General features: G+C 45.8%; 3 protein-coding genes across 3 annotated transcripts; 2 read left to right on the top strand and 1 right to left on the bottom strand.

Moving 5' to 3' along the window:
* Positions 1-5,966: 5,966 nt before the first annotated feature.
* Positions 5,967-21,330, top strand: VASH1 (vasohibin 1). The gene is made up of 7 exons (XM_074148447.1): positions 5,967-6,233; positions 11,313-11,401; positions 12,492-12,548; positions 13,634-13,708; positions 14,752-15,133; positions 15,520-15,632; positions 16,223-21,330. The coding sequence occupies exons 1-7, from the start codon at positions 5,967-5,969 to the stop codon at positions 16,293-16,295; spliced, it is 1,056 nt and encodes a 351-aa protein (XP_074004548.1). The 3' UTR covers positions 16,296-21,330.
* Positions 21,331-26,760: 5,430 nt separating this feature from the next.
* On the bottom strand, positions 26,761-38,032 carry ANGEL1 (angel homolog 1). The gene is made up of 10 exons (XM_074149181.1): positions 37,941-38,032; positions 35,393-35,983; positions 34,020-34,246; positions 33,347-33,416; positions 32,494-32,927; positions 31,672-31,798; positions 30,687-30,797; positions 29,880-29,949; positions 29,279-29,442; positions 26,761-28,453 (listed from the first exon to the last, which is right to left on the bottom strand). The coding sequence occupies exons 2-10, from the start codon at positions 35,748-35,750 to the stop codon at positions 28,284-28,286; spliced, it is 1,731 nt and encodes a 576-aa protein (XP_074005282.1). The 5' UTR covers positions 35,751-35,983; positions 37,941-38,032; the 3' UTR covers positions 26,761-28,283.
* Positions 36,220-59,227, top strand: LRRC74A (leucine rich repeat containing 74A). The gene is made up of 16 exons (XM_074149586.1): positions 36,220-36,333; positions 37,434-38,137; positions 40,409-40,512; positions 44,173-44,283; positions 45,525-45,700; positions 46,342-46,449; positions 47,246-47,342; positions 47,768-47,817; positions 48,602-48,683; positions 50,348-50,433; positions 50,811-51,005; positions 51,966-52,061; positions 55,695-55,838; positions 57,025-57,132; positions 57,759-57,844; positions 59,146-59,227. Exons 1-16 carry the CDS (start codon positions 36,220-36,222, stop codon positions 59,225-59,227), a joined length of 2,343 nt encoding a protein of 780 aa, XP_074005687.1.
* The last annotated feature ends 11,401 nt before the right edge of the window (positions 59,228-70,628 follow it).

Consider the following 70,628-nt stretch of genomic DNA (forward strand, 5'->3'; position numbering starts at 1 on the left):
TGGAACTCCACACCCAAGTCCTGTCCAAGTCCCTTTCATCAAGCAGAGTTATTATTAAGAACAAATTAGAAACTCCAAATAAAACAGTCCAATAGTAAAGTTCTGGCCACCATCTATAATCCTCTCCTCATTCCAGCAAGTCCTAACCTTTCAGCCTTCTTGAGTCCCAGTGTGAATCTCCATGTGACGGATGATGCATGGCTGATGTATCAACCGTGTGACAGAGAGGACAGAGGATGCCATGCCACAGTGTGCTGGGTTCTGTGACAAGGTAAAGTCAAGTCAGTCAGTTGTGTGATAACTCAACAGGCCAACAGTAAAGGAAGATAAATGCAGAAGTTTCACAAATATTTGCTGACATTTTATAACTTCATTTGATCTAAATCTCCTCTCTCAGATCTGACCCACCCCAGGAAAGTAACCAGTATGACTGCACCTGAATAGGAAAACGTGTGGAGTCACTGTATCAGTCTCAGATGACGGCATTCTTAGCAGTGCCAGAATAGCCCTATTCTGTGGGCAGCTACGCCAACCTCCCAGACAGACTAAAGGTTACATCACCTGTGCAATCAAACAGAAGATTTGCTGTTATCTTCCTAGATAGTCCTGATTAGCACCGAGGCAAGAGTGGAATTAGGGGCAAAGGTAGAATTCCTGCTCTGGGCAAATATCTGCTGCAACGTGTGCATACTGCCTGACTGACCTCATAATGGTTTTCTGCACAGCAGAGAATTTCATTGTGCATAAAGGCATATGTATGATCAGGCTAAAGGCAGCACAGTTTGTGAGCTGGAGAAAACAAAACACAGATAAAGGAAACACCACAAACAAAACAAGAAAAACACTTAAAACATGATTTTCAACTCTCTAGTTTTAAAAAAAACCCAAAACCAAAACAAACTAAACATTTAAAAAAGGTAGTTCACATAATATGTAAAAAAGATACTACAAAGAAAACTTCGATTAACCTGCTCTGCTCTGATGTTCCACCCTGATATACACTGTTTCTCTCATTTAAGTGCAGTAACTTGAATCCCAGAGGCTGTTTGTATGAACAAGGGTCGTTCATGGAAGTGAGCTGAGCTTACTTCACTTCAAGAGAGCCTTTCAAATTGGCAAAACCTCTCCCTGCCTTCAGTGGTCAATACATTAGGCTATAGATTTTTCAGGCAGAGAAGAAAGGGCCATCAGGGATTTTAACAGGTCATATAGGGCCTTCCTCCTCCTCCCAAAAGCAGGATCAACTCTAAGTAACTCCTGACTGATGACCAATGCATGAAACTTTTCAATTATATGGACTCCGTATTTTGCTGAGGCCATTTCTTCCAGTCTTTCACTGTGCTTAAGGAAAGGGGTTTTTCTAATGTATAACCTGAATCATTCTCATTACATTTTAAACATGTAATACTTCTTGTCCTATGTACCCTACACATATAAGTCATGTCTCGTATCTAAAGATGGTACTCTTTTAGGCTTCTCTTCCCCTAGACTTAACAAATTCAGCTCCCCCTTATTCCACACAAAAAAAGCCAAGGTTCATGTAAATACGTTCATAAAACATAAGTGTGGTGAATCCAAATTAACACCATATCTCACAGAATGATTTTGCATAGAGAATTTGCATCTAAAAAGCCACACAGGTTTCCTCCCCATCCCTCACGGAGCACAGCAGCCCTGCTAACCTGTCAGGCCAAGGTTAGCAGGGTTAACCAGCCTCCACCATGACATCCCTCCCAGCCCAGTCCTCTCGGCAGTGGGACTCAGCTAGGGAGCACAGGGCCCAAGCACAGCCAGGCAGCCGCAAACCTCACCTCCTGCCCTTTGGCTCCTCACCTCCTCTCCTAACAGCCACCAGCGGAATCAGGCATGGATGAAAAAACGTGAATCTGCAGGAAATTTCCTACAGGTGCAAAGGAATCTGTGATACATAGGAACAGAGCTTTCAGGAGAAAAGCCCTCACAGAGCCTGTTGCAAGCCGTCCTGCGTGATACAGAGGATCTGGGTGACTCAGTCACAAAGTTCTGAAAACCAGTTTAGACAAACTACAGGCGCCTTTGAAAGAAGCATTCCAAACACACACAGAATTAAATGGAACGAATGTTTAAAAAAAAAAAAAAAAAGCACTGAAGGAAATTCAATGGGTTTTGATAATAGCTTCAGAGCTAAATAAACTCCTGGAGATAAATTCAGAAAGAGGGTGATTTGTCACATGCGGCATTTCACTGAGCTCTTACAGGAATACAGAAAAGGGAACCCACTCCGAAACAGTTACAAAAAAGGAAATTAGTGGCACAGAGAAGCTTAGATCACAAAGGGTTAGGCCAAGATCAATAAAGACAGTACAACCCCTGCTCATGGTCTATGCAACATTTAGTGTTATATGAAGGGTTCCAATTCACACTAAGAAAATGTACGTTAACTAAACTATGGAAATAGTGGCCTAAAATTGCTGTTGAGAACTAGAAATCTCTGATAAGGGCTTTAATTGCTCCTATGCAAGTTCACAAAAACACTGATTAAAGAACAGTCAGGTGCTTTTGAAGATTTTTTTTTAAAAACAAAATGACAGCATAATAGCAAAAGATTGGCAGAAATTAAGAAATGAACCATTAATCAAAATGTAAACAACATTACAAAACAGAAAGTCAACACTATCACTCACTATCCGTGTTACAGAAACAAGTTTTGGATCCCTTCTGATAGAGGCAAAATTCCCAATTCACCCCAAAAAGCAGAGGAGAAAAACTATTTTTCAAGTGTCTCTCCACACTACTTGAACATTTTTATCAAATATTTTGTATCTTATGAAAAAACTCTATTCAAAGAAGTTCAAATAACATTTATCAATGTTATTTATTCTTTCATTAACAGGAAATCTTAACCCACTTAAACCATTCTCAGGTCTGATTCACAGAGTGCCTGCACAGGCTTCCTCTACAGAGCATAGGTAAATTAAAGCTTTATATTGTTATTAAACAAAAATTGAATGGTCTTCTGGCACTTAGTGTCCTAGCCACAATAATCTGCTAGGAGAAATTAGAGGCAGTGTTGCTGAAATGTCCATTACACAGGCTGCACAACAGGTAACAACATCCATGGACAAGGAGACACCAGCTGTGCCTCTGCTCTCTGCTGTCACCTCAGTTACGTTCAGTCCCCACTGCAGGGACTGGCTCACTTGCCATGGCCATGCTCTATTTATTCCCAGCTAAACAAAGTGTAATGCCATTTTATTACCTTAAAATACTGATCTCCGGCTACTGCCAAATTATTTAAAGCGGTAGCCAGAAGGGAGGGACACTGACTAATAACTAACTAATGTAAACGAAGCAAAAATCCCCTGGCAAGCCTTATTTTGAGGCCTGATGATGATTATCGGCTACATTTCCTTCAACCAAGGTTTAAGAATATATTTTAAGGCATTAAAGATACAAGGATTCTATTTCGCTTCTACTATAACAAATTATTTTCATTTTTAGGAAAGAATAATTCTTAATGTGCCAAAAATGCCAACTAATCTTTACAAAATCTCTGGCTGTGAGTCAGGGTTATTAGCATCTCCCTCATACAGATAGAGAAGCTGAGGTATAGATGGCAATGTGAATTACCAGCCCTGAATTAGTGCCAGAGCTCAAAATTGAAAATAGCATCCTTGCTTCTATGGACAGCTGTGCTTAGTTTGAGACAGGGGAGGAAATACAGCTCTAATAGAAACATTTAAAAAGCCCTTGCATCCTGTCTTTTCCCAATCACTTTTACTGGAAATATACCTGCCACTCAACCAAAATGCAGATGACGCCCCCCAATATGCCTGTGTGCTGCCATTGCATGACTGGCACACTTCCAGTGCTGTATCTGTAGAGGAACTGGGGACCACTGGGGAAGACGAGACCAAGGACAAGGGAGGGTATGAACTATTCTTACAAAATCTGTCCACTCAGGGGCTGTAGAGTGATTCCTGCCACAAACTTTGCTGCCTCTTTAGGTATAAGGAGTCAACTTCTACCAGTCTCCGCTTGCTCACAGGGAAAAGGCAAAGACAACCATAACAAGTAATGAAGTAATAAATCAGCACTGCTTGAGATCCCCATTCAAGAGAAAATCCTTATTCAGTGAAGTATATGTTCAAGTATTACAGAAGTCAATGTAGGTTGCATGAAGCAAGGCTGGTGATGCATTTAGAAGGAAGAAGCAGGAACATGCATTTAGCTTAATTTCCCTGAAAGGAAATCAACCTTTCAACAATCCGGGCAATTTTGAGTTCAACAGAGTTGCCGAGTTCAAGTATTTGCCCTCAGAAATGATCTCATGTGAGTATCTGCCCATGGAGCATTATGGGAAAAGTGGCATTTCTCTCTGAAATCCTCTGCCAGTCTCCATAAAGGTTATATATCCAGTTCTCAAGACTTATCAAATTCCATGGCAACCAGACCCAGGACGCATTTGTCTCATTCCCCACACTGGATGTTAAATGACAGTCCTTTGTTTGGAGTGCTAAATGCAAGCATTTCAAGATGCCCTTCAGCAGGTTCCTCAACAGCTAACGTGTTACCCCATACACATTTCTTTTACTCATAGCTCAAGATACAGAGCACTTTTCCCTTTACACTAAAGCTTTCAAAATGGATTATTATTACAGGGTGGGGAAGAAAACACAGCCAGCAATCCTGCCAGGGCAAAACAGAGCACAGCTCTTATGGATGAGGACACAACGGTTGCACCTGAACACATGGAGTAAGAACAGGCTTCCGTATCTCCTGCATTTTGTGGAGAACCTTCCATCACAGACGTGCACTTCACCATACCGGAGTAAGGCTAAAACAGAGAACTAGACAGCGAGGCCAGAGCAAAGCACACCATCTTTGACTTGAGATGCATCTCCGGGCCTTGTATAGATGCTTTTTGTCTCTTTCCAGGCAGAAGAGCCCTGCTGGGTCCCCCCCATGAGAGAGACGCACTTCGTGTGGCACCCAGCAGTCAGCAATAACCACTTTGGGCCACTTGATGAGTCAAAACAGGAGCGCCCCCATCACCATCTCTGTCACTCGCTGCCTTCTACCCAAGAAATTTATCCTGCCTCTTCTGTTCCTCAAAGCCACCTCCATGTGAAAACCTACCTCCATCTCCATCTCCACCTCCAGAGGGGCTTTACCGCCCAGTGCGGCCACCCCCCCGGACTCCTCCAGCCACCCGACCCCGCTCCCTCACCCACCTAAACCCCCAGCGAAAACCGCCGTCCGGCGGACACCACGTACAGCCGCCGGCCCCCCTCACAGCGACCGTTAAACGGTCGCTTCGCGGCCCCGCCCCTCTCGGCCCCGCCCCCAGCCTCCCCTCCCTCCCCCCAGCGGCTCGCTCCCGCCCTCCCGCCCCGCCCCCCTTATCGCCCGGCCGCAGGCGCCCCCCCGGCCTTATCGCCCCCGGGCAGCAGCACCCCCGCCAGCGGCAGGCCGGCTGCGGGCGCGGCGCCGGGCGGCCGCCGCCACCCGGGGCCTGCGAGACCCCGAACCGCCCGGTCCGGGGCGGAGCAGAGCGGAGGGGAGCGGCGCCCGGCCCAGCCCAGCGCCGCCCCGCCCGCCCCGCCCCGCGCGGGGGCTTTGTTACCCCGCATGCAGCATCCGCTGGGGAGGCGGTCGTCCCCGCCCGCCCCCCCGCCCCGCCGAGCGCTCGGGAGGCGGCGCGGCGGGGGCGCCCCGGCGGCAGGCCCGCCCCGCCCGGTGCCCGCCGTCACTGCCGCGGGCGGTTGGGCCGCCGGCGCCTCCCCCCGCCTCCCCGCCGCGGCGGCCTGATGCGGCACCCGGCGCCGCCCCGCCCGGCTTTTTCTCCCCTTTTTTCCCCAGCCCCCTCCGCCTTGATATCTCCGGGGGCGAGGCGGGGGCGGTGACGCCCCGTGCCCGGTGCGAGGGCCATGCGGGGCGCGGCCCCCGGCTGCCCGGCGGCGGGCGGCGGGCGCTGAGCGGCGGCGATGCCGATGCCGGGGGGCGGCGGGGCCGCGGGCGCCGCCAGGCGACCCCCGTCCGGCGAGGCGGCGGCGGCCGCGCGGGACGAGGAGCAGCAGGAGGAGGAGGGCGAGGAGGATCTCCGCGACGGCGGCGTCCCCTTCTTCGTCAACCGCGGCGGGCTGCCCGTGGACGAGCCCACCTGGGAGCGGATGTGGCGGCATGTGGGCAGGATCCATCCCGAGGGGGAGCGGGTGGCGCAGAGGATCCGGGGCGCCGCCGACCTGCCCAAGGTGAGACACCCCCCACACACACCCCGGGGCTGGTGCGAGGCGGGTGCCGGCGGCAGCGCCCGGCCGGGCCGTCCCCTGCGGGGCGCACGAAGGGGCGAGGGGGAAACGCTGGCATCCCGCAGGGAGGACTCGCTCGCCTGCCCCCCCTCATCCCCCATTCTTGGGAGTCCGGGCTCCCCAGCTCGGGAGCGATCCCTCGGGAAGAGGGCCCCCGGGGGTGCTCCTGCAGGAAACGCTGTGACTCGGGGTGCGGGAGGGTGGCTGCGGGCCAGCAGCACCCTCTTCTTCTGAGGCCTTGCTGGAAAACGGACTTCAAACGGGTAATGTGCGAGCCTCCTGGGAGGGAGATGGATTGCCCTAAAGAGGAAGACTGGATAAATGATAAAAAGGAGAGTTAGATTTTAGAAGAGTCCAGATACTTGAGGTGGGAGGGTAAGACAGGCAGAGGTGAGTCTTTGAACCAGAATAAAGTAGGTTTGGGTAGTCTCCCACACCAAAAGGCATTCTTGCACAGAATGGTGTCTGTCAGAAAAGGCACTCTTGATGCCGGAGAGTTTTGAAAGGAGTTGGTGAACGCTTCCAGAGCTTGTTGCTCCTGTAGGGTCAGAGGTGGTGATTTCCAAGCGAGTTCCTGGCCTTACTGAACTCAATGAAAAGAAGAACCGATGATTATTTCACTTAACCTTGTGCAATACTGAATCATTTGCATGTGAATTCTTGTGATTGTTGCTATCTGTGTTGCACCTCAGCCGGGAGAAAAATCTCCTCCTTTCTTTGGCATCCTGTGAACAAAAGATGCTGCAAACATTTGGTGTTTCACTCCATTGGTAGGTTATGAGAATATTCCCATCACACTAACAGGAAATTCAAGTACAAGATGAAGCCTTTTCTGCTCAGGCTTTTCTAGCAAGGACTTACCTCCTTGGGAAGGTAATTTGAAGTATGCAAGAACATGCTACTATATAGTGCACAGGCAATCCGTAGTGCTTTCCACGAGGAACTCTGGAGGAGCATGTGATGGAACATCCTTTGTGCAGTGAAGACTTACAGGCATCCGTGGCAGCAACCAGAACAAATTTTGAATCCTGATTACAGTCTCTATTCTGACCCCACTAGACTTTTCCTTCCTTTCCAGATTTCCTTCCTCTTCTCTGACTTTGTCCTGAGCCTGGGTGAAGGCTGGAAACATGTTTCAGATCAATTGGAACAGGCACTACTTAATTTTGTAACCAAAAGGGCTGATTTGACCAGAAGAGGTGAGGGAAGGGGAAGAAAGAAGTTCACAAACAAGGGTCCGGTGCACGAAGGAAGGGAAATACAGTGTTCAGTCTCTGGTTTTGGTCTTAATGTGAAGTACTTCCACTGTTCTTACTTTATAGTCTTGGTGCCAGAGGGTTACAGTTAGGGGACACAAGCAGTATGACCTCCTCTAGCAATAACAGGTGAAATTGGACTATCCATTCTCTTTGGCATTTGTTGGCACCCCTGGGAGCCAGATCTATAAACTATTCAGTGCTCGGCAATTTGAGATCCCATTCCCAAGCTTACCGGGCATTCAGCTGAGAAGATGCTGGGATGCAGGAAGCAGTAAGGATGGATGGGCTCTGTTTCCCTAGCTCCCTCTCCCCTATAGGGATGTGTTTTTATCTTTGAGAGCTGCTTGTATCACCATGCATCTCTGTGCCATCAAGTTTCTTTGAATGGCTGATGCAACAGATGCAATTAGGGCAATGAGTGTACTCCGAAGGGCTGGCTCCTCTGAAAAGCCAGGTACTCTCCATGTGCTGGAGGGTGAATAGGCCTTTTTAGGTGTTGGGAATGGGACAGTGGTTTGCCTGCTCCCAAACTGTTTGCCCTCAACAGTAGCCAGTGTTAGGGGAAATGACTCTCAAAAGAGTTGTCCATAAAGTAAATACTGTAAAATGATAACTGCAGGAGGCTGTGATCCGACTTTATAAATAAGTTCACATATCAGCAGCAGCAGCTGTGTCTTTCACTGGGGCGTGAGAGCTAGGAGATTTCCTCCGGTCTCCAGAGATTTGGGGTGAACAGGCATCATGAGCCATGCTACGGTGGCAGGACATAGCTGACTGGCCATGCATGCCAGGCTTGAGAGTGCCACCCTCCTGTAGGTTGTTTCCTTTCTAGCAACAGGGTGGGGTATTGCTTTGCTTGGAGCTGCTGGGATCATCAAATGGGTGCACACTGGAAATGCAAAGTAATGTGTGTTTGGCTCATTAAGAAACAATGGATTTTAAATGAGATGGTTATGAGGGCAAAGACAGGAAGAGTTGCATCTAATGGGCTCATAGAGAGAGAGGGAAAAACTCCAGTTTCTTTAGCCAGGTTAACAACTGGGATTGGTATTGCTCCCATGTTGCTTGCAAAAGGAAGATTAGGGAGGGGCTTGGATACATACAAGCACCATAAAAGAACCTGCTGCTAAAGTAGGCTGGCCAAAAAAGCACCTCTGTGATATGGATAAGGGAAGAGCTTTGTCTGTGCCTCCCTGCTTCTGCCTTGTCTCATGTACAGCATGGCCCACTTAGTACATGAAAACCTCTGTTGTTCTCGGGATCCCCTTTCTAAAAGCAGATTCCCAATCCCATGCATACAGCGTGCCAGGGTGCGTGAATCTGGGTGTGGGGTGATGCAACCCCTCCACACGAGTGATGAGGGACCAAGGACATGTTCAGTCAGTCTGGTAAGCCTGGCAGAGGAATGTGCTCTGGGAACTCTGGGCTCTCTTCCTAGCTCTCTCTCCAGCTTTCAGAATAACTAAAGAGAAAGCAAAATAGATCTGACTTCCTATCTTTTATGTTACAAATAAATTCCTCTCTGCTTTCTGGAGGATTGTGAAGACTGCCTAATATTTATAGCCCTTCTGAGATGTGTGGTGGATGATGCTGGGTAAAGAACAAAGCATTAGAGTCTCCCATCCTGTCAGTGCGGGATTGAGGGATGGAGACCTTATTCCTCTCCTCCTGCTTCTATTGCCCCATTAAAATGCTATAGACCTGATGCAAAAGAAACTGTAGCCCAGTCTGGGCTGCAGGCCCAGATCTGAGAGAGAGAGCAGGCTGTACTTTCATCAGTTTAATTACTTGAGGTGCAGGAGGCTCTTCTGCATTAACTAGTCCCCTGCTGAACTGATTGCCATTACACTGTCTCACACAGTGGCACAGTCCTTTGAGGAAAAGGGGATCTGGGGGTCTGTACTAGTAAAGGGAGGAGTAACTACCCAAAATCATCAGTCTGTGCTGTCAACATGCACTTAATCTGCCTGTCTCCACTCAAAAAGCACGAAAGTCTCTGTGCTGAAGAAATGAAACAAAGTTAAATAGTCAGCCTGTCCTGGTTGTTACCTCTTTCATTGTTTCTGCCTGGAAATGATTTCCTATGACTCAGTGCGTCAGCTCACAGCATCCAAACTGACTCAGCTCGTGCGGTTCCAGAGATGGCTCCATCCCTGTGCCGCTCTCTGGAGCCTTCCCTGCTCCTGCTGGGGCTGAACAAACCCAGTTTCACATCTGCTCCTGCCATTCCTGTGTCGTCTCCTGCAAGCGAGCCAGCCGGTACCTCTGCTTGCTCCAAGCAGTATATGGAAATGAGGCACTGGAGATAGCAACTGGCACCTCCAAGAGATGCTAGGAAAATGGGTACCAGGGGCCAAATGGTACTACTTACTTTCAAAAAGAAAAAAAAAGATCAAAACACGGGAGAAAATGCATAGAGACTGGTTTAGCCCAGTGTTTACTTGCTAATGGTGTTTGGAGCAAGACTGAAAAACACTTACAGATACAGTTTCCAGAGGCAGCGACAGCCCACGTCTGAAGGCGAAGCGGTCTCTGGCCCCTGTGCTGTGTGGGCACAAGGAGAGTGCGACCATGTGGCAAACCAGGAGAGGGAACTGATCTGACTGAAAACTACCCGTGCTTGCTGGCTCAGCTTTCAGCTGGTTCAGGTGCCTGACCTGGTTCACCAGTCACTTGTGCCAACCCAGGGCAGAAGAAGGAGGTATGGAAGTGAATGGCCACAGAAATAGATGTAGAGGGTGATGAGTGGCCAAGCAGCGCTGCTACTACAAAACCACGGCCAGCAGAGGCAGTTCAGCACAGCAGAGTAGAAGGCTCAAGGGGAGATCTGGTTCTGACTCATCCTTTCTTAGCTGGGGATAGCCCAGCTCTGGGGGAAGTCTGAGGCGGAACTGAAATGCTAAAAACCAAACTGCTGTGAAAAGCTGCAGTCTGGTATCAGTGGGGTGTGTGCAAGGCATGAGTTACCCTTCAGAAGGATATGTGGCTGGGCTGCTTCTCCGAGCCTGTCAGTCACACCAAATTTGTGTCTTCTCCATTATATTTGTCCTGCGGACAGGACCCTTCTCTTTCCTTAGACATATTTTCTCAGCTGCTGACAAGGCTGCAGTTATCCCCTGTGGAGCAAATGGTGAGGAAAATGTGATTGGAGCCATAAGGCTAAGGCCTCAGAATGGGACAGCAGTCTGAACAGCGAACTTTCAGAAGTCATTCTCTGACCACAGAATTCAAAACAAGGGACACTGCAGGAGGGGGAATCGTGATGCTGTCAAGCCTGTGTCCTAGTGAGTGCCACCTCAGACACCAGGAAGCAGTGAGCAACCTTTACATCCTTGCTTACAGGACCATTCCATGCTCTGGTGGTTTTGGGGAAACTCATTCTCGGTTTTTGCCGCTCTCTCTGTCTTTTATTTTTGTTTTGTGCCTTCCAGGTTGCATACTCAAATGAGGTCAAGCTCGCTCGGGTGATAGCTTTCCTGTCTTGCATCTTGCCTTGACGGTTATTTTATCCAATTCTTCCAATGTAACATTGCCTAAATGCAGGACCCTTTCACACAATTTCTCTTGCAGCTCTGTGGTGGTGCTTCATTCTGAATCCCTTCCCAGTTATCAGTGTGGGAACAGAGGAATGTTCCTGGTATGGTCACTTTGGGCTGCAAAAAGGAGGCGGTTTCAGAGGAACACGCTTCCTGTAGCTACGTGCTACTGAGAGGTAGCACGTGGAGGGGTTTGGAAGCAGTGATTTATGTTCTCCCCATTTCAGATTCCCATACCAAGTGTGCCTGCATTCCAGCCGTCCACCCCGATCCCTGAGCGCCTGGAAGCTGTACAGCGCTACATCAGGGAGCTTCAGTATCCTTTGTTGTTACCTTAGTCACTGGTGTGATAACCCAGGAAGAGGGAGCAAGAGGACTTTCTTTCCCTGTGAAGAACAGAAAAGCTTGTTCTGTTGTAGCTGGAGGGGAACTGAATCTTGCTCCCTGTAAACAGGAAGCTGGACTCAGGATGATGGTTTGTTTTGCTCCTCTGTTTCGTTTTCTGCCCAAGTTACCTCCTGATCTTGTTCACTCCATGTAACAAATGGGCATGTTGTCAAGGTCCTTCCCCACTACCCACCTTTCTAGGTCAGTGGCTTTATGGTGCCATTTTGTTAAAAACTTGCGTTTCTGAGACCCTGAGAGTCAGGTCTCAGATGGACTACAAACTGTGTCACCTCACTGTTAAGGCATAGGTGAGCTGTAGTGGTGAGAAAACTGCCTCTCAAACACTCTCCTCTGTAGCTGTCTAGAGGACAGTCAGCCACCCTGCTTTTGTGCATCTGTGGTATCCTGCCTCTTTATACGCAGAACTGCCTGTGTGTCTGGGCCCTGGGAATGAGATTTCTCCATCCCTGTTGTGCTGGGCAGCAGTCCTGTGCCATGCAAGAGCAGTCTCATCTCACTGATGAGATACAGAGCTAGCTGTGGCTTCAGCCCTAAAACAAGGTAAGGCGGCAGACTTTTTGGCACCTCTCACCCATCTAAGGTGGTTCTGCTCCGGATTGGGTCCTAGTCAGTGTTAGAATAAGGTACCATGAATGTTTCAGTGCTCCGTGCATTCTGTGCAGACCGAAGCACGCAGAGATCTCTCAGACTTTGTTCTGCCCTGGTAGCTGGAAAGCTGAGCAGAGCACGTGCTGTCAGCATGGACCTTTGGGAAATGAAGTGGAAACCTGTGTGTGGGGAGGAGAAAGAGAAAAACTGACAAGAAGGAAATACAGTGGAAGTAGCAAGGGACTTTAAATGGGAGAAATGCAGGATAGGGAGGTGGGGACTTTCTTGCGTTGCTGTTGTATTTGTGAGATCTTGACTTTGCTGTGAGAATAGTAAGTAACATGAAAGTTCTTCAGACAGATTTTCTTCAAACTCTACAAGCTACCAGGCCCTTAACTTCTTGCCTTCAGGTACAATCACACTGGGACACAATTCTTTGAGATTAAGAAGAGCAGACCTCTGACTGGGTAAGTGCTGGCAGCCCCTACAGCATTTAATCCTTGCTTTAAGATGTTGGGGCCTTGCTATACCCCCTGCTTTTTCTTCCATCCCCTGGCCAAGGTCTAGGTGGCACTTAGAGCTTTCAGTACTGCAGCTCCATCCTACTTTAGGTCCCACTTTAGGTGACTTTATTGTCTGTTGCCTGGGGCATGGCTGGGCAGAGCTGCGTCTGGCCTATCTCAAGGACAAGAGTAGGTTTTGTTGTCATGAATCAGTAAATGCATTAAAATAAAGTAAATGTATTTCAAAGATGTGCAGATTCTGCCTGCTTCTAATTGGAACATAACTATGTGAACTTCTGATGGATTCTGAAATCAGGTCCTGCCCTAAACAAGCTTCGTAAAAGCCAAGTATCTTTACAGGACTAACTTCATAGCTCCTGTGAGTCCCTTTGCAGAATTTAGGCTCACTAAGCTTCTGTTGTCTTATACTTTAAAGGACAAGGGGGATGCAGATTTTGGGAAGACTGCAGATTTTGGGAAGAGCTGTGCCCCATAAGTTCCTGGAGATAAGCACATGATGTTCATTGACTCTCTTGGCCAGAGTATTGACTGCCTTCTAGTCTGTAGACTTATGGGATGCCAAAAATCTTGTGTTGTAATCAGTGCAATGTCTCCTCCACAGCATTTGTTAAATGGAGAGTAGGGTTAATGCCAGAGAAGAGGGCTTCACTGTCCTTGAACCTTGTGAGGCAAACATTGCTGGGTCTTGGTCCTTTGAGGCTTCTGCCTGTGGTCACATTGGTGTCCATCCAGAACTCACTGTGCCAAGTGCTGTGGTCTCCCTGGGAACAGAGGTTGGCCTAGTAGGCAGCTTTGCTGTAACTGACTGAAGGGGGTTCCTTCTAAGCAGTGACAGTGTGTGGTAGAGACCTGGTTTGGATTTCATATCTTCATAAAGAAGATATTTTCTTCTGTTCCCTGTCCTCAGTGGGCCACCTTCTCTCCTGGAAACCCACCTTACATGTATAGTGCAAAAGGGCTGAACTGGCCATACCTGCATAGCACAAGCCCTCTAACTGTCCTCGTCTTTCCCTTGTTCCACTCTGCAGGCTGATGGACCTGGCCAAAGAAATGACCAAAGAGGCCCTGCCAATAAAATGCCTGGAAGCTGTGATCCTGGGAATGTATCCTTTCCTCTTGGAATTGTGTGTGTCTGCCCATCCTTGTGTTTTCTCCTCTGCTCTCTTATGATGCTTTGAGGCTGCTGATAGTATTATCCCCAAGCCTCACATGTCTCTGTTCTCCCTCCCCAGTACTCCCAAAAAAACCTACCAATAAAATCCAAATGCAAGCAATTCTCTGAAATATCAGAACTAGTTCTTCAGAGTTGCTCCTCCTTCCCCACGAAGGGTGGTGCTGCTCTGGACAAATGTACAAGTGAGTAAAAGATAAAGGGAGGATCTAAGGAACATCTAAAGAGGGGTAAAAATATTAGCTAGAGTTAGGCCTGGAAGTCCTTTGTGGATAACATTGTTCACTTACTGCAACGTTGCCTGCATGTGTTCTACATTAAAATAAGTTAGGGATCCTCCCCAACTTCTAATTATGGTGTATGACACTTTACTATTATGTCTAACACTGCTTAGGCAATACCTTTATTAATTCTAGATGTGTGTTGTCTTTAAATACACATCTTTCCTAGCTATCTTCCAGGCTTAGTCTATGTCGCTCAGGCTACAGATTCTTGATGCGCATTGCCAAAGCCACCTGGAGGGGTAGAGATGGCAAGTGAATGGATCAGAAGGGTAGTCTGATGAGTATTTTCTCCTGAAGGTTCCTCAGTCCATGTGTGAAATAGTAGCCAGTAAAACAGATTAAAACAAACTGAGGAATAATGCTACAGCATTAACAGTTTGGGAGCTAATGGGATACAGTGCCCTGGAGGTGTTAGCATTGCAACTTCTGCATCACGAAACTGCCTCAAAATTAACATCCCTTTGTTGATTGCCTTGTTGAAGAGGACAAGTCTGGTTTCCCCATGACCCAGATGAAAGTAGGGCTGCTTGCAGTGAGCTGGACTCTTGATCTGGAGAGCAAATCCTGCCTGTGTGATGCCCAAATCCCTGGTGAGCCTGCCGAGCCGGCTGGGAGGGCTTGGAGCAGGAAAGAAGTGTCTTGTCAAGCAAACGGGATCACTGGTTGTTTCCTGAATAGTGGCTGCTGTCAGTTACCTCACCAACAACATGACCACGCTGGACCGTTTCCCCATCAGCTTCAAAACCCACTTCTCAGGGAACTACTTCCGACACATTGTGCTGGGGGTGAACTTTGGAGGCCGCTATGGGGCACTGGGCATCAGCCGCCGTGAGGAGCTCATGTATAAAGCACCCGTCTTCCGCACACTGAGTGAACTCATCTTTGACTTTGAGGAGGCATATCGCCGCTGCTGGCACACTCTCAAAAAGGTGAAGCTGGGCCACTGTGTGTCCCATGACCCACACAGCGTGGAGCAGATTGAGTGGAAGCACTCCATCCTGGATCTAGACAAGCTGACCCGGGAAGACTTCCGCAAAGAGCTTGAGAGACATGCCCGTGATATGAGGTTGAAGGTAAGCAGCAAGGATGGAGAAGTAGTTTGCTGCTGCATCGGCTGTCTTGCCTGGCTGATGGTGTGTAAGGGGAATGAAGTGTGCTGGGGGAAGGCTCTCCTAGATGGTAGTGGAATACAGCCCGACTTGGAGGCTGGGGGCTCTTTTCCTTCATATACAGGCTGTTCCCCTAATGGATGCTCACACAGCACTGCAGTTGCAATTAGCTTGGACTCTGTACAGTCCCTGGAGCCATAGTTGTCACTGTAGCTTGGTTTTTCTGGGTTTTACATTTCTGATGCACTTACCTTGCCTTTTTATCTTTTATTGTTAGGCTTTGCATTTTCTCATTACTACTCGTATTGGTTTTCTGCTCATGTTGCTCTTACTTTTAATTTTTCTGGCAGATTGGCAAAGGAACTGGGCCACCATCTCCCACCAAGGACAGAAAGAAAGATGTCTCCTCCCCACAGAGAGGTCAGGCCAGCCCCCACCGGCGCAACAGTCGTGGGGACCGACGGTGAGTGGGGCTGCTGGGCAGGAGGCCTATCTAGACCATCTCTGTTTTACTCACAGATTCCACCCTGCTGTCTGGTTTTGGATCCTTCTGATGTCTTATTTGGGTTCTTTATAACAGGGGATACCTCTCTGACCTGCAGTAGCAATCTTCCCTAGTCTGTGCCTCCATGAGTTTATCGTTGCTCGGGGAGCAGGGCAACAGCTGGGGCTTTTTGTTTTGGTAGGGAAGAGGAAGGCAGCTCAAACAGACAGTGATCTTGGTAGCCAATATTTAAGCTTATGCATTGATCTGAGCTCTGGTGTCTCACAAACCTGTGCCCCAAAGAGATTCCAAAAATTACACGGCTGTCAGTGAGAGAGTTTTCCTGAAATTGATCTGGACTACCAGAGTGAACTTCCTACTCTTCCTAACCTGCACTCTCTTCTATGGAGATCATTGGGAGTTACTGGAGGTTGCAGAATAGTCCTGCCCTCAATAGTGTAGGATAAGTCTGAAGCTTTCCTGTCATTTTCCTGTGCTGCCATCTCTATGTGCAGCACCTCCTGACTGAAAAACAGTTTCTAAATAGTTCTTACCCTCTTTGCTCACAGGCCATCTGGTGAGAAGAAGCCTGCTGATTCCAAAGCCATGCCAGACCTCAATGGGTACCAGATCCGGGTGTGAAGAGCTGTGCCTTGTGTGCCTGGCTCCACAGACTTCTCGCTGGCCACAATTGGGACCTGGATCCACCTGCAGTGATTCTGACAAAGGGGACAGGGGAGCGGGAGCGGAACAGAGTGCTGATCTTCCCAGGTACTTCCTAGTGGGCCAGTCCCAGAGCTGGATCCCATGGGTCCCAGAGGATTCACCTGCCTGTTTCTGGGAGAGGTGTCCATCTTAATTCACTGAAAGAAGTATTTTTAAAGAAAAAATAAAAAAGATGTGTACATTGGTGGGAGTTTGCTGCAGGAAGAGTATGAAATGAGTGGGGTCAGCAGACTTGCTATCAAGTTTTCTGTGTTGACAGCAAGTAGATGAAGCATCTTGTCGACAGTACTTCTTCCCTTTCTGCAGAGAAGTCTTCAACCCGTGCAAGGCCTGCAGGGCTGAGGGAGAAGTGATGCTGGAATGGGATGGCCCCTGCATCTTGTGCAAAAACTCCTGTTTTTTTCATTATGAACTCTTTGTTTAGCATTGCTCTTGTGAAAGACAGGGCTGAATTTGCTCAGCCTGATTTTTGAACATACAAGGGCCTCTCATCTGGAGAAACCACATTTTGTATGTTTAGTCCTGCCTATTTCAAAGCATTTCATTGTCTTTGGAGGGTAGACAGTGGGATGATGATCCTTTTTACCCGTTGTGATGCTGGTGAGCTGTTGCAGTAAGTCCTTTTGTGGTTCAGTGGGTCAGGATATGCCTATGCCATTGCCATATAAAAACAGGCACGGAGACTTCAATCATCCCGGCACTAGAGGCAGGGGCAGGCAGGGGCTGGTGGAAGCCTGAACTTTGAGTCATCTCTTCATCAGCCTTCTCTGTATCAACTTCTAGTGACTGCTACTGTGAAAGCTTGCAGAAGGCACTCTAGTTACTGAGGTATGAGTTTTAACAGTAAATAGTTAAAGAAGGTTTTAATGATGTGAACAGGTTTCACAAGCATTTTTCCTTTCCACAAGGGTCTTGCTCCTTCCTCACTGAAGTGTCAGTGCTAGAGTTACAGGCACCTGTTGGTGGGAAGCCCTTCTCAAGGAGATTGCAGCTGCTTTCCTGGCAGCTCAGCCTGGAGCCTCCTGAAAGTAGTTCCTCAGTCCCAGAGCTGTGCTTATGCTCTGGCTCTTCGGACAGCTGCAGTATTTAACAGCACCACTTACGCTACAGCCTTCCCCACAGGGCTAGGCTGCGCCTTTCTGCTGGCTTACAGCCTTGACTCTTCCTACAGTTCTTTTCCGGGGAGTGCTATACTACTGATTAAGCAGAGTAATGCTTGTCAGAAATCTGGAGTGTTGTCAGACCTCTCTTTGAGGCCTAGGGCCTGGAAACAGTGGGGTTGCCAGAAGTCAGAACAGCATGGCCTTGAATCTGGATGTGCAGATCCACAGGATACGAAAACTGAGCTTGGGAGTGGGAGTATCCTTGAGAGAAACTGAGTCTTGTTTTATCACAGCACTGACAAGGAGCTAAACTTCCTGAAATAGTACATATTTAATTTTGTTAGAACTGGGCTGCTTCTTTCGTGGGAATTTGTTAAAAGCGTGATGGAGATTAGCTCCACCAGGTTTTTTGATGCAGTCTTGCTGGGCCACGCTCTCATGTAAGCAGAGCTATTTTGGCGGCAGAGGATGGGTTCTTATCCCCAAACAAATCAGCTCTTCTGTCCAGTTAAAGCAGGGTTAATCCTTGAAGCACCACCCACAAGCGACTTAACTCAGGCCTTACAGGTTCCTAATTGTACATCCTTAACTGTGATGTAACTTGCAGGGCTCTATATCCACACCAATGCAGTCTGTCCTCCCAAGCTCTCTTTGTAGTCAGTATTTTTCTGTACGACCAGGAGGACAATGCATAGGGAGGTGGCAGAACTTGCTGCTGATCCAAGGTAAACTTAATCCAGAAGAGGATGCCAGTTTCCACAGTGCAGTGCAACACCTGTCCCCTCCCTTGCACTCCAGCTACATGCAATGTAGAAATTAGAAATTAGCGTTAGCAAGCCAAGCAGCCACTTGAATTTGTCCTCTGGTCAATTTTATATGGCTGTAAATTAACATATTTAACGATCTAACGCTGATGTTAGATGTAAAGGTACCACAGTTACCTGTAAATAATATGGGTCACTTGGAAGCCACAAACTGCCTTTGATAATGTTTGCTATGTAGCGGACTGAAAGCTCAGGTGCCACTGTGAATCACACACTAAACAGAAGCAGCAGTCAGCAAGGGAGACTGAATGTCAGCTTTTATTAAAGTGGATGAAATCCAAAAAAAAAAAATTATAAAAGCCACTTAGATAAAACTAGGATGCATCCTCACCATGACTTTGGTTGGTTAGTTAATTCTGAGTAACTGGAAAGCTCTTGAGAATAATTAGTAGCTTAATAGAGAGCACATTCAACAGCTGGACAGACTTGAGTCTTTTTAGATGGAAAGGAGGGGAAGTGTGTTAGGGGGAGGAAGACTTCAGAACAGATGAGGCAAGTGAGGGGTCAGCTGCAAGCTAATGATGCTTTCTTGAGAGCAAGGCAAAAGGGATGCTCAGCAGCATTAGATCACTTGGGGCAGAATGGCTTAAAACAAAATGCTTTGTTTGACTTGGTAATTAAGCGCTTTCCTACAGGATGTAACTAAGGCAAATAGCTTAGAAAACCAAAGGAAGTGGATGTTTAAGGAATGAATGACAGGTAGAGTTCAAGGTCTCTTAATCCTCAGCTGTAGCCAGACAAAAATATCCTCTTTCAATATTTAGTTGCACAACTATGTATATAAGAAGAATTAAATAGCTCCTAATGTATCTAATGTTGACAACTTCTCAAGATGGACACAGGAGCAGACACCAGCCCTCTACTAGGGTTACTATTTCAAGCCTTCTGCTATGTTTCTCTGTGCGGTAGAATTCCTGCCCCTTACTGTTCTGTATCTGCAGCTTTGGCAGATGGTGCAAGAAACTGGAAAATGACCAAACAATTCTTGCTCCCCCCTTCTTTGTAACAGGATGAATCACTCCAATACAAAGCTTAGCTTCCTTGCTAACAAACAAGACAGCATCCCCCTGTGACACAAAAGATTAGTGCAACCCAGTTTTATGCCATAAGAAACGTGAGGGTACAATGAAAGATGAACTTTTGCACTTCCACTTCTTTCCTCTTTCCTCCACCTGCTCTGGCTTCTGGTCTGTCAGCCTTTAACCATAAGGAAAGAAAGGCTGGAGATGAGTCTTTTTCACTTCTGCAGTCTTTAGAGCTACAGAAAAGGAATGAAAATAAGTGACTAGGCTGTAACTCATACTCCTTAGTGCCTGCAGAACAAAAAAAGATGGATCTTGAGGAGTCCTATTATTTAATGTTAAACATTAATATGATTGTTCATGTAGCTCTGGGGTGTAAATTTCACTGTTCAGTAGGTCTCGTCTGATGTCTGTTCTGCAGTACAAATCCTTCTGAACTCTGTGGAAGGGAACTGCGTCCATACAGGAGGAATGGATAGACACTGCCTATGTTGTATGTGAAGTCTAGGTGAGCTTTGTAAGACTTGAACAAATGCTGACCTACTACTGGCGAAACTATTTTAAATGTAATGCAAATCTTGAAATAAGAGTTCCTCTTTATACTTTTATGTAGACAAGTCCCTTGATACCTGGCCAACTGCAATTTTTTTAATGGATGAATGGATTAGTGAGCAAAACTTTCTGCTGTGGTGTCTCTCTGACATAACCTTCGTATACTAAAGAGCAGGGTTGGGTGTCCACCAGTCTGTGACACACTAGCCTTTTTTTTTAACTCTGATATGATAAGCTAAATGAGTCTTTAGGAACTTAAGGTATGTTAGCAAGTGTTTTAGCTGGGAGTGGAGTGCTTTTTTCCAGTTGACTGTTTTACCTGTGTGCCGCTGTATGGGTCAGTAGATACTATCCTTGGATATACCAGAATAAATGACTCCAGAACTGTGGTTGAAACATAGTTTCTGTTCATGCAGTAGCTGTATTGCTGTTACCAGATCTGCTTAACATGAAAAATTTTTTAAGTATTTCAGGTGAAAGCCTTAATCAGGTACCTGCCCCTTAAGGTAGGCTCACATGCGGTGTTGTATAGACTGAAACATGACTGTCCTTAAAACTGTGGAGTTTAAGAAACTATCATGAACAGAAGAATGCTCCTGTTGCCAAAGGGCAAGAGTCTGGATTAGATGGGCTTGACCTTGCTCCAGTGGCTCTGGCTAATCACTTCAGGTGGTTGCTTTAGCCACTTGCTCCTTGTAAGTATTTCAAGTGGTCCTGACGATCAGGCACTAGATATAAGCAGGAGGTGCCCTGTGTCCCATGCGTACTGTGTGTGCAAGTCTGGCTGAAATAACACCCAATATTCCAGTGGTCTTACACCGTTGTCCTGTCCAATATTAAGACCTGCATTATGGGTTCATAACTTAACCTAAGAAAGCAAGTGCTATTCTGGCTTGGTGTTCTCCCAGAGCAAGGTGGAGATGGTCCCTCTACAGCCAAGCTGAACTCCTTAGGGAATTTTTGTCTGTTTTCTGAGCAGGTGTTTACTTGTATCACAACCACTCTCCTTCAGTGGTGCCCCGTCCCCGTCTGCTCAAGAGCAACTCAACTTAGGCCCAGAAGGCTATTAAATCCCCTGCAATCTCTGCAAAGCAGAGTTCCCCTCCAGGTCAGGGTTGAGATGGTGCTAGTGGGACCAGAGTGGTCCCCTTCCATGTGCATCAGTATTCTACTCTAGCACTGATAGGGTGCTCCAAAACCATTTACATCTTTATCACTGGTACAGCTCAGAACTAAGAAATTGAAGGTTTCTTTCTTTAAGAACAATATCATGTGTGTCTTTTTGTAATTAATCAGTGTGGTTCTGTGTTCTTATGTAGCCAACACAGAACTTGTATTTAGATTTAGTTCTTACTGCACTTCCCATGGCCCTCATGTTGATACTTCTTCCTGCTTCCTTTGACACTTAGACAATAAAATTCCCTCTGTACTGCTCTCAGCTTGTGCAGAGAAAACAACATGTCTGTACTGTCTTTCTTTCCGATTTAAACTTTTCCTGTTGCCAGTCAGCTGGGAAGCAAAAAGCACAGCCTTGAGTGATGGTACCAGACAGCTTATGTATAGATGCCCTGTACTTGGAACACTACAGACACAGAAGAACCCTCATTCTCCTTCAATCATCTGAACAGGTGAGTATGTCTGTACACAGAGGGGCAGCTGCCAGAGAATAAGAAGTATGTATGTGGCTATGTAGCAAAGGCTAAAACTTTTATTTTCCTCTCGAACTACCATCAGTCAAGCTGGATGGAAAAAAAAAAGTCAGTGGATGCAGCAACAGAAATTTCAGTCTTGAAACACTACTGTAAGGGTTAACACAAGCCTCTCCTTGCACGGCTCTCTGCTCTTCAACATATGATCCAGTCTCCCTTCCTCGCCTGAAAAGCAATTCTGCTTAAGGTCTGTAGTTTAGTGGCCTTCCAGACTAATGACCTCACCAGGACTTCTCAAGACAAATGCTGGGTTAATAAAGGACAGTCAGCTGCAAGATTCAGCGCATTCCCCCAGCAAGGGGGATCCAACTTTATTCAGACTATCGTCTCTCAGGCATAACATACCCCTTCTCTCTAGGGAAATGAGTAATAGCTGGGACCAGGGCCAGGATGTAGGCAAGCCTACAGGGTGTAGAGGAAAGGAAGAAACATCCCCTAACCTGTTACTCCAAAGACAATGGCACATGCGGTAGTCTCCCTTTTAGCTAAGTTAATTATATGAACAACTTCTGCCCTGAGGGGAATTAATTGCACAGCACCTAGTAGGTGGTATGAAGACACAGAAGAAGAAAGCAGCCACTTCATAAACCTGCATGGCCCAGGAGTGGAGGGCCATGGAGGGCCATGCCAAGCCCTCCATGGCCTCAAGCCCAGGAGTTGACAATAGACTTCAGCAGCAGTAGATGGCTACTTGCTCCCCTATTAATGATTAATAATACTAGCAAAAAAGATTGAAGTGCTGTGACTTTTATAAACCTTTACTTCAGATGCTTGCTTGAAAATACCCTCTGCCTCATGTCTTACATATTTTGCTAAGGATCAGGTAACCCCCTATAGAAGTATAGGTCAAACTGATTGCTAGACGACGGAGTAAGAAAGGCAAAACAGTGAATTGGCCACAGCTGAGATTAAAAATAAGACTTTCTGCTCCCTCTTAGATCAGGCTTTCCCCCTGCTACTGATAGTTCCTGCAGTTCTGGATTTTTAAGTCCATTAGAGATTACGCTACTTGCACCTTAGTGACAAACCTTTGTTGTGGAAAGGATACACAACTCAGCAAATCAATAATTAAAAAAAAAAAATTAAGAAAAAGAAACCCAGTCAGCTACTATGCCGAGAAGGCCAAGACTGCAAAACTTAAGACTCTCATGCCTAAAAGCATATAGATATTCATGAGAGAGTGAGACTGAGCCTTAAGAGCACCACTCATGCTGGCTTCACTGCAGGATTATGGAAGGCAAAGGTATATGACACGCTGTGGATAGCAGGCCATTACAGATTTCAGTTAACTCAGCTGGGTTGGCTTTCCTGGTTTATGTTTTTATTTTGGCAAAGAATGACTGCCATCCCATCTCCAACCTCACTCTGGGGGAGGGAGGAAGGAGAATAGCAGCTTTAGAATAACTACTGCATTGATCTACTTCCAGCTCAGGAGCAGTTCCTGAAAGTGGCCAATAATTGAATAAACTTAAGACTGTTGTAGAAGGCTTTCCATCCAGAAAGAAAAGACGAAAAAACTAAACAACATTGCTAAGGCTTGAAGTCAAAGGTTTGGGTTTTTCGTATAAAAGGAAAGACTGGATGGAACAAATGCATCTTTTGTTGTAGCACATGCCAGCGTCTAGCCCAGTCCTTCTCCCACTTGCCACCTCAGCACCTGTGTTTGTCTCACCAAAGTTAGGAAAACTTTTCCAGCTCTACTATACAGCATTCCTATTTCCTTAGAGCACAAGAATGTGCAGTCTAGATCTGAAATAAAATAAATACATTTTAAATAAAAGGAAAAAGAGCTTCAAGACTAGAATGACATTTTCAGTGGAAGTTGGAGGATAACTTGCCTTGACAGGAGAAGCCAAACTTGCACAGCTGACAAAAGGAAGGAGCTTGAGGCACGCCAGCTGCTAAATCAGTCATCTTTGTTATCATTATAGCAGGTGAGTTCTCTACAGAAACTCAGGTTCATACTTTGAAACACGACACAGTGCATTCAATGGGAGGTATCACACAGCTTGTGCCTTTCAGCATGATGGCGCTCTGGAAAGCACTACGGGCCAAGCAGCTACTGTCTGGTAAGGAGCAGGCCATAGCCAGCAATCCAATTAACTTGCACAACAGGAAGCCTACTGAAAGGAGATGGTATCCCAGTAAGGCTTGTGTGCTCGTCCTTTAGATGAGCCACAACAAGCTTCATCTGCGTTTGGATGAGCCATGGACATGCCTGCAAATTCCTAACAGTACATTCAATAAACGTTCATTAGTGAGGTGGTGGCAATGGGAGGAGAAATTGCGCTGTAGCAACACCTGTCTGCTTTGCAGACTGTTTGCCAACACCACTCTCAAATATCATTAGAAGCAGGACACATACCTTGATCCGCTCTTAAAAGAGATTCTCTCTGAGATGCTGAACTGTTCTTAAAGCCTCTAAGAGACTCTTCAGAGAAGGGGAACTAAGGTCAATTACATTTCAGAGTTCTCTTGTGCTTCACAAAGCAGGTGGCATACAGGGCCTTAATGATAAATCTTGAACTTTTTTGGTTTTGTTTTATGTAACAAGAGTTATTCACATCTAAGTGTTGGTTTCAGGGCTCCCCCCTCCCACTAAACTCTTCAGGGGTGAGGGAACTCACTATCTTATGGCTTGACACTACTGAAATGTTGAGTTTATAGTAAGAGAGCCCTAAAGAATTTCACTCACAGCTTTTAACTGAAGAAATACAGCTGCAGAAAAAAAAGATAACTGGATATAGCAGTCGTGGGAAAACAGCTGCTGGAGAGATACCTCATAAGGGAAAGGCATGGAGAAAGACCTCAAGCAGCAGCCAAGTTTCATTTATTGAGAAAAGGAAAGAAACTAAAGCAATTATATTGTTTACCGCTCCTTCCATCCTGTGTAATTGGGAAAACCGATTATAAAGAGCATCATCATGAAGTGATCAACTTAAAACTCTGAGAAAGTGAAGGAAGTCCAAATTCTATCTAAATAGCATAACTAAATACAGCCTAGCAGCTGGTGGTGCAATCTAAGCTGTTGTATAGCAAAGATACTTCGTCAAACGTGTTTGCCTCTACAGCTGCAGAGTCCTGCAGCTTAGGAGACTGGTAACAGGGTGTAACACTGCCAGTGGTCTCTGGCATCCCCTCCCCTAAGTACCAGTCTCCCCAAGCTCTGCATCACTACTAAGATGATGCAGATGATCCTACCTCTATGACACCTTCCTTCCCTTTCTGAGTACAGTAGATATTCCTGTTGCTCCACTTTCATAACCATTTTGCAGACCCCTCTAATTCATCAGAAAGCTGCGCTAATGACAACTAGTCGTGCATTTAGGTCAGGAAACAGCGTTCAGAGCTACATCTGAAACGTTGGTTCTGCCTCCCATCATGCTCATTAGCACAGCCTCTTACTGTATCACTGTGTGCTATTCTTAAAGCATCACAGAACACATTTTTTCCCTACAACTATATACTAGTTACTATTTTAACAGCAGGGACGCTTTTTACCCACCCAGTCTCCAAACTTCACCTATGGTCCTCCACAGCCAGAAGCATTCACAGGTCTTCAGATCCATTTGATGTTAACTCCAAATTGCTCTAGAACATAAGGGTTTTTTTCTTTCCTGAAACAGTTAACTCTCTAGAGGTCTATACCAGAGCTTCAGATCAAAACAACCACAGCAATCAACTCTTCAAGTCTGCCTTTGTTTCTCTGTATGCAGTCACTAGCAATAGTCCTGCATTTCTGCAATGGTTTCACTTATGAATGCCCATGGAATCATGTGCGAGCCAGGGCTTCAGGAGCTGCAGATCCCTCTGGAAGCTTTCTAACCTTCAGAAAGAAGAATCAGAGGACTTGCAGGCATTGTCCTGGGGTTTCTCAGCACATGACTCCATATCTAGTGTTCAACAACTTAACCATTCCAAGTTTGTACCATACTATTTCATGTATCGATTGACCTGTGGAACATTAGATTCTCCAACAAAATATAGCTGGAACCTTAAAAGCTCCCTGAGAGATGCCTTCATGCAAGTTACCCGCAGTCAAGTCTTTGGTTTAAATAAAAAAGAAGAAGCACTTGTGATGTTGAAGCACAGCTCCTACGCCTCAGTTACATCACAGGATTGGCAGGGTGCTTCGGCCAGTGCAGGGGCAACCAGTTCATCTGATGGTGTACCGTGCACACCTTACGGGTCTCAATAGGTGGGGCAGGAGGGCTGCTTTCACACAAACACACACCCCTCATCAACTGACCATCAGACCTAGCCAGCAATTACAACTGAAGCAGACGGCCAAAGCTGTAAGTGCCAACACTGTGTCACAGTGTTTCTGTTTTGCTTTTAGTTTGTTGTTTTTAAACTTTTAGTGTCTTCCAAGTTTCCTATTACAATGTTACTAGTTGGTGGGAGTTATCTGCAACCAGGCTGCTTTCTAGCAACCTCTTTTCAAGCCTGGCAGAAAATAAAGCTTTCAGTTGACCAATTTCTCTCTCCTCCCCTCCCATTTACAAATGCAACCAACTAGCAAATCAGAATAAGAGTACTTGCAGAAATTAGTGCAACTGTCAGACAAACAGAGCCATAGAAATACACAGCTCTGTATGTACAAGCACCAGCGCCACGCTGGAACCGTCACCTGTGAAACTTAAAGGCAAAGCTGCAAACCTATTCACCCCCGGACTGCTGTTCACTTACTTACACAGATTCCTACATGTTATCCCAACTAGGGTAGCAAAAGCCATCCACACATCACCAGGCAAATACCACACCACCTGGCAGGGTCACAAAGGGAATATGCAGTCCTTACACAATTGTATGGGCACAGAGCACAATCCCCACACGCACACCGTTGTTTCTGTAGAGTTTACAGAAGTGAGCTGTAAAAGATCAGCAGTACTTGCTTTCTTTGTGAGGAGGGGAAGGGTTCCTGAATGCAAACCACTTTGCAAAACAAGCCCAATGGCAAATAAACCATCTCTGGGATTTGGGGATGTGCTGGGAGACAACAGCTAGGCCCACTCCTCCCCTCTTTTGAACCCTCGTTACTGCTATCTTGTGTAGCTAATTTGTCCCCTCCCCTTTCACATCCCAGCCAGCAAAGCCTTGCTGAGCAAGCCCTCAGAGGGTTCAGCTGCCAGGAGCACGAGATGCTGCAATTACTTTGTATTTTTTTTCTTAGATTAGAAAAAATTTATTTTTCAATAAAGAAAGCAACATTTAAAATATGAAATTCCCCCAATATAACCCAGGAAGAAAGAACAGTATTTCAAGCCTCCTTGTACATTCCCACAAGAATCTGAGGTGGGACCAGATTTCCCTGCCTCATTTGTGAACAGAAGACTGATAATGTTTCTGCCAATATTGCTCACATCTCTCAGATAAAAACTGAGCATCAAACGTCAGGCTGAACTGGGGAATCTGCCCTAACAACAGGTACAGTTCTATTGGTTTTGTACTGGCCAGGCCACTGGCGACAAAAGCACACTGATAGGACACCAAAGGTACACTGGGATCCAAGTGATTGACAATCTGGCCCCGAGTTACACAGCCTTCCCCTCCTTCCCAATGCCTGTCAAGAGACAGGAGTCAGTCCTACAGGTTCTAACTACCTAAACATGGCTGGCTCCAGAAGAAGGCATTAACATGAAGTTCAGTCTGCCACAGGAGGATGCTACTGGTTGGCTATCTGACCCCTGGCAGGCTGAATGAAATAGGAAAGGCACAGAGAAAGAGAAGGGCAAGTGACAAGTATCAGCTCTTCCATCTGAAGGCTCTGCTGCCTCTCACATGCCTTCCATTTTCATTTCTCTTTTGGGATCTCCCAGAGCTATAGCCTCCTGGGGTTGTTATGCCTTACAGGACAATTTTTTCCACCTGATATTCACTGGGAGGATCATAAACATTTTTCCAACAAGTGCCAAGGTAGGTATCGTTCTGACACTGCTAAAAGGAAGGAAACCTTCCCCAAGGCCTCCAGGCTTTTGCCGCCGTTCTGAAGCTCCTGAGGGTGGCTCTGTAGAACCCCTGACTCCATTCCTGGCAATCTCATTCCCTGGTCCATTAGTCACAGCAGGCAGCTTCTTGTAGTAACTGTTCAACTACACAAACCCTCCTGCCAGCAAGTCAGTCCTCATACATTATTAAGTAAAAGCCATTTCCATGCAGTTAGCAGAGCCACCACTCTCAAAGGCAATACAACAACTAGTCCTAGAAGGATCATACTTCATTAACTATCACTGAGAAATTAAAAGAAACATTGTTTTGGTGTGAAAGAATATTGGTGTATACATCCCCTGCTGCCTGGTAGCAATTAACTAACCAGAACTAGGCAGTGTTGCCCCTCTCCTTCCCAGCTCCTTCAAGATCTCACACAAGGACAAATGAAAATGGGATTTAGGTTGGTTCCTGCAGCACTAAAACATCTACTAAACAAAGCAGTGGGACAAGGAACCCTTTAAGAAATGGTAATACCTGAATACAACTGGAAGCCCGCTGGGAACACAGTTCAGGTTTGCAGAGACCCACAAAATACCAATGCAAAAAGGACTCCTCCCATCCCTGCTTTTTGTAAGGGTATGAAGGGAGAAAGTGATTTTGAGGGCTGGACAAGGAAAAGAGTTTTCTTGCAAGCAAGTTGTGCAATCCAGAGCCCCAACCATTGTATTTAGAAACACTTTTCTTTAGGGAAAGGGAACCAACACTAACCCTCTCTGAGGCTGGAGATTTCCAAGCCAAAGCTAGCCAGCAGGCAGAGATGATCAGATGAATAAAAATGATTTGGTAAGCCATTTGCCAGCAACAGGACATCTTCAGAGAGAAGGGAAAGTCGGCCAAGCAGCTTCAGGGCGCCATCCTGGTACAGCCTGCGACCTGACAAAGAAAATGGAAATAAACATCATCCAGAGACCAGTGCTGTAGACTAACAGATTTCCTATTCTTCCCCTGATGAACGAAGGCAGCCGGCACAAACACTGCATGCACATTTGAGCCCAGATATGAAAGCAATGAGCATCCTATGATACTGCTGTTCACTGGTTTCATACACTTGCAGATACAGGAATAATACAAGTATATACTAAATTCACCAGGCAGTTGCTTACCCGGGAAGTTCCTTTCATGGTACTAAGTCCTAGCAATAACTTCAGATTCTCCCCTGAGGAGGAGTTCATCTCTTCATTCCTAACCTCCTCCCCAAAGTTGATTCTGACATGACCCAAACCAGCTCAGAAAGAGTTCCTGGATGCATTTACACACAGTCTTTAACGAACAGAACTCCTGTTTCAGGTAGCAGAGAGGTGGTGCCATTGTAAGGCAACCAAAGTCACCACCTTCTAAGGCCAGCATGTGGTCTCAAGTCAGATCAGAAGTCCAAGCCTTGACTTCAGGACCCCCAGCACTGCCTCTTACCAGGAGCACAAGAAAGATATTTACACAAAAGAACAAAAACTGTTGTAGCTTCCTCAAAAGTCTACACGAATCTAAGCTAAGCGGCTCCAGTTTTGCCATAGCAAAGGTCAAATGTTTTCTTATGTTACCTGAGCAAATTTTGCTTGCACTTTGTGCATCATTTCGAAGTCACACCCTCTAGATCCACTCCAGCTTAACGAAACGCACTGCTGGCACTGCAAGCATTCTGGCTTGCCTCACAGCCCTCTCCCAGCACCACAGGGATAAGCTCCGCATTCCCAAACTCACCCCCGCTCTTCCCATTCTCCACAGGCTCTGCCGAGTAGAAGATATAATCCACAGTGCATCCAAGCCCCATGGGCATCGTTGTGACCTCTGGGCGTCCCCTCTGTGGCAGGAAGTGGCTGTAGACAGAGGTCAGGTTGAGGCCATGCTGGATAACGCCTGAAGACCTGCACATGAACAGCCAGCGTTTACCAAGGAAGGAAAGAGGATGATGCAGTGTTCAATACTGCAGTCACAGCTGAAGATGGATGTTTCCTTGCTGATGCAATTGTCCAAACTATTCCTACTTTGTGAACACAAAAAAGACAGTCTTTCAGTATTATTCACTCTGCTTACACCATAGACAAAGTGGACTATGAACTTCCTTTGACTCTAATACCCAGTCCTCTCTATGCCCTTCATTCTCAACCTCACCAACACAATGCTGACAGAACAGCACGCAGCTGCTGGAACAACCCTTGGTGGATCTGGCTCTTCCAGACAGCCCTCCTTTCTCTTTTCCACCCTCACATTTATTTCAGGCTTTACTTCAGCCAGACTTTCAGTGCTCAGGAAAACAAGTCCGGACTTGAAAACTGGGGCCACTGAAGGTGCCCCAAATTACCTTGGGATGAATGGCTGGGGATCAGGGTCTTCCACCGTGGCAGCAGGCTTCGGCCAGTGTGCAGGGCGGTCTGCAAAGGAGCAAAGAGATTCCAGACAGATCTACATAGATCCTGGAACAGGTTGCTCATCCCAAATCTATAGTGCTTCTTCTGACACCAAACAAATCTTTTTGTCCAAGAAGAGCAGATAACTTCCAGTCATAGGCACTTTAAAAGAAAAATGTTCAAAGAAAACCCCAGCTCTAAGACTAGCAGAAACATCCTGAGAGCAGATCAGTGCAAACAACTGAGAAGTCATATTCTGTCCTGCTAAGTATTATCAAAGCTCAGGGTACTTCAACCTTTGCTCTCAAAGAAAGCTTATTTGCCTTAGCCTACAGCTTGTTCACAAGGGTGTCTAGAAAGGCAGAACAGAAATGTAGAGAGCAGAACCAGCCATGCCACAAGGCCTAGAGGTGAGGCAGCGTCTACTGAGTACTGGCATCCAGAGACATCTATGTTGTGGCCATTGTGACATTATAGTCTTCGGGTTTGCTCTCCCCCACCAAAAATCTTGAAGCAGAAAAAAAGAAATATATATATGTATATTTCACTTTATAAGAAGTTCCTTGAGGAACAGAGTCAGTGTGTATGAGAGTGGTATGAGATTGTGCTCCCCTGAGCACTCATGGAATCCATTACTAATCACACAGCCACAGAAGGCACCCTTCTGGCTTCCCCTTCTCTCAGCAGGCATTACCTTCACCTCACGTTTTCATCAAAATCGAGCTAGGAGAGTAACAAGCTGAAAAATCTCCCATTAATACCTGGTTTAGCATCTGTCACACCTTTCAAGAGGACCAGCTGCGGTGGCCGTTCACAGGCAACATCGCAAAAATGAAACTGGAGCAGGAAGTCCCGGCTGTACTTACGTCTGCCTGCAGAGAAAAACACAAGTTAAAAGAAGAAAATAACTGCAATGAAGTCACATCTACAGGGAACATCTGCATACTCTTTAGACCTTTACAGCTCTTAGACCTCTTTAGTTTGAGAGAAGTTTTTGTGCCCAAGCACTCTGATATCATAAGAATGGGAATCACTTAATAACCTAAATGTGGAACAGAACATGTGCATAAATGTAGAAGAACAGAGCACAGTTATTGCTATCCCTTTCGCTAATGCAACAGTCACGGTCAGCACCTTCATGAAACAAATGACAAATGTCACCTCTGAGACACCACAAGTTCAAGGGGCTTTTAAGCAGATCAGTTAGTATGCAACTCAAAGAAATGTCTGCCGAAAAAGAAAACTCGAGTTGAATACAAGTTCTATATTCAAGATTCCAACAAAAGCTATTTAGTGGGTGGTCCTTTTTTTTTTTTTTTTAAAATCCTCTCCAGGTACAGTAGAGAACAGTCATGATTGTTCCTGGGCTCTTAGGAATGATTGTGGTGTGCAAATACTGCTCAAAACCATTCCCGCAAACACCTGCTGCTGAAAGCTGTGGCTGCTGAACATGGTTTACAACTGCACAAAAGCCTAAGTCTGGGAATATGAAAGAGGTAAACAGAGCAATCGTTAGTGGTAGGGGAACATTCAGCTTCTGACTAGAGAAAGAAAATGGCAGAAACTGGGCTACAGCAATAGACTCCAGAAAAATTAAATTTAATTCATATACCAAGGAAATGGATAGAAGAGAACCTTTGCTGAGTGCCTCATGCAACATAAGCCCACACTACTCAGGGAGACAGCAAGGCCCTAAAACTGTCCATCCTCACCAAACTCATGTTCTCAGTGCACACTGGAGCTCACCTGGTTTCTTTGGCTGGCACAGGGTGACATATTGGCAGTTGTCCGTTATGCCCAGTGAGCTTGGCCACAGTGGGGCTAGCAGTTTCCGAGAATACAGCTGTTGGGAAAAGTCTTCCTGACCAGACACCTGCAAGGAGGCCAGAAACACGAGATGAAAGATCAGCAGCACAGAGCAGAACTTTTGCAAGCTATTGAAAATCTACGTATATACACTTGCCAGGAGCAAGACAAGAGAATGGCCTCACAGAAAGGCATGAACTAAGCTATTGAGATTATGGTGCAGATATAATAAACCTTCAGCTGTGGGGGACAGATACAATTAGCTAGAGGTCACCTGACAAGATACTTTGCAGGCATCTATTATTGAACTGATGATTTAGCTTGAAAGCCAATGATGTATTTGATCACGGATACACACTAACAGGTAACCACAACAGACTCTAGCACAGGTGCCCATTTCAAACTGTTTTCAGATCAAACATCCACATAAAATTTCCGTTAAGTCTTGGTGGAGTTGTACTCCCCTACACTTCCAGTCACCCAGGCACAAAAATCCCATAACAAGGGAGAACCAGGACCTGAAATTAAGTTGTCTATTATCACTGGTCTGCCTCAAAGGAAATCAAAAGAGCAGTGGTGGAAACAACATGCACACATCTGTCTGCCTCTTTCCTCAGCAGCGCTGGAGGCATTGGGGAAGGCTGCTGAATAACTGAATTCAATATTCAGACTATTTCCTCACAACAGAAAGAATGCAGCCATGCAATTCTCTAGCAGCATGCAACAAACAGGCACCCAATCCCGGTTCTGGCTGGCACCTACCTTCCAGGCTGGCATCCCATGGTAGGAAAGTTCACCATTACGGATGAATTTGTAGAGTGGAGAATCAGGTACAGAGTTCAGGTCTCCACACAAGATGACAGGATAGTAACTGCCTCCAGTAGTTTTTGCAATCTTGTCAATCTCCGCTAGGAGCAAGGCCATCTGGGCCAGTTTGATATCTCCCCGCCGGGGATTGAACAAGACGTGAGTGTTGGCAACACACAAAGGACTAACTGCCTTCAGATCTAGGCCCTCTGGGAGCAGAGGCTGTAGTAGCAGCACCAGGCCCACATTATCCCGATTGAGGATGCCTAGGCCAGGCCGGAAGTATTCTATGGGGCTGACAGTGATCAGCTGGAACCTGCTGTGCTTATAGCACACTGCACAGCCATCTGTCTTCGTCCCGGTTCTCCGTTTATAGAAGCATGCAAAGCCTGAAAAGAAACCGTCACCTATTAAAAGGTTTAGCCAGTCACTACCTTGGGTTCCCCCCATCAGCTGGGGAGTTCAGCAAGTCTGTGTAACAGAAGAGGTTCCTACTACATTTGGGTACAGCATTATACCCAATTCTGTTCCAATAATCACAGTTTACCATTTATCATTGAGGGTATCTTCCCTCTCTTTGTCCTTCTAGGACACTTTCAGTTTTGTTACTCTGATCTGTCAGCTCTGAGAAAGATCAGCTACAACAGAAGGGGTAAAGGTCTAGGCAGATGGTTCAGAAGCAAGGCCAGCAGCCACCCAACAAACAGGAAATGCTCTCTCAAGACCAAGCACTTTGAAGACGTTAAGCAGGAAGGACTGCTTGGCCAGTCCCATGAGCTGGAGGTACACACACAAAAGCAGGACATACCCATCTCCTTGAACTTCGGTTCCAGCTGCTCCCAGTAATGGTTCTCTTGCACCTCCTGGAGACACAGAACCTGGAAAGAAGGCAGAGACCTCACTCGCTCCACCAGTATTTGCTAGTTACCTTGTTTTGGGGAAAGAAGAAAGTGGAAAAGTGCACTCATACCAACCCTGCAACCAGAAAGGTCATCACTGCAACTCTGTCCTGTACTTTCCAGGTAGCGATAACTTTCTGCGTCACATTAGCTTATCATTCATTGTTACAGTGACGAGGCAGAAGATCCTTTATCACACAAAGAGGACTCAAGGAATAGAGAAAAACATGAAGTCCTCTTCTATGCAGGCTTCCCTTCCTGTGCTGCCTTATAAACCTGGTCCTTTCCTCCCCAGACACATTTCATCTCTTCTTCCTCTACTTCTGCTGTTTAAAGAAGTTAAGCCCTGCTATCAAAGTATGACTAGTTTCTACAGTAACACAATCAAAGCAAGATGGACACCAAAAACACATATGCATGCACAAGGCCTCAAACACTCTCAGAGGAATCAGTGCTCAGTTACCAAGCAGGTAGTATCTTCCTAGGACCTTCCCCAACATTTTTTTTTTAAATGTTGTTAGGTCAAACAAGGAATTCAAATTCTGGTGACACTGATGTGGGAAGGGCTCAAGTCATACTCACATCAGGATCCCAGTGCTGGATCTCCTGCAAAAGGTTTGGAAGGCGGTAGTTCCACTTCAGGATGTCTGGATGACAGTGTAGATAGAGATCAACGCCCTGCTCCACCAGGTCCTGGGCAAGGATGTTGTAAGACATGACTCGAAATTCAAAGAGAGGAGTGTTTTTCGAGACCTGCTCTAGCACATAGGGCTGGGCAGAAAGATCCTCCCAGTCTCTCCATAGAATCTCTATATGCAAGAAACAAAAAGCCAAGTTAGAGCCATACGGGGTACCCTGCTGATACTTTTGTTCCCCTGGGACCAAGAAAATAGCCATTTTCATCCATAGGATCACAGAACGGTATGGGTTGGAAGAAACCTTAAAGACCGTCTACTTCCAACCCCCCTGCCATGGGCAGGGACACCTCCCACTAGACCTGGTTGCTCAAAGCCCCATCCAGCCTGGCCTTGAACACTTCCAGGGAAGGGGCCTCCACAACTTCTCTGGGCAACCTGTTCCAGTGTCTTACTACCCTCACAGTGAAAAATTTCTTCCTGACATCTAATCTAAATCCCCCCTCTTTCAGTTTAAAACCGTTTCCCCTCATCCTAATGCTACACTCCCTCATAAAGAGTCCCTCCCCATCCCTCCTGTAGACCTCCTTCAGGTACTGGAAAGTCTCCCTGGAGCCTTCTCCAGGCTGAACAACCCCAACTCCCTCAGCCTGTCCTCACAGGAGAGGTGCTCCAACCCTCTGATCATCTTCAAGGCCCTCCTCTGGACCTGTTCCAACAGGTCCATGTCCTTCCTGTCCTGAGGGCTCCAGAGCTGGACAAAGTACTCCAGGTGGGATCTCACCAGAGCAGAGGAGAGGGGCAGAATCACCTCCCTCGACCTGCTGGCCACGCTTCTTTTGATGCGGCTCCAGACATGGTTGGCTTTCTGGGCTGTGAGCGCACATTGCCAGCTCTAAGCTACGGTGCTCCAGTCTCTGAGCAAACCCTTACCCACTCAGGTTTTCAGATGCTTTTTTTGGATGCCTTTGGACAGCTGTCAGTGGGAATGGCATAAGAGTCAAGCATATGGAAAAACTCGGCCAGCTTTTGGGTGCTTTTCATATTATACAGCCAGCACTTGGGAACAATTCCTGTGAATCGCACATATATTGATGTTCAGACCAGACGGTCTAACAGCACAGAGACTGCTAATTGTGACCAGCCCTCCCTCAGCAAAAACCTATTTTATAGTTTTCACTAACAGTTCCTGTCAATTCTGCATGGACAGATACAATCAATGTCTTACTGACAGCAAGCCCAGACACAATAAACCTGACCACATTCACTACAAATGGAAATCTCAAACCAAACATTAGATTCAGAGCTGTTACTACTGACCATGGTAGGGCACCTCTGTCGGGAGAGGATAAAATTGTACCACATTCTGAATGGGCCAGGCTGGGGGGTCCGTCGGTACAGTCTCTTCTTCACTGGCTAAACTCCAGGCCAGCACAGCTGGGTCTTCATTCTGCACTCCCACATCGAGAGCAGCACAGCCCGCTATCTGGTGATCTGTCTGTGGCACCACAGCTGCCCAAGGGGCTACAGTCACTGTTTTCTCTACTGGTAATTTTGCCAGTTCAGCCAGTTCATGATCTTGCAGTTCTGAAGAAGCCAAGGTGTGTAGCTCTGTCAGCTGCTGACCAGCACACCAGGTGACTCCTGGAGCCGAATTCAGGTCACTGAGGCTAGTCATCAATAGCTCTGAACCTTCTAACCAGTCACTAGTGAGTGCAACTGATACTTCCCCTGCTATTGGAACACTCTCGCTGGCTGGCAAATTCCCTGCTCCTTCCTCCAGCCACTGCTGGAGAAGGGCTTCTTGCTCTTCTGGGACTGATCTTTCTCTGGTCGCAGCAAAGGTGCCTTCTATCTGGGTGGACGTGCTCTTCGCCAGAAGCACAATCTTTCGACAGGTAAAGAAAGCATCTGACATTTAAAAACAAACAAAACTAAAATAAGACAGATGGAAATCCTTTCTTACTCGCTCTTTTCTATGCATTTGCTACGACTCTGTGCAACACAACCATTCAGTGTAGCAACCCAACAAACGACATCTCTGAAGAAAAACAGTTGCAGTCTGAAAAACTTACCTGCCTCTTCCTGAACACTAGGCCACAGTCCAATTCTAGTTGTGTCAGTCAAAGTCACTACAACTGTACAGGATGGCAATGGCTTTACCAGCTCTAGGGAATGCAATCGTAACTTATGCAGCACCACAGCCAGTCAGCCAAGCTAAAAGGCCGCCCCGTGGAAACTATCAGCTTCCAGCAACACCTGTAAAGGCACAGCCTGAAGAAGTCAGCTGATGGGGTGCATGGCCTAAGATGCCAAGCTCTTGTAGATGACCACTTGGAGTAAGTTTCTCTCCAGCAATTGAGTAAGAAAGTCCTCAGCTAAAAGGATCAAACATATCACAAGAACCAAACAGAAAAACTGTTCTGTTGTTAAGAGATGAAAAATAAAGACACAGAGGGGTCAGCATATGCAGTTAAAAGCCTTACTAGAGAGTATATGCACAAAAGAAGTCCTGGTAAGAATTATGGATCATCTGATGACTGACATTTGTGGTAAAAAAATTTTAAAAAACCCTACTCTTAATCTAACACTTGAGTATACTAATATTGGGGGGGAGGTAAAGTAGAAAGACAGGGCGTCTTTTCACTTGTATCTATACAAGAGATGTCAGCATTTATATTTTGCTATGAATTCTGCACAGACACTAGTCCCTACTGTTGCCTAGCAATTACTCTTGTCTACAAATCACTTTTTCTCTACTGTATCCCTGTTGCAGTCAGCCAGAGCAGTAACATACAGGAGTCAGTAACATCTGTGTACACCTTTACTGTATCTTTCTTCTCAAAGCTTTCTGTATGTGTCAGAAATGGAGTTTTAAGAACCATGCTCCTCCCTGTATTTTTGTAATTAAGTTCATGAACGTCAGCAACACCAACGCACCAAGGTAATATTTTTGCAGCCCACTAGGCAGGCACAGCTGTTACAAGAGCCTGTTAGTATAGGACAGGAGCTGAATTTGAGAGGAGTCAGCTAGCAGCTCACTATGACCACAGTGTGCCAGTGGCTGCTACAGGCCTGGGGACAGGTTCAGGCAGGAGGGTGGCTTTACATCATGGACCGGGGACTGTGAAGCAGCGATAGGATCTAAGAAACTAAGTGAAACATTGATGCACACAAAGCAAGAGTCCATCTATGAGTCACCTGCAGGTCCTTGGGGAGTCACAGACCTCAGAGTAGCCCACCTCCAAAGACCTTCCCAAACCTGCAGCGCAGGTCCGGGGCAGGAGGCTGGGGCCTCCACACAGATTGCAATGTGCCACCGCAGCACCGCAGTCGGTAACTGTTTCCTCCGAAAACCCAGGCTCCCCGCTGCCCCGGGAGTGAGCAGCCCCGGCGCGGCACAGGTGCCCACGCCACCTCGGCAGCAGCCCCAGGCCCCGGCCTGCCCGCCTCCCCTGCCGCCCAGGGCCAGGGACTAAGGGAGCTACGGAGCAGCCGGGGCGGCCCCAGCTCCTCGCCGCCGAGGCCCCTCTGGTCGCGCCGCCCTCAGGCCCGGGCGGGAGGAGCCGAGGGGGATCCGCATCCCGCCCCTCCAGGTCCGGCCCCGGGCCTCTGCCGCCGGCCCCCCCGGCCCCCGCCGCCGCCCACCCGGGGCCGGGTTACCTCGGAGGGCCCGGAGGAGCCGCGCCGCCGGCAGCAGCACGTAGCAGATCACGGTGCCGATCATACCGCCCGGCGCGGCCCGGCCTCCACCGCCCCGGGCCCGGCCCCAGCGAGACGAGGCGACGCGATGCGCCGGCCCCGCCTCGGCAACGACCTTACGGCGGGCGGCCTGGGCCTCAGCCCCGACGCCGCGCAAGGCACTCACCGCGCCGGGCCGGCACCGCGCTGGGCCGCCGCGCCGCAGGGGCCGGAGGCCGGCTGGGGCCTGTCCCTCCTCCTGCTGCTCCGGGGCCACCCGCCCCCGGGAGGCCGCGGCCGGCGGGTGGGGCGGTGCCTGCCCCGGTGTGGGGCCGGAGCGCAGCCTGGTCGCTGCGGCGGGGACCGGCTGCAGTGCCGTCCCCGGTGAGGGGCCGGAGCTGTGGCCCTAAGCAGGGTGGCGGCAGTTCTCTGGGCCCGCCACCCTGAAACCTGTGTTTTCAAACAAAAGTTTACACACACACACACACACACACACCGGCCTCTGGAAATTCAAACAGAAAGGAAAATTTCTAGGAATTTTTCCCCCCCTGGAAAGCCACCGAGCAAATAAAGCCCCATTTGCTCCAGATGAGTTAATAATTAGCCAGGCTTTGCAAACACAGTCGGCGACAGTCGAGGTTTTGCAGAGCGCAGGCTGTATGTGGACAAACGCCATCGGGGGTGGGTGACATCTCCTGGGTGTGCTGGCCACCGGCCGTCACAGCTCTGCAACATCACTCCCTCTCGCTGGGCTGTCAGCACACTCCGGCCTTTGCAAGTTCAGCCCCGTCACATGTTGAAACCGGACAGTTTGATATCACAAGAGAAGTCCTGGATGAAGCCCGTGTTTTTAATCTTTTGCTTTGTTCCACATTTGAATGTGTACAACATCTAACAGCAAACGGATCGAACTGAGCACCACTATGGCTTTTTACACCAAATACACACTTCTAATGTGTGGTCTCGGTAGCCTTCTTCCAAACTCTCTTTTAAGATGGGCACTTGCAATGAAGTCAAGACTCGTGTCCTTCCTGCCTTTTGAGCTGATGGGTGCTGCCAAACTGCTCCCTTGATGGTGACCAGCTGCAGTCTCATGGGTTATACTTAGACAAACACTTCTAGAGGGACAACCGGCCCCATACCCTGTTTGTGTATGGTGATTAGCACAATGTGTGTCCATAACTAGGATCTGAGCTGATGTTACAATGTATATAAATAATAATACCACCACTCTCATTTTCAAATCCCCAGTTATAAAACACCATGGACCATAGACACAGTGACTTGCCTCAAATCCCACAGACATCCCTGGCAAAGCACAGAACTGGATTGTGGTCCCTGACCTCCTGCTGCAGTAAGCAAACCTCTGGAACCATCATTGGTTTCTAGTCAGAAAATTTAGGGTGTTCTGCAGAGGAATGATCTGCAACATTAAGGGCTGATGACTGGGGCATTTAAAACAAGGCTGTTCTTTAAAAGGAAAGATCTAAGAAAGTATCTTCAGACCCAACCCACATCAGGATAATCAGACTGAAATCAGAGAAGAATGTTAGCCAGTGCCACAAACAAGCAAGTATCCAGTCAGCCACAGTTGTTTGGCCTACACTAGCAAAAATATTTACAAACTTTGGCAACAAAATCAAAGCTGACAATGGTCATCTGCCACAGGGTCAAACCTTCCACTGTCTTTTTGGCATTTTGTTCTAGATCCAAATATAACCCTACTATGGCCTCTAATGACTGGACTACTTGAGCAGTTTATGTAGAACCTTAGGGAATAAAACCACTAAAAATACCCTATCCTTGGGGAAATGGACTTTTTCTTCCTCTCTGTATCACCCATGTTACACTGTGTAGGCTACATAAACTTCAAAATCTGCACAAGCAATTATGTTCACGAAGCATCGCCCATAATGGAAAGATTTCTAAGTATATGTATTAGTTCTGCTCAACCTTTATCAGAAAGCCTCTTCTGTTACAGTTTTGGTTTTAGCCCCTTAGGAAAGGTCACAAAGTCCTTGGTATAAATGCTGTAAAATAATAAGCACTGAACCAGTTTTGGCACCAACAGGAGTTGGTGGGATGAATGAGTACTTGATTCGAGGCCCCATTAAGTGCTGACGTTTACAAGCCACACTTTCTTACCGAATGTATGGGGAATTTGGCTGTAGGGAAGTCTGAATCTGTTCAAGGCGAATGCAGTCCTTTTAGACTATAACTGCCGTAGTCTGGCTTTCTCATATGGAACTGTATAAACTGGAATACGAGCTCAAAGGAGCGGAGAACTTTTACCAGCAGCCTCGCATGACTCTCTGATATGTCTGGGGGGGTTCACAGCCAAAACCGCAGCTCTTCTCAGTTGTTGGGAATCGATGGGCTCCAGAGCACGGGCTTTCCAGCACTGAATGTCACCCCTCGGAATCGGAATCTGCAGGCGAGGTCACAGAAGGGTGGCAGTGGCAGGATGTGCCACAGACTCTGCAGGGCTTTCTCGTGACACCTGGCCAGATCCTGCAAGTGGGAAACGGGATTCTCCTGTTCACAAGCAGTGTAAATCAAGAACAGATCTTACAAAGTGGCACCTTTCCTCCTGGAGATTTTTTAATTGTAGCCAAGCGGCCGTGCTTTTTGCATGTAGGTGCAAGGAACTTAAAGGGTCCAGGAGGTGGCTGTGAACTCTTCATTTACAGAAGAGAAAAAGCAAATGAACCCACTGCTCACTGGTGATGAGATGGAGAATGAGTCTGAGGAGGACGCAGGTGCGCTCTTTACTTACTGGCAAACTCACTTCAGAATAGTCAGAAATGGCCAAAGGAAAATCTCCAGCACTCAAGAGGGACTGAGGTTGCTGCAGGCTGCTCACCAGGTGGGAAGGTTTCCCTTCCACAGGCCAGGCAGCAACGAGGAGGAACGGGATGACAGTGCTCTGAGCCAGGAGCTGCCATCTAGGAGCAGCTCAGAAAAAGTAAAATGCATCGGAAGAGGGCTTGCTAGTACCACCTTCCAGGCAACTCCACCCAGCTGCCCCTAGTTCCTACAGGAGATATTGGAGCTCAGCACTTTGTGAGACTACCAGATCATGCCTGAGCCCTCCATTGCCCAGAAGAACAGGCAGGGTGCAAGGGGCAGGAGTTTTCTGAACCAGCTGCTGTCAGGCTGTGCTTGTGCACAGCAGAGTCCGGCTGCGGGTCTGCTCACAGCTTTCTGGCCAGACTTCCTAGCTTAGTATAATGGTTCCTCCCAAAATTCAAGGCCTCCTTTGGCCTGTCACTTAGTCATTACAAATTCATTTCTTATTTTCTTTCATAATGCAATTACTGTAAGGTAGTCAGATACGTGGGACAACTTCTCTTTTTGGTTCTTGTTTTTCTGTATTTAAATAGAGTATAATGCAATTTATGAAGTGTTACATAATAATTTTCCCTAATGATTGCTCTGATAGATTATATCCTTTATCAGATATTTTCCATTTTTTCAAAATGACATTTGTCTAAATATGCTTTCTTATGTTTTTTTGTAAAGGTAGCTCTGGGGGGTTTTCTGATCCAGCAATAATAATTTATTACATATTTGGGATTAGTCCCTTAGCTTTTCTGCAAAGAAGGTTTCTGTTCTTGGCTATGAAATTGTGAAACTTTCACTCCTTAAGTGGGATCTGGCAAAATTAATAACCTGCTATTGAGCCCAAACAATTATACTAAAATTAGTATTTTTCATGGGTTTTTTACAGTATTGAATTAAAAATTATTATCAGTAGGAAATACCCTACCCGTTAATAGTTGGTTGCCATTTTCCCTGTGGGAAAAGTGCTGGCCGAATTTGACTGACAGCAGCAGTGAAGAGAATGGTTAATCCTACCCTATTCCAGAGGCAAAATGTTGTCAAAATGTCTGGTTGTTTTGCTTTTTTCTTGGTCTAAATTATTTATATTAGGATGGAGGAAAAAAAATTATATTTTATTTATTTTTTTCCACAAATATCTAACATATTTGTTTATAATTTCTCTAAAAGTCTTTTGATATCCACAGTGGCATGACTTAAAATAGGAGATAAAGATTTTATACTCTTGACTAGATGACCAAGCTAAGGCACACACCATTTTTTCCAAACCACAATAAACCTAATTTCTCAATTTTTCAATAAATGACAACATTTAGGATATTAAATCCTAAATACTTTGTTTAGATACACAATCACGTCTTATAGCTGTTTCTTTATAGATTCCTTCAACACTTAATACTCCCAAGTTAGTATAATCATAGTTTGACACATCACTGAATTAACTGATTCCTTACAGAATGTAAAAAAATGCTTATATTTGAGCATTTACATTTGTACCATTTTGTCTGCATACTGCAAAATGCTATGTTCCATTTGATGAGTTGCCCCAGTTGAGCTGTTACTCTGATGTATTTCTTATGCCAGGTGTTCAGAATGAAAGAAGACCCTTCCTTTCACAGCTGAAATTCATTAGTATGTCGACTAGATTTTACCCTGGCAGAGAGGAAGAAAAATTTGTTAAAATCTTCATCTGACCTTTACTCCATCACTAGTGATTCTAAGAGAGACCACTTCATTAGTTTAGCAGCACGAACCAGGACCTTGTTGCAATGCTAGGCAAAAGATAAAAAACATTTTCTCTACTCCACAGAACTACTGAAGTATAAATTGCTATTGTGATTTATCAAATAAAAATGAGGGGACAGCATAAAGCAACATACCCAGACAACAGGGATTGTTAACCTAGCACAAGAGAAGGGATTTGCAGTTATCTGGATGCATCCCTCACAAGTCACACATCAAACCATGGAGTGAACTTCCCTCTTAGCTCCTGGTTTGTGACTGGTACAAGCTGCACGTGAAGCAGGCTGACCAGAAAGCTGTGTCTACAGCCCCAACACCTGGAGAAAGGAGAAGATGACAGAGGAGTCTCCAGACCCATCACTTTCCAGTGCACTGGTTTTAACAAAATGATTCAATGCTTTTCAAATTTCTGCTTGAATGACACTATTATTTTCTGGATCAGTGCCAACTTCTACAGCTTCACAGGGGTGCAGGGACCACTTCTGGATCTACCTCAGAAGGTTCAGTCCACACACTGCAGGACTGGCTAACGTACTGGGCACGACAGCCACATTACTGGGGGATGATACAGCCTGGATGGGTTTTGTATAGCATAGACAGTCTGTTCCCCAGAGCAGGAAGTTTATTTTCATCAGGATGTCCAGCATTGTAGTGCCATTAAGCAAAGAGGATCAGTGGGCACTATCTCATGAGTTCTTTACATGGGTTTTAGACCTATTTCTACCCTTTCGTCTTTCTCACACTGAAGTACTGCGAGTAAACCCATCATTTCAACAAATAAAGTCTGGCAGAAGGAAAAGGTCTTAATGAAGGAGCTGCAGCTGCAGGGCTGGTTGAAATGCGGTGATGTGGGTGCCAGCTGGCCGCTCTTTCCCTCACATAGGTCTGAACAAAGAGCCAAACTGCAAGCTCCATGTCACACATCAATGCTAAGTGACACCCAAAAAGGGTACAAAATTACAGGTCAATAGCCTGAGCTCTAAAGCGAAATAAGGAGTAAGGGAAGAAGGTAGTAAAAGCAGTGACAGGGAATGAAAAGGAAGATTCAGAGTAGGAAAAAATATGTATTATGTTATTAGCCAGAAATTATCTTGGCAGAATTACTCTTCATTATTTTTTTTATGGATTTATTCCTCTTAAAAAGGAATTTTCCAAATTCTCCTTCTCTCTAACTGTAAAATAAATTATGAATTGTGGGCAAGAGAAGCTGTATCACTTCCAGTGGGTCTAGTTACACTCAGCCCCAATATACAATAGCACTCAAACGGCTTCTCTTCTGCCATGCTGGAAGAGTACCACAAAGCATTCCCAGTCTGATCACAAAGTCAGCCAACAGTGTCCCGCCCGTGCCTGGGGAAGCATGAGTCAGTTCAGGACAGCAAGGAGGAACTGGCATGGGTTTGGCTTGTAGGTCTGTGGGGAAATGGGATGAAGAGGGGAAATTTGCTTTGCCTGGTGGGCTCAGAAATTGAGAAAGGGGACAAAGGCAGCTCATGAAGGAACAAAGACCTAATGCGGGACAACTGTGAGTCCCTTGCACACGAGCTGCAGAATTTGGGGAGCTCTCTTTCCAAAAGCTGCCAAACCACGGCCACTCTACCGATCTGCAGCCCCAGAGTGAGCCCGTCCCCACAGCAGGGCCAGCATCGCAAACGTACACAATGCACAGGGAGCGGCGGGCATGAAGTGGGGCTGGGGAAAGGGTGCATCTGCAGCACGTCAAAGAGGGGCGCAGGCTTCAGTGAGAGCAGTGGGAGGTCTGGAGCTCTGTCACATCCAGGGAATCACATCTCTGTTGGGCTTGCACTGACAAAATGAATCTGTTTGGATGGCAGACCAGAATGAAGAGACGTCCAAAACCGGCGAGTCTCTGGAGTCTGTGTCGCTGGCTGACGCCTCAGCAGAGAAGGACACACAAGGCTCTGACACCGACCTAGAGGTTGAAGGTGAATGTTTTCTGATCATCTGCCCTCAATAGCCTTTTTCGTACAGCCAGAGCTGTACCTACCAACTGGTATGTATCCGAAATGGAGACCAAGGACACAACTCTGCCAGGGTCCTGACAACTACATGTAATCTGGCAATTGATAAAGGTGGGGGGATGAATTTCCCTCTAAGGGCTCTCCCTTTGGTGTCAGGCATCTTCCTTCAACTGTTTTTTGTAGACCATGGCTATTCCTTTGTTCCTCCTTCTCTCCTCTAGCCCCTGATAACCAACATTGCCAGACCAGCCTGCTGCCTGGGCAGCAGGAGCAGGTGGCTGAAACCAGGGATGGGACTCAGGCCCTGGTTTTGTGCTCCTGATGGAACACTGCATAGCAATTGTGGTCTGTGTACCATAGGTTTGCCACAACTGTCCTAGACTTTTCTGGTGGCTCTCCTCCTATCTCCTGCCTAGTGAAGTCAGTCCTCTGGCTAAACAAGTCTTGCACCCATTCTTATAACAGTAGGATTTATCCATAATTTAGGATGAGAACTTTTTAACTTGTTATAAATGGAAGGAAAATAAAAAAACCATAAGAATACAAGAAAAAAGACTTTTTTGTTAGAGGCCTCAGATTGAACTGGAAAATGGCTCTGACGAGAGGGGAATTTGTCTTGAGGTCAGACCATTGAATGCATATAACAACATCGAGAAATATGAGCTCTAAGTATGGGGTTTGATGAAGGAATTCCAAATGACAGGTTTTTGTGGAAACACAGCCGCCAGCTGCACTGATATGTCTCACTGCAGCTGTGTCAACAACACCCAATGGCCAGGATGAGAATGCTGGGATTCTTTCTGCTGGTTGTAAGCCAAAATGTTCTGAGCTGCCCTAGCTCTGCTGGCAATATCAGCTGTGTGCTTCAATTAAGAGTTTTATGGAAAAAAAAAAAAAAAAAAAAGATGAAAATGTTTTTGCCTGATGTCAAGAATTCTCAATTACACCAAGAAAGGTTTAGTCACATTGCAGACTGGTGAGAAGCTACAAGTCACTGGATGCCAAATGGAGACGCAAGGAGGATACATTAACTCATGGAGGTCTGGGATAAAGAGATGGGGAGAACCAGGGGGTGATAATCCTTTAAGAGTAAAACTCTACTGTTGTTCCATAGTGTTACTTAATTTTATTAAGTTACTCAATTTATGTAAAACAGGAGGGAGGACACTGAATGCACCACTTATCAATACACTTTTTCTCTGTAGATCCTGAGAAGCCCTTTGTGGTCATTACTGGCACAGAGCTGTACTTGGAAGCATGCAGGCTGATGGAGGTGGTACCTGTCTCACACTTTATTCAGAACTTGACCAAGCCTTATATAAACCTGAACCACCATGGTCTAGGACCCAAAGGTGTCAAAGCCGTTGCTGTTGCTCTGGTGGTGAGTAGCCAGTAAGAGTAGAGCCACTGTTCTCAAGAACAATAGGCATTTTAGGCCTCTCTAAGGCCTGGAAGCCATCACTGAGTACATAGCGTGGGCAAAAAAGTCATGTATCTTTCGCTTAGGAGCTCTGAGCATCCCTAATGTTTCTAATCCCCTGCACAGGAAAGTCTTGTGTGGCAACTGCTGGACCTTGCTAAAGTTACACCCAAAAGCAAACTGATGCTTTTCCATGGGACACAAGTTCCCAGTGCTCCTAACATCTACAGGGCCAGAGGCAGGGCTGGAGGGATTGGTATCCCCAACCATAGGGGATCCTGCATAGGGATGTGCTACGCTCACCAGTGGACAGGCCCAGGATGCCTGAATTGGAGCTTGGATGTGAACTTGGGTCTCCAGGCTGGCAGAAAGCAATGGAAAGTCCTACCCACTCAGAACCTCTCCAAAAAAGCATCTCTTTTGTATGCCAACTCCCACTGCCATGGATCTGCCATGTCCCCTGATCACTGTCCTGCTCAGCACCTGGAATGCTTTCTGAAGTTTGGAGGAAATGTGCAGTGTCTGTTGAACTGAGGAAATTATCCCCTTCATTAACTTTTCAGCAATTTTTTGTGTCTTTGTTTACCTTTGTGTCTTCCCAGTCCAACACAACCGTCACCCATCTAGAGTTGGAAGACAATTGCATTCTGGCAGAAGGAGCCATGTGCATAGTAGAGATGCTACGAGAGAATTCCTGCCTTCAAAAACTGGTACCCAATCTGTCATAGTTTGTAGCCAAAATTATTGTTCACCAAGTTCAATCATCTAAAAGAAAAACAATTCTTTCCATTATGATTTTAACCAAATAACCATTGTTCCCATGCAAAAATATTCACATTCTGAAAGTCATGATCACTCGATCATGATATTTGATCATGATCACAGTCATGATATTTTATGCTGCTCTACTTTTAAAAAATACAAGCTTCTGAAAAGCAGAAGTGTGTATGGGATGGCAGTCTGGTGAATCTGGAACTGTTCTCTTCATTAGCAGATGTGACAATAATTACCATAACTAAGTCGATTTCTAGTTCATTCTTAGCCAATGGAAAAAATGTTTTGGTCAGGAACTTTCATTCTCCAATGTGACACGGGGAAACTTTTCTAAATAGATTAAGGGAATAATGCAAAACTTTTAGTTAGGAACTGGTAGGAATGTTCCTTCAATCTGAAAGTAGAGTATACAAAATGCGTTTTGGTAGGCTATGGGATCTGTGTTACACTGGAAGAAAAGATTCTTGGCCAAATGCCTCTTGGTTCACTAAAGGCAAAGACCTCTGTGAAAGTGATGGCTGTAGGGCTTTATTCCTGCTAGGAAGGATACAGGGTTAGACGAACCTATAACTCACATGTTAATTACTGTCTAGCTGACATTTCTCATATTGCTCATCTTGCATTATTCCCTTGATATCTTGGGCATTAAGAAGACAATAAAGTTAATTCACTCTTTGGACTCCTTTCTTTCCTTTCAGAATATCCTTTTTATCCTCCCTTCTTTCCTTCCAGAACATCTCCAATAACCACCTCGACACAGCAGGAGCCAAAGCCATTGCCAGTTTGCTTTTGAATAACACGTCCTACCTCTATGCTCTTCAGCTCTCAGGTGGGCTGTATGTAACAGTGATGGCAGTGGAAGTGAAATAACATATGTTTCTTTCCAGTCTCTCATCCTGAGAATATTAGTCAGACTATGGGCAAAATCAATCTCTTATGTTTATCTCTGACGGGAACCCAGAGTAACAGTGGAAATCTAGATTTATGGTGATGTGATTAAATATTTGGCTGGCTCAACCTCCAGCGCCTCTGAAAACCAGTCCCTGACTAGAAACTTAGGTAATTGCTGGAGTGTGTCCCACTTCTTGGGGTAATTCTACTCTATGGAGCAAAGTGGAATAGTGACTAACTTCTAACAGCCTGACAAGGGCTGTGATTAACCAGAGGTTCCACCTAAAAGCACATCTTCCTGCAGACCCCAGCACAGCACCAAGGGAGAGATCAGCACACTGTTAACATACTTTTCGTCCCCAGGAAACAACTTTGGAGAGGAGGCTGCACCATACTTTGCTGAGGCATTAATGGTGAGTTATCTGAAATCCAAGGTCATTTGCAGCCCTGGCTGTAGAACAGACTCTCCTCATCTTGAAGCTGCTGCTCACTTGGCATGATTTCACTTGGCAATGCCCATATGATTTCCTGGCATAATTCTGCTAAGAGCCTCTTGCTTACTTCAGAAATGAGAGAGGCTGGGAGGACACAGAGCAGGATGGACTGCGTTAACGTTTTCTCAAGACAGCCGTGTGAGTCTGGCTGAGAGAAACCTTCAGGACTGTGTAACAATAACAAAAGAACATCTGGGTGACAAAAAATTTTCAAGAAGCATAAGTAACCCAACTTCCTATCATTTTGCAGTTCTCCAGTAAAAAGAAGATGCTTGACTTCTCTGGTTAGTTCTTGTCTCAAAGCCTCTGAATCATTTGGCACCATCAGAAGCTGCCCTGAAGCAAGGCCTGAACCTGATATCAGAAAATGCTCTTGGTCAGGGTGCAATGGTGGGAGTGAAACGGGCAGGAACAGCAATGCAGGATGTGTCGCGGGCCAGGCACGAGCTGTGTGAGGGAAGATTGCACAACACAAAATCCCATTGCTTTTGCTGTTTTGGGAAAATAAACACTGTGATGTTATATGCCTGACAAAGCTTTGTTTTGGGACGCACAGTTCCACAATCTCGGTGCTGATGATCTCCCATGCACTGAAGTGTGTCTGATATCCCCCTGTTTCATCCTCATGTGGGGGCCTTGGCGTGGCAGCTGGTTGCAGCTGGCGAGAAGATCTCATTGTCTCTGCACATTTGTCTCTCTGCAGGGCAATTACCAAGTGAAGGAGCTGGATCTCAGCCACAATGAGTTCTCTGAGAAGGGAGGACAGCTCCTGGGACAGATGCTTGGTAACTTAATTTATTACTCCCACAAAGCCAGGAGTACAGACAGTGGGGGACTTATGGCGTCAGCACAGTGAACATGTATTTCCTTCTCCAGCAAAAATGCCTCATGATCTGGTGGGTTCTATAAAGGATGGGGCATCCAGATTTAGAGCTTCCTGCCTGGTCCATAGGCTCACCCTCATCACCACAGGTGACTCTAGCAACTATCACTAATGTATCAGAACACAAATGCAGGATGAGAAACCACAGTAACAGAGCAGTCTGGGTCAGAGAGAAGAGAGCTGAAAGAGAAGTCCCCCAGGGAGTATAAAGAAGAAAACTGCATTTTACTAAAATCTAATAGGATCAGAACTGTTGTTTGTTTTAAGCTTTTTTTTTATTACAAAGTTCAGATGTGATTTCAATTTTTGAGTAGTCCAAACCCTAATGGTTTGAGGCATTGCACAGCAAGCAGCAAGGGAGACAGATTAGGAAGAAATAAAATTAAGCCACCTAATGTATTTGTTCAGACAAAGTGTGCTAGTAGCCCTGGAGAGGGAGCAAACAAAAGAGTTACTGTTCTTCAGTAATCTCAGGTGCTATTAGTGCACTGGGAAAGACTTGAATGAAAATCTGAATCTTCTTCCCTCTGAATGTCCAACATGCCTGCTACCATAACAGCCACAAGCCTGTGCTGTGAGCATCCAGTGTTTCTTGAGCATTTCAGTAACACAAAGCCTTCGGTTTAATTAACACTTTCCTTCTCCTGGTTCAGTATTTCCACTGATATGAACCTCTTTCTAATTACAGTCCATGTCTTTAAAAGATGGATCAATTAAAATTGCAGGGAGGACAAGGCACTGTGCTCCTGCCTTGGACAAGCCTGCAGGCAACGCAGAGATCAGTACTAAAACTTGTGACCTTCCTAGCCCAGAAAAATGCCTCTCAAATCCTAAAGGACTTACAGCTCTTCTTTCCTTCCAGCTCACTTGAGGCAGGAGTAGCAGAGATTACTGCAGAATCTGTTACTTTTCTGTTTTGTTTCTTAAAGGAATATTTTTAAGTCAGCTAAACTCACCATCTGCCTCCATCCAATCTCCCATCCATGGAAAATCTGGATAAGAAATTCTCTCTGAGAATGAGAAGCAAGTGTTGGCAGCAAGTGCTGCCCCTCCCAGTGTCGCAGTAGACACAAATGAATTCACACATACCCTGCTCTAAGTAGAACTTACACTGTGAGGTGTGCTATGCATGTGAATTGGCACTGGCACATATACAGCTGGGCACAACTACCATATGAAGCTGAATTCCTCTCTTCTAATCAAATATACGCAGAGTGAGTCTTGATATTTTAGATGTGGCAAGGAGAATCCAGCCATTTTTCACAGTGAGAAACACAGTGTCTATTAATATAAGAAATTCTCCTTCTCTCTACCTTCCTACTTCACAGCTTTTTTTGATTAAGCCAGAAAAAAACTGTGTTCCCTTTCTGCTTGTGATCAACAGCCCATTCTCTGTTCTTTGGGTGCTGTGGAGAGCAAAGACTTTGTAGGTACAGGTTCCTCCTACTGCAATCAATGAAGGCTGTTGCTGAACCCCCAGCAAACTTTCTCTTAGTCCCTAAGTGTGGGTCAGCAGCTGTGTCCAGACTACTCTCATGAGCTAACATCCCAATTTTTGCCTCCTAGCCAGCAACTCAACACTGGAGATTCTGGACCTGAGCTGGAACTACTTGTGGAGGAAGGGGACAGAAGCACTGGGCAGAGGTCTCAGGGTAGGAATACCCCTGTTTTGTGATACCCTTCATAGTGATTATTACCAGGAGCTGGTTAAAACACTGATTGCAAACTCAAATCCCTGAGGTCTGAGCAGGATTCAGTAACCCTAGCAAGGCTCATCCTACTGACGGTGGCAGTAAGCACCAGGAGAAAGACTAAAGCAGTGAGTAGGTCTGGTGACTTACGTGGATGGAGAGACCCTTGTGACATTGCAGAGATGTTGGATTCATTGAGGTGTCTGGGTGTGACAGGTGTGAGGGATGCTCCTGTCTCAGCCAGGCAAGAAAGGGTAGGGAAAGGGTAGAGAAAGGGCAAGAAAGACAGTACAGAAGATGTGCACGCAGTAGCTAAGATCCCTCTTCTCTCCCTGGAGGGCAATGGTGCACTGAAAATACTCAACCTTTCTTGGAATGGCATTGGCAATGAGGGAGCGCTGGCCCTAGGAGAAGCTCTCAAAGTCAATAATGTGCTGGTTCACCTGGACATCGGCAACAACCAGATCAACAACGAGGGAGTCAAGAAGCTCTGCAGGGGCCTTGAAGTCAATGGAAAACTCAAAATCCTGAAGGTAAAATAAAGCCGAGGCAAGACTGGAGGAATAAACAGAGGGAGTAGAAAGATCTGAGTAAGGAGGGACAGAAGACAGAGGGGAGCTGTCTGAGCTAGAACTGGGGGAAATGAGTATTGCTCTGGGTTGAAGGTGAGAAAAGCAGAAGGAAATTCTATCCCATGAATTTCTTCCAGGGCAACTAAATGGCACTGTTCCCTCAAAAAATCCCCCAAGAACTGGCTTGGCATAACCCCAGACCCATTATCACCCCAAAGTGTCCTATCACCTGTTACTTGGTGATTGAGGGGGCACCTTTAAAGCTCTTTGGGTAGGCGTGCCTTGGGACATCCCTGTCCTTGTAAATCACTGCAACCACACTAACCCTTGGGACTGCTGTTTTAGATTATGAAAATAAAAGTCTGCTCTTAACCTGGCTTGAGGTAAGGTCCCTAGCTTACACAAGGCATTCCTCTCTCTATATAGCTGCACAGATTGTCTGAGGAGCTGATAACAGAAAGGACTTAAAGGAGGAGCTTGGGCTCTGATCTGTGCTGCTAAGAGGACCCAAGAGTATGGGAAACGTCCCGAGGGACATACCCCATCCAGAGGGACCCTACGTGCAAGCACACATTCAAATGCAGTCCATTGCCTCAGCCTCTCCCCGTCATGTGACTGAACATAATTCACATCACATACTCCTGAATGACAGGTATAAGGGACCAGATATATGAAATTTCACACAAGGAGACAGAGATAAACTGAGAAGGCAACTCCACTGGGAAGCTGTATTGCAGAGTTTTGTGGGACAGAGACAAGAGGTGGTCAGATAACAGACAAACCCATCGAAAGGGACCACAGTTATATAGCCCTGCTGAAGAACGGGAAGAAAGGGTCATCCTTGAAGTTACAGCACGCCATCTGCCAGGGCATGAAATCCTTATTCTCACCATGTCTGGATTTATGTCTCTTCCTCTACAGATGGCAAATAATCCCCTGACCGTGGATGGTGCCCTTGAACTAGTCATATCTGTCAGAAAGAATGCCCAATCCATGATAGAGGAGATCAACATCTCAGTAAGATATTATGTGCTGGAAAGCCTCCAGGACCATACACTATATACATTTTTAGGAACTGGGTGGATCACAGAGCTGCCCCCTTCCAAAACTGTTTTGAGACTTGCTGTTTCATTTGTGCACAACCATTAATAAAAAGAGGCTGCTATTTGACAGCCCTTCTAGGAGCCATGTGGAAATTACAGGACTTCAGTCTAGCTCTAGAGATAGGTGCCTCTAGTATCACCAAATTTCACTCCCTTCCATTTTGCAATAGCAGAACAAGAACAAGGAGCGAATTCCCACTGGAGGACAAATTCTCTTCATCCTCAGAGCTGTCTCCCTCCAGGGTAGCCTAAAATGCTAGATACTGTGAAGTGCTTTGATAGCCTGTCAGTATGTATGAATAGAAGAAGATGGATACTTCAAGGCATTGAAAGCAAAGGAATTTTCTTTAAAAAAACAAACAAACAAACAAACAAACAAACACAAAAAAAACCCCACACAACCAAAAAAACAAGCAACTCACCCCAAAACATTAAAAGGCTGATGTGGAAGGAAAAAAAAAAATCAAAGAAAAAATCAAAGAGGCCAAATCTTAGCATGCTACTTCACAGCAAGTTGGGAGCACGACACATATTGTTGTAACTTCATGTGCTGCTTCTAAAATAGGAGACCCAGAAATGCTTCTGAGCTCCTGACTGAGGGCAGGGATTGCATTGCAGACCAATGCTGGGGAGAGACCTGGGCATACATCAATCTGCTCCTGGCCTTCCCATCCACGCAATGGTGCTTCACGGGAGCAGTTACAGAAAGTGTCGGGGGCCTCAGGACCCTCCATCCACCTTTGGGACCACCATGGTTAAAAGAAAGAGCACTTTCACAAAGATTAGGTTTGGGACTTGGAACATAAATAATATGTTCACACTTGAAACAAGCTAAAAAAAAGTTCATGGGCAGTAATGGGTTGTATCTAAGTTACCATGTAACTTATCTAAGTCCCCACGTAATGGGTTGTATCTAAGTTACATCTGCATGTGTATCTTTGTCCTGTGGTTACTGTATTAAAGAAACTAAACCAAAGCAGAATAAATAATATACATCTACGGTCTTTCCTGAGATTATCGAGGGCTTTCAACAGATATCATCTGAAGAACAGGCATTCCTCTAGGGCAGGCAATTTTTTCTGCATAAATTAAGATCAAAGAGAATTATTTGCCAAATCTGCAAGGAGTCAGGACTCATTCTGCAAAGAAAAACTAAAATGGGCTGTGTGGGGGTAAAGGACTTCATTACAGTATATGTGGTTCTGCTAGTTTTATTGCCTAAATAATTCACAAACTTGGAAAGAGTAATGTATTTTAGCTAAATTCTGAGAAATTAAAGAAATTATTGAAATGCATTTATTTAAAAGGAGGCACTTGAGGAATTTTGAGGCAATTAACATTAAGAATCTTCAATCAACCTAAATCTCACTATGCGTTTCTGCTTTTTAAAGTTAACAGATGCTCTTTTCACTTCACCCTTCAAAAAGTCTAAATTGCCTGGCATTTCACAAGATAAATGGTCAATGGCATAAATTTACAATGACATTTCAGTATCCCAATCAAATGCTTGTAGGCAAACATCTAATCTGTCTGACAGACTTCATTCCACCTGTGATGTAGGGAGTCTTGCATTTCAATTCAGAGTATTTGCAAATATACAGCTCCAAAGATTTTATGCTGTCTTAAACCTTTAAGAAATTAGTAATGGTTTTAATCTTTTATAGGAAACTTAAGGGAAGACATAAACAAAAGCTTCTTCTGCCCCTTTTCCCAGTGATAAATGTTTACCTTGACTTTTAAAGAATGAATAATTAATGTGTCTGTAAGAGGAATTTAGAATAAGGATCATATCTAGAAACCTTTGCACGGGTTTGACAGCACTAGCAACGGCGAAGCAATAGAAAGGCACGTTTTTAACAACAATTCATTACTCCTGACAACATATCTAAGCATTACTGTTCCCCACATTCTTTTCATAATCTACTCTTTATAACGTTTCAACGTGCAGATACTATCAAATATTTTACAGAAGTCATGAATCAACATAGCGAGCACGCGCTCATCTTCACCAGCACAGTGCAAAAGAAAACACCATCGCTTTTCAGCTGTCTGTGTGTTGTTCTTCTGGACTGTGAACTGACTGTGTCAAAGATGCAGAAATGCTGCATCCTTCCAGGTGCCGCCCGACCCCAGCACGGTTTGTTAGTCCAGACACAGTGCTTTGGCTGTGTTGCTTCTGAGGTCCACGGGCTTTCTCATGGGGTCAAGCCCAGGCTGGCAAGCCTTTGAGAGAGCTGGCAGCCAGCGGAGCCAGCTCAAGCTCTCCTGTGCTGTGTTCCCAGGACTAGGACACTCTGCTAATGTGACTAGTGCAGTGATGACTGACTGACTTCTTCAGAGAGTCACTCTGCATCCATAAAACTGCTGGTGCTGGATGCAAGCTAGTAAACCCAGCCAGCCCCAGACTCGTGTCTTCGAGTAGTAACAGTCAAGTGGTCACTGCATGGTAGATCATAAGCTTCTAGGCAGATCTTAAGAACAGTAGACCTTAAGCTTCTAAAAAGAAAGTATTGGGAGAGTTTGTAAATAAACTTTGGGAAAAAAATACGATACTTGGTGCCTTGGGAACCTTCCACAATGACAGAAAATAGAAGCTTTCATGAATTTCCTGAGCTGCCTTGAATTTTCCAACAATTAAATATATAACTAATATCATACATGAACAATGGAAACATCATGGGTATGAACAAAATCATAATGTTTTTAAAAGATCAGTCAAGGCAAAAGCAAATTTGTCATTACTGAAATTTAGAAGAATAAATACAGTGACATCAATAATATTTGCATTCATCATTTACTTTCTGATATCCCCAGACCCTAAATCAGGACACTCTGCTGCTGCCCATTCTTTAAGTGCTAAAACAGAAAACTCAGAGTATGAGCTCTGAAATGCTGAGCTGTCACTACTCTGTTTGAAATTCTTAGGAAAAAACAAACGTCAGGTCTTGTAGTATCGACTGGAGCTTCCTATTAGGGTTACACAATGAAATGGAGCTTTACTAAAAGTTCTTTTCATCTGGAGACACCCAGACCCTTCCCAGATAGGTGCATCTTTCTTGTCTGGGCTATAAAGCTACATTGCTGGACATACTAATAATTTTAGCCCTTAGATGATTTTTTTTTTTCATTTTTGCAGAACTTTATGGCACATTTTTGCCATTAACTGTGCAACTTGCAAGTCTGCATCTTAACCACATGGAGAGGAGACCCATATAGAACTGTCTCAGCAATGAACAATGAACCTGACATAAGAGGTCTTTGGTGTAGACATTTACCTGATTAATACATCTACCTTGCATTAAGCTAATTTCTACATAAATTGGTAGACCCTTTTCTGTCTCAGACATGCGAAAAGAGAAAGAAGAAGACTTATTTAGGGTCAGACCTCCATAGGATTCCTGAAAATGAAGAGTAGAGATAGGAGAAGGCACCATCCTTAGGAGAGAATGGTTAATGTTGACTTTAGAAGGATTTGTGAATGAAAACAAGTCTTTGTTGCTCTTTGGGTGTCCACACTGACTGCACTCTCCTTCCTCCTATGTACCAGAATGTGTTGGTAAATGAAACTTTCATCAAGTTGCTGGATTTGGTATGTCAAACACGTCCTGAGCTACATGTCACCTATGGTGAGATCGAAGGCTGTATCACCAAGATCCCCAAGCTACATCCAAATCCCATGAAAGTGATTCAGGTGAGCTACTGAATTTGGGTCCACAGCTCCCCTGTACACACTACACATGCTCCAAGCACTTGGAGAGATGGAGGTCGGAAGGGGTAAGCTTTCTTCCAAGTGGGAAATTCAGCCAAGTTCCTTCAGAAAAGTATATTCAAAAAGACTGTCATGATGTTCACGTATCTCAGTTCACGCAGACTGACTTAGCAAATCTTTTTATCTTCTGAAGAAGCTAATGTCTTGGGATTTGAAAGCACTGGGGAAAAAAAGAATCTGAATACGGTTGCTCACTGTGTTTTACAGTGATTTATTTCAAACAAAACACACTGATTTATTTCAAGTCTGATCCAAATGACTGTCCATCCTCATCACAAGCCCAGTACAATAGCTGACTTTCAAAGAACCCTTCACTGACAGTTGTGCTTTAGCATCAAAATTAATGTGCTTCATAAAAGTAGGATATGGTATTACCTTATGAGCAAATACTGTCCTAAATAGAAATTACTTAGCTTTTCAAGGTTTGTAATTTCTATGGATAGCAGCAGATGGTGCTGTCCTCCTTGCTGGAAGGCAATGCAAGCACTCGAGCACTGCGGAGTTAAATAACACTTTTGCAGTACCAACTTCACTATGTTTCTTAGCTACTCTGCAGATTTCTAGCTAATTGGGTGAGACTTTACTGTAGATATGGATTCAGACAAACTTAAGCAAAAGCTTGGGCCGTTAGCTCACATCAAACAGTGCTACTGTGCTTCACAGCAGTGACACTCACACTAGCATGCTTTGCAGTATGGTACTCAGATGTGTCCTCACTCAAACAGATGGGAATTCAGAGAAGATCAACTAAAGTGATCAGAGATCTGGGGGAGAGGACTGTCTCTGGATTAGACAGCTGAGCCAAGCTGTGGCTGCTTGGATAAGGACCAAATAAGCATATGCAATTATCAGAAGAAACAGGTTTACTATTGATTCCCGTTTCCAGGCAGGGGGAGAAAGAGGTATAACTGAGAAGAATGGGATTAACCTAAACGAAAGAATTTTGTTCTGACAATAGGGTGGCTGCACAAGGAGTTATGGACTCATATATCTCAATGATAGGCTGAGTAAAGTCAGGGTGACAGATGGAAGAGTAAGGGGAGAGCTGGAGGCAAGTGTCAGTAGCTGTTTCATGGTTATGCCCGTGTTTTATCTCTGCTTCTCTTAGAACTATTTGAAAGAGCACAACCTACGACTCTGGGACTTTTTTAGGAATATTGACATGGATGGAAACATGAAGATCCCTGTGGCAGCCTTCCGGAGAGCCATGATGCAGGTGTGCCTCTGAAAGCATGGCCAGGATGCTTTTCTGGCGGGGTACTGCCCTGGGGAAACCTGGTTTCCACCACCCTCTGGCTGGTGACATTGTTCAGACTAAAAGGTTAAATTCACCCATTGCAAAAGTTGAGCCTTGAACAAAAGTTGAGATCCAACAGAAATGCTATGACATTCAATAAATACCGCAGATGGCATCAGTGAAAATGGATCAACTTTAGAGTATCACAGAAGCTTTGTAAAATCACAGAGGTCAGCTGTTTGTGTAGAATGTACAGGACCTTGATAGATAACTGTGTCTTACTGCTATGGGAAAGTGAAAAAGAGGCATTTAAACCCTTGCCACTGTTCTCTTCCTGCCAAAACCAACATATGCTTGGGATCAGTAGCAACGGTCAGTCAGCCATGATGCTATTTTACCAAAAAAAAAATGCAAAAAAATGCTATTTTAATCCTAAAAGAGTGAAATTGCCTCCACAGCACCATTCTGTGGGGGTTTTTCCATCCCTTCTTCCATACACCAGGCCATCTGCTCACCGATTAAAGGATGATGGGTCCCAGTATGATATAGAGGATTTTTCTGCTTGAAAATATTCAGGTTTGCTAACATTTACCATATCCTCTTAGCAATCCAGCATTCCACTGAATCGAGACCAAACTGAGGAATTACTACGCAAGTTTGACCGGAATCGGACAGGGGTTCTGGACTACAGGTGAGCGAGTGATTCCACTTACTGTCCTGGCTTGTCTGTCTTTTTTTTTTAGTTTGGCTCAACACCAAATAAACTTATCTTCATTCACTTTAGAAGGTGAAGGGACATGTGCTTTGGGCCAGTCCATTTCTTACATAGGTAAAAGGTAGATGAAATAACACATTGTATGCTTTGAAGCCCTGCTGAGTCTAGAAGTCAGTCTTACTTTTCTGTTTGATAAACTTGCTGTGGGAGTGCAGGGATCTCAGAGCTGAATGGCATTTTCATTCATGCTCATAAGCTTGTGTGAGAAGCATCAGCTCAACTCTGTCCTCCCCCTGAAGCCAGGGTAAGATTTGCAAAGACAGCATTATCTGTGCCTTCAGACCTTTTCCTCCATCCTCAGGGATTCTCGGGTTTTTTCTTTCTCTCTGATCCTTCTTCTTAGGAGACCTAGTTTTCCCTGGAAACCCACCTTCAAACTACTGAACTTTTCATTCTCTTGAAAGCGCCTCTTCCTTAGTGCCTGTAGCAATCATGTCCAAGTTCTGAGAGCCTGAGCAGTCAGCAGCAAACTCCTTGGAGGTTATCAGTCGCTGCAGGCTAAACCGCTTGTCATTGGACCCAAAATTCTCCTTAGATTTCACATCAGTTCTGACATGTGACTTGTCAGCTGAAAGCCCTATTAATCATGCCCAAATATTCCCATCCCTCAGCACATATTGATGGTTTTAAACATATGCTGTAGTCTAGTTTTAAGGCTAGAAGCAGTGGGTCAATTTTGCAAATCTCTTCGCCTTTTAGCTTCCTAATGTTTTCAAAGAGAAGCTAATTACTTTATTAGATCTGGTCTTTATTCCTTCACATACATCAGTGCCATACTAAATGCATCCATGCTCAGATGCTAGATAGGTCTTAGCCTGCTTAATCTTGAATCAGAGGTTACATGGGGTTCCCAAGTACTTTAGGCACAAATGACAGAACTGTGGTTAAGTAGTAAGCAAATTAGGAACCATTAAAACCCAATGGTCAGCAAAGACTTCATTTGGTGCCATTAGTGATGCTGAGTTGATATGTGGGGGAAAAGAAATACCAATATCTACTCCTTATCTAGCTGCTTAATGCATTTTAGCTCTGTAGCATGTGTGGTAGTGGTAATATTCAGCTTGTATCCAACAGTCAGAATAGTTGTGATCTTTGCTGTCCTTCCTGTTCCCACCTCAGGCTGTTTCCTCAATGTCCTCTCAGCAGCTTTAAGATACCTGACAAGGAAGGTTCACTTTACTAAATTAATACTGGTTCACCTCTTTCTTTTCAATCAGTCACTTAAAAGAGCAGAAGCCAGCAGTGAAGCCTGTAGAAGAGGAAATCAAGGAGGAAGAGAAGGAAGAGCCACAAAAATGAAGCAAGGAGGCAGGTCAGACAATGAAAGACTGTAGGAGAAATACTGGAAGAAAGCTCAGAGTTGCCCTGGGCTTGGGGAGGCCCAACATGGGGGAGCTCTGGTAGTCTAAGCTATTGAATGTAGAAATAAAGGTGATGTTCCACTACACAGCAGGTTAGTATACAGTCTATATACTGTCTATAATTATATATATAGGTTACTATACAGTTATATATATATACACACACATATATATACACATAGGATATATGTAGGTTAGTATATATGTATGTATAGATTAGTATACAGTCTATATACAGTCTATATTGGTCCTTTGGAGCTGGTTCCCAAATCTGTCTCTGCATGCTGGCTACTACTGACTTATTTGCAGAGATGGAGAAAAAGTGAGAATGGGGAAACCAAGAGAACTCATTGCTTTTATTATCCCCTTTTGAGAGAGAGAAGACGGATAAAGAAAGACTGAAGGAAGTGCTCTGCAGACAACCCCTACCGGACTTAGCGGTTCTGACACAGGGATCTTTGCAAGAGAAGAAGAATTAAATTCATAAGAAACTACAGCTAATGTTGCTCAAAACATTATGGGTAATAAGAATTGTATTAAACATCTTCATGGGAAAAATATGCTAGAAGTGTGGAAACCATTACAGATTTTAAATGGCTCAGATACTAAACTGCTTTTTTAAAACAATATAAAAAAAAAAATTATTTCAACAACTCATAAGAAAGAATGAAGGCCTTGTATGTATTAATATTTCTACATAAATAGAATTTATAAAATGTAAAAATATACAGATGAGCAGAGCCACGGGAAGTATGTTTTGCCATGTGCAACTGCCAGTATATACTATACCACCAAGAAATTTGGAAAACTGGGAAATGTTGGCCCCAGTGGAAAGGGAACACCAGCCTTCAGTGGAAAGGAAAAGAAGAAGCTGGTTATCATCTGGTAAGCCTCTGTGTGTTTCCATGTGTGTCCCAGCAGAATAACCACCAGGAAAAAAAATCTCTGAATTAGAGTTCAGGTGGCTCCAGTGCCTCATCAGAGGTCAACATGACTGCTGACATGATGGCATTGGTATAACTGCTCAGTAGTTATTCCCAGTACGTGACCAGCTGCTAGGCTTTAACTCATTAGCCCAGCAGGTCTGTGCTCTCTGATGTCTATGACTCTTCCAGAATTTGCGATTGCAGTCAGTGCCCCTTTCACGTATGGAGTATGTGGAGCTTGAGAGGAAGAATCAGAACAGCAGAGAGCATTTGAGCTGTTAGGTAGTTTGCACATGCTGGCCATAACACTGGGAGGTTTTCTGTTCTCTCTCCCTTTCCTAATAATTCCTAATATGTAATTAGCTCTTCTTTACTCTTCCTAAGTACTGAGGTATATTTTCATGGAAGTGTACACCATACCTGCAAGAGATGGGAGTCAGTCTCTTCTCCAAGTAACAGGCAATAGGACAAGAGGAAACGGCCTCAAGTTGCACCAGGGGAGGTTTAGACTGGATATTAGGAAAAATTTTTACACTGAAAGGGTTATTAAGCATTGGAACAGGCTGCCCAGGGAAGTGGTTGAGGCACCATCCCTGGAGGTATTTAAAAGTCAGGTAGACATAGTGCTTAGCGATAGGGTTTAGTGATGTTTTTGGTCAGTGTTAGGTTGATGGTTGGGCTGGATAATGTGAAAGGTGCCTTCCAATCTAGGCAATTCTGTGATTCTGTGATCTTACTCCAGAATACCAAGGTTGGGACGGAGTTGGGGAGGGAGGGGGGACGGACGCTCCATGCCCATCATTTTACAATTCGAGCTCATTTAACTGCCAGCAAAGACCTACTGACACACTGATCCCAGAGAGGGCAGGACGCCCCCGCCGCGCGGGGCTGGGGGCAGGCGGCAGTGCGGGCACTGTCCCCTAGGTGTCAGGCCAGCCCCGGCAGTGCCACCGGAGCGGGCTGCGCCGCCGGCTGCCGCCCGCCCCCGCACCGCTCTGCGGGGACCGACCCCCTGGGACCCACCGGCTGTGCCCGGAGCCTCCTTGCAGCTCCTCTTCTGAAAACTTCTTCGTTGCTTCGTTCCTGAAATGTACGACCAGCAGGAGCATGACTTTAACTGTGGTAAGACGTTCCTCCACCATCCTGCTCCAGAGGCTGGTGGTTGGTGGGCCGTGGATGTGGTACGTTTTATGCTGGACTCGCTGCAAAGGTGGCTGAGGGACTGGATATACCTGACAATTGGTCCCTACCCTTGTGGCAGCTCTGACATCTCTTGCTGGCCCATGTTTGTGATGTGCATAGAGAGGTATCACTGCTGCAGGACAGTCCTAGTACCTCTTGGATCCACTGAAGTTACTGCTCATGATCCAAGGACCCGCGTGTAGTTACTCATCATTTCTGGAGGGGGTTGATGTTTAAAATGAGCCATCTTCTAGGCTGTTCTTCAGTGGCTCCAAATGTTGACCAAGTGTTCACCGTGCAGTGACCATGCTGGTGTATATCATCCATCTCTCTCTCCCGCTCAGTCCCAAGAAATCCTTTTTGGAGTCTTTTATTTCAAATTAAGAGGCACACAATGTAAATACCAACATGTGCAGGCTGAGAATTAAGGCCAGGGAGCTGGAAATACCTAATGATTTTATATTTGCACCAAAAAAAAAAGAGTGGGGCTTTTTTGGCATGCCCAGCAACTATTGTTACCTGACAGAGAACAAGATCCCAGATTTTCCTCAAAAACGAGCCCTTGGTTTACCAGCAGGCAGATGCTCTACGAGTCAGTTAAGCTGGATCAGGGGTGAGAAGCTTCTCACTTGTTTTCAGACTGGAAAACGTTTAACAGAGAACAATGGGATCTTGGGGTACCTGATGGCAGAGAGTGAAGGTCGTGCTTCGCTGTCCCTACAGTGTTGGTTGTATAGAAAAGGGGGCACTTTTGGGTGGAAGAGTAGCACGTATATACTGTTAAATATCTTTGTCTTCCCACAGTGTTGCATATGCTACACATGCATCTTTATCTCATGCAGAGTGCTGTTGTGTATTAGTCACACATTACTATTCAGCTTAGGTTTACACAGAATTGGCTGCCCAGCTAAACTGATTTGTCCAATTATCGCCCTTAAGATTCTAGATTAGCTACAGCCATCAAAAATCTTCTGTAAGAAAACAACATAATCAAATAGGGACGGGTACTGGCCTGCGGCAGGCGTGGCTTTTATTTGTTGGAGTGTCCACTTAAACTCCAGACTCAACAATGATGTGGCAGCTAGATTGTACCTTTATACCAGGAAAAACCTACAGGGAGATTGGACGGTTTCTTTCAGCTGAAGAGTTTGAGCCCAAATTTCCATTCCAGAAGGGCTTGATAAATAAAAATTATCTACTTTGCCAAACACAAAATCAAAAGAGAATGGATCCCTGGGAAGGAACTAGATGCAACCTTCTGTCCTACAATGTGGCCTGATGCAACTAAAGTACTAGCAAAAAACCAGGAGTGCTAGGGAAAATTTTAATTCTCCAAATTCACATGCAAGCAGTGTGTTAGAGTGATGTAGCTGCAGCTTGTATTGTTGCAGAGTTTCTCTGAGCACTCTCAGATCAATAAAGCTTTTTTAAGCTTGGTGGCAGCATTTGTCCCCTTGCTGGGAATTCAGGGATAAACTGTGGTAGATGTTGAGCAGGGGCAGCCGGGGAGTGGAACATGAATTGCTCTGCTGATCCCGCACCTGTGAAATGCTGCAGAAGGAAATGGTTTGGCCAGCATAAATTAAGGCAGCTCTGAGACTCATCTAACATACCTCAGGAATTCAGCCTGCCAGCACAAAATTAGACAGTGCAGAAAGCTGGCTAAACATAATCTCTGTATCTTCCATGGCTTGTGAGAGTGACACAGCCGACTGACATTGTCAGATCTCTTCAATATTAGAAAGAAAATAACACTGTCTAAGTAACATGTTTTGAAAACAGAGCACGCATACCAGAGTATTTAATGTGTTAGCTAGTCTAGATGAACCTTTGGATCTCTTGCAGGGGAAATCATCTTTTTGTTGTTCAGACTGATTTCCTAGGCGCCACTGCAACACTTAGGACAACATATCATTGCATTAAAAAAAGACATTGCTAGACAGAAATCTCTGGAAATCTCAGAGTAAGTATGAAGACTAACATTATATGCCAAACTATCTCAGCTTGTTCACGCTGGAGATCTTTGATCTATCTAGCTGATCTGGCCTAAAGGTTTTTGGCTTTACTTTCAAAGGAGAAATCTCACGGGCTGCTGAAGTGGCTACACTGATACTAGTCTTCATCTTTTAAACTTGCATCAATAGCTCTTTGTTCCAGTGGCCTCCCATCCATATAATGAATATATCAAAAGGTGTTCAGTGTATGTCAGTGGGCATATGCCTTATGCAATGGGGCATTCTGCAACCACGCACGAAATCAACCAGCTCCAGAACCTGGAGCATGCCATGCACAATGCACTGGTCAGTGTAACTGTGGTGCTTAAGTCCCCTGTCCATTCATTCACTGAGTAAAAAGCTCACCCGGATCTGTCATAGCAGCATTATACAATCTGAAGAGATGATGTAGTAAAAGTTTTCAAGGACAAAATATAATTTTTTCAGCATGAGGCAGCAGATTCAGGTCAATTGACTGATGCTAATGGTTTTTACAAGACACTGGAAAAGGTCAAGATCATAATGGATATCTCAGTTCCTGAAAATGTATGTTATAGTTGTTCTTTTCTTCTTATGTGGGTGACTCCTTATCTATCAACAATACTGAAGCTATTTCATAGTTTCTTAATCCAGAGAGCCAGACCAAAGAATTGTGTTCTGAAATTGGCCTACCGGAAGAATGCAATGAACCCATAGTTCATTCCTTGCCACCCTCTTTCTTGCAGGTTGCTGAGATGACAGCCAGACGCACACCACAGGCTGGACAGATTTCTCTGGTAGCCTTGTCTGTTCCAGACACTTCATGAGTGCCTTAGTTCCTCCACTGACATGCTATTAGCTATGCATCTCTCCAGGGACAAATATGCTAGCTTTCACAGCCTCACCAGAATGGGGCACCTGATCATGTCACAGGAAGATGAAGAAATCATGTCCTGCCATATAACCTTATTCACAGGATCCTCCTTCCAAGAAATTGAGTATGTGCATTCCCTGATGGTCTGTGTTTGCATTTGGGGTCATAGTATGAAGTGGTAATATGATGGAGAATGTCTCCAGGATATACTTCTCCATAAGGGACTGAGACCAGATCCAATCACGATCTTCCCCAGTAAGCGAAGATCAAGCCATTTCAACAGTCCTCTTTGCCAGTGTTTTTTCCCCACCCCGTCTTTGTGGAGCTGGTGTGAGAGCCAGTCACACTGGCTGCACGTGCTGAGAAGTCCAAGCAGGGCAGTGAGGAACAGGCTTAGTGCTGTTGTACAACTTACAATACAGCTACCAGACCTCCCCTCGAGTCACCGTGCGGGTACCGATGGTGTCACTGCACCATGCACTGGCTTCTCTCAGTGTGGAAGTCTCTAAGGAGGACCTACGCCTTAGCAGCAGCAGGAAGAAACTTGCTTCTCCACCCTAGAGCTACACCTTTGCCTGCTTTTCCTCCCTTTCCACCTAGCAGAGGGCGCTCCGCTCTCAGAAGTGAGTCCTCGGCACATTCCTGGGATGGAGCTTAACCACTGGAAGGAAAAAAGTCCTGCGCACACCCGCTGACACACATACACAGCCTTGGAGACACAAAAAAGAAAAGAAAAAAAAACAAAAAAAAACAACAAAAAAAAAGAACCAAAAAAAAAAAACCCAAGCTCCAAACAAACTCCTCGCCCAGCAAAGGTTTGCTGAAACCCTTGAAAACGCAGCCAGGCGAGAGGGCGGCGAGCCCCCGGGCCATCCCGGCGGCGGGGGCCGGCGGGCACCGCTCCGGCTCTGCCAGGCTCTCCCCTCGCAAAGGGCACCCTCTCCCTCCCCGGGCTCCCCGCCATCGCTGGGCGGGCTGGTCCCGCTGCCACATTATTGTGCAGCCCAGTGGAAAAGCCACAATGCGAGCTGCTCTCTGGGGGGGGTGGAGACAGACACAGGCGGAGTCAGGGCTCAAATTCTTGAACCTTTCACATCCTTTCTGTAATTTGAAACATACTTGTTCCCATTCCAGAACCTTTTTTTTTTTTTTTTTTTTTTTTTTTAAATTCCTTCCTTGAGGCTGTGGAAATGCGTTCAGAAAAGAGAGAGAGAGAGAGAAAGAAAAGAAAGGAAGGAAAAAAGCAAGCCCACTACTTATCAGAGGCTTCAAAACAAAACAGAGAAACGTGAGAGCACATCCCTCCCCAGCACAACTGCTTGCGGGCTCAGATTTCCCTTCAGAGGGGTCATGGCTGCTGCAGTCACGGGTTTGGAACGCAGCTGGTCCTGCCTGCAACAAGGCGAAAAAATCCTGTCTTTTCTGCAAATGGTATTTACCTCCTGTTCACTTTGCAAGCTCGTGGTGTTCAGAGCAGAGGAAACCATTTGCAAAAAGCTTGGGGCACTGGTTTGTGCCTTTACAGTCCCTGGTCATCTTTAGTGAGTAATTCTCCCTCCCCACTCCCAGCCCCTTCCACCCCTGTCCCAGTTGGCTGGGAGGGAAGGGACATCAGCATGTCCCTCTCCTGCGCACTTCGAGTCATGCACCTACAAGCACTCCCATTTACCTCCTTCCACAAGACCAGCAGGGAGACAGTTCCCATGTTGAGGGTGGAGTGCACACATATGGGAGAGGATAGGAAAGGTTTTGAATGTCCCTAATCTCCCCAAGAGGCACAGAGCAGCACGGAGCAGAATGGAGCAGCACGGAGCACTCTCTTGCATCATCAGCCAGGCCACCGCTGCCCACTCCTTTCCCCCTGGGGAAACCACAGCAGGTGACTGCGCTGGTGCAGCAGGACTTTTTGTTTGCTTTGTGTAAGTAACAATTACCAGTGACGCTAAAGGCCACCCCGGGTCACAAGTGACCTGAAGCTCTTGATGCAGTGCAGCTGCCTTGCCGATGCTTGGCCAGGCGGTGCTGGAGCAGAGCTGCTAAGTTAGAAGGAGCACCCATCCCTCTCCCATCCACTTAGAGACTCACACCCTGTTCTTCCAATCCAGAAAAACAAGGATGAGAGGAGAAGCTTTCATGTTTCGTTGACATTATCATAGGTCTCAGCTGCGTTGATGTGGTATCATGCTGTTTACATGTGTATGTATGTGGATGGGTGTGAGCAACCCTTAAGGAAGGTGTGAGGTTTTCCAGGAGAGAGTCAAGTGGGCACATGCACATCACCTGAAGCAGGTGGATGACTGCATCATGAGAAGTCACCTCTGCTTATGGGAGAGAAGTCATCCAGGGGGAAGGGCAGTCCGTGAGCACAGGACATAGACCTTACATGCTGTATTCTTCCCTGCCACAGCCACTGCTCTGCACAGCTGGGGCAAACTGGGGAACTTGGAGAGTATTCTGTATCCTTGGGTGTATAGCTAGAGGAGGAGGAGGAGCAGGACTCTCTAGAAGACAGAGATGGGGCGGATACATCTATTATTTTTTTTTTGAAGGGACACTGTGACATTTCAGGGTTTCCCCATAGCCGAGTCATGCCTTTCAGCCATGTGCCCCCATGTAGGACGGCAGCTAGGTTATTCCCACCAGGGAACTCCCCTCCTTAACCCAGCTCCTGGCACCACACTGATACTTTGCAGATTGGCAGGAAACGCCACAAAGCCCATGTGTGCTTAAATATTTCACATCATACGGCACATGTTATTCTGGCTGCCTGCAACACTGCAGCATTTGGGCTCCCTCCCTCCAAGGAGATAAAGCATCCTGATAGCTTAGCTGTGCTTATCCAAACACCCTCAATTCAGGCTTTGTCTCTGAAGCTGGACATTTGGAACTCACAGCATCTTCTGAATGTTGCCCTCAGATGGGAGCCATCCTGCTCAGGGCATCCCCATCATCTCCCTATGTCCATCCTTTGCCCTCAGCCTGCATTCCTGCTTTTTAGCCAATACAACTGTAGCATGGTGTCTGGTTTATCACATTTCTATCACTTCTTGCAAATAAGCCTTTGCTACAAATATAAATGTTCTGCTGACTTTTTTCTTAGGCACCTTGGATACAAAAGGGTTATTAGTGCTCTATTCAGGCCCATGTAGGCAATCCCCACCCTTCTCTAGTTTGTCATGCAAGCCCAGTTGGAGTTGCTATTAAATATGAGACAAGACCTCAGTTAAACATGTATTAAGTTAGTGACTTCTGGGGTGTTACCAACTTTCTAGAGATACCACATGTGACTCACTGAAGTAGATGACAGACTGAATAGTAAGTTATTTCACATGGTCATATTTATCAGAGCAGGTTTGTCCTGCCTTTTTTACAGGGATGCTTGTCTCACAGGTAGCAAGCAGGCTAAATTAAATGTATTCCTACAAGCATTGCTCTCTGCAGTTTGTTTTTACTCTATTCCAGTCCCACATACTAATTTATGGTTAGCCTGGTTAGCTGAAATGAAACTCTTCAGTCCCCTCCAATTCAAAGACTTTTGGAGGAAGACACCTAGATTTCTTTGGGTCATTGCTCAGCGGACAAACTCTGTAGATGGACAAACTCCCATCCTAATCCAAATGATGTGTTAAGAAGTGATGGAGAAAAATCAGCACTTGTCAGATTTTCCAGGAAAAAAAATGCCCCAGGCCATGTGCATTCCTCCCTGGCTGCTTCTCTGTACCCATCACAACTCCCAGGCACCATCTGTGGACCTCTACAGAGCTCATGATCTAAAGCAAGCAGCGTGCCAAAGGTAAGGGGGGCAGAGCCTTAGTCTGTGGCTTGTCACTGTTGTAATGTTGGGCAGCTCTAAAGGGATATTAAGTCTTTCAAAATGGTAGCTGAAAATTCTCCTTACGTAGGGAAATTTCACCGAAATGCTAGCTAAGAGAGCCATCCTACCCATCTGGCCATACTGCAGAGCCAGGTGGCATTTGGGCCACAATCCAAGAGCTCCTTAGTTGTTCAAAATGGGGACCTTCGTATCTTCAAGACTGAAGGAAAGTAAGAGAAGCTCTTACCTGTCTTTTCGCCTACATCAGATCCTAGTCTTAGGGGATGTGGCTGGGATAGACATGCCAATAGCTGCAGGCAGATAGAAACCTTCTTTTTTATAAATACCAGCTTGTACCCAACTGTCCTTTACATACTAGGCTGGTTATTCATTGCTGAAGTGAGTTTGAGGAAGGGACTAGGACAGCAAGAGGAAACAGCCCAGAGAGAGGCTGCAAAGAAGAAAGGACTAATACGGCCTGGAAGAAGAGAGCTGAGGCTCTCTCTGCTGACAGAACTTTGCAAGGGCTGAAAGGGCACATGTTATAACAGGCTGGCTGGAGTCATAGTGGTGCTGGGACATGGAGGGATGCAAACATATGCTCTCCAGTGACTTCAGTCTCTGTGCAAACGGGTATGCACTGGTTCACAAGGGGTGAGTGTGGGAAACTGCTTTAGTAGCCTCACCTTCTCTGCTAACCTCTAGAAATTGGTTCCTCTTGAAGAAATAAGAGCGTGTAGGCAGACTTGAAGTGAGGACAAGCATCCTAAACTCAGTGTGACTTCTAACTGCTTGTCCCAGACACAGGCCAGGACTCCATTCCAGACTCTGGGAAGCCCAAAGGAGGATTTAGCTACATAGGAGGTAACCTCCCGCATCCCTGCACAAAGCAGAAGCAGGGTGGTCTCTGGGTGACAGCAGGGTGCAGGGAGGCAGGGATTGCTGAACACCAGCCTCTCTTGATACTGATTTGCAATGAAACATTTTGTCTCCTAAGTCACTTTTTTCCCTCTGATTTTATCTCCCTTTTTAGAAAATGGTGCAAATAAAGCTAAGCTGCCTTATAGCTTGTGGATTCTGTACTATACTAAACAGCCCTCCAAGGAGAGGAATAAAAAAGGGTAAAGGACTAATATGAGTCTTTGCAAGAACCTGTGTCCATGCCAGGAAAGGGTTTGATCCACAGTTCTGCTCCAGTTTCATCCCCCGGCCTGTTCCAGTCGGCTGTGACTTTTGTTAATCCTCATCCTGGGGCTAGAAGAAAGCAGGACCAACAGTTCAGTTCACTCTGACAGGACCGAGCCCTGCTTGAAAATACTAGGAAACCTCCTGAGTCAGCAGCTCACTTGCTCCTACTCTTGGAATAGCTGAGATTCCCGGACACAGTAACTTGACTCTACTCCTGGCTCAGGGCAGTCACTAGCTGAAAGGCAAAATAAAATCCCCTCCTGGCCCATTAACGAGGCCTATTCTGGGTTCAGGAGAAACCAGTCTGACTGATGAACTCCCCTGGCTCAGGGGCTCTGGCTGGGGCTAGGAGAGTTATTCTTTCCTTATTCAGCAGACAGGAGGATGTTAATGGAGAGCATATGGGAGGGGAGGGAGTACTGTGGATATTGCTGGAGGACAGCCAGACTGAATCAAAGCCCCAAGAAGCCTATTCTCCATCCGGGCAACATTAAAACAGGCCATGGAGAGACGAGAAGTCCAGCTGTGATATGGGGGAGTTGGGAAAAAAGCCCTCTGCCTTCCCCAGTGTTTCTACTCCCACTCCAAGCGGGACAATGGCACAGTATTGTCACATAGTCCTGTAGGCATGGTATTCACAGTGGAAGCCTTTCTGGGGAAGAGCGTGCCCCAGCCAGGCACCCCATACTGACAGTCCTGCTATAGCCTTCAGGGAAGCAAGAACTGCCTCTGTGCTTGTGAAGTGCCATCTAATTTATGGTGCTATAGAAATGATTAATTACAACAGTCCTACAGGCTAGAGATGGAAAAGCCCTGTTAACTCCCCCAGCCCATCTCCCAGAGCTGATGCAGGACTGTTGCCTCTCACACATTTCCTCAGTTTCTGTCTGGACATGTTTTCAACAAGCAATCAACCGAGGTTCCTGTATTTTTCACCTCTTAATTCTATTTTTAAAATCAACCCCAATGTGATTAATGTAGTATGGATTACCCAGCTGCTTGGATATGTCGAACGGTGCATCAAAGGCAGCCCACATCTGCCTTACCTTAAAGATAAAATGGAGGACTGGCTAGTGAAGACTTGATCACAGCTTGAACTAAGAAGCTTCCTATTAAGTAGGAGGGCAGTTAGAATCAGCTCCAGTAAAAATTAGGTGTGTCCTTTTTGGCTCCTGATGATCTGTTAATGTAGCCCTGATTTTGGGCATCCACGATGCTTGGCCTTGCATCATTCACCAGAGCTTAATTAACTAAGGAGCCTGGCTTGTTTAGCCTAGCAAAGGGGGATATAATTGCAATCTATAAATAAATACTTCAGGGGTTGAACACATGGGGAGGAGGAAAGAGCTATTTAAAGATAAAGGACAATGCTGGCACAAGAA

This window comes from Numenius arquata, chromosome 6, assembly GCF_964106895.1.
Source record: "Numenius arquata chromosome 6, bNumArq3.hap1.1, whole genome shotgun sequence".
Lineage (NCBI taxonomy): Eukaryota > Metazoa > Chordata > Aves > Charadriiformes > Scolopacidae > Numenius > Numenius arquata.

Bases quoted from the DNA above. Each gene is read 5' to 3' on its own strand.
- VASH1 (XM_074148447.1), top strand. From the start codon at position 5,967: ATGCCGATGCCGGGGGGCGGCGGGGCCGCGGGCGCCGCCAGGCGACCC. The intron at 13,709-14,751 runs GTATCCTTTCCT...GGCTGCTGTCAG, and splicing joins GAAGCTGTGATCCTGGGAAT to TTACCTCACCAACAACATGA. The intron at 15,633-16,222 runs GTGAGTGGGGCT...CTTTGCTCACAG, and splicing joins AACAGTCGTGGGGACCGACG to GCCATCTGGTGAGAAGAAGC.
- ANGEL1 (XM_074149181.1), bottom strand. From the start codon at position 35,750: ATGACTAGCCTCAGTGACCTGAATTCGGCTCCAGGAGTCACCTGGTGT. The intron at 34,247-35,392 runs GTCAGTAGTAAC...TCTTGCATATAG, and splicing joins GACAGAGGTGCCCTACCATG to AGATTCTATGGAGAGACTGG. The intron at 29,443-29,879 runs GTAATTTGGGGC...GTTCATGTGCAG, and splicing joins CCCCAGCCATTCATCCCAAG to GTCTTCAGGCGTTATCCAGC.
- LRRC74A (XM_074149586.1), top strand. From the start codon at position 36,220: ATGGCAATGGCTTTACCAGCTCTAGGGAATGCAATCGTAACTTATGCA. The intron at 46,450-47,245 runs GTACCCAATCTG...CTTTCCTTCCAG, and splicing joins ATTCCTGCCTTCAAAAACTG to AACATCTCCAATAACCACCT. The intron at 55,839-57,024 runs GTGAGCTACTGA...TGCTTCTCTTAG, and splicing joins ATCCCATGAAAGTGATTCAG to AACTATTTGAAAGAGCACAA.